This window comes from Sus scrofa, chromosome 18, assembly GCF_000003025.6.
Source record: "Sus scrofa isolate TJ Tabasco breed Duroc chromosome 18, Sscrofa11.1, whole genome shotgun sequence".
NCBI lineage: Eukaryota > Metazoa > Chordata > Mammalia > Artiodactyla > Suidae > Sus > Sus scrofa.
The window spans coordinates 42382491-42454579 of NC_010460.4; the positions used below are offsets into that span (position 1 = coordinate 42382491).

Below are 72089 nucleotides of genomic sequence, written 5' to 3' on the forward strand. Positions count from 1 at the left end.
ATCCGAGCCGCGTCTGCAACCTACACCACAGCTCACGGCAACGCCGGATCGTTAACCCACTGAGCAAGGGCAGGGACCGAACCCGCAACCTCATGGTTCCTAGTCGGATTCGTTAACCACTGCGCCACGACGGGAACTCCCCCTTCAGTGATTTTTACAACCTTGTTAGGTGAGGACAACTCTATCAGTCAGGATCTAGCAGGAAAAGGTGACTCACTCAAGGTCACTGAGGAGAGTTTAATTGATACAGATGCAGAGAGGTTCAGGGGATGGCCCCCTTCCACCTGGATCCTTCCCAGATGTCCCCTTTTCTCTAAGTCGTGTCCCAGCCCTCTCCCCTCGCCATTCCAGTCCAGGTGGCCCATCTTTGGTCCCTCTAGGGGTGGAGGTGTGGGCTAGGACAGTGGTTCTCAGTCTCAGCTAGCAATCAACTCATCTGGGGAACTTTTAAAATACATCACTGCCTGGGCCCCACTCCCAGAAGTTCTAATTTAGTGGGTCTCAGGTAAGGCCTGGGCATTGGTGCTATTTAAAGGCTCTCGGGTGACTCTGACAGGCCCAGAGCAATTATTTCAGACCCTCAGAGGTGTAGGACCTGGGCACAGGGTGCTTTTTCAAAATCTCCCCAGTGTGCAGCCAGCGTCAAGAAGCTCTGATCTGTTTTCTTTCAAAATCTATTGTTTGCCATAAACTTGGGGATCTGTTCTCAGATTTTCCTCTAACGTGTATTTCAGAGGTAAAACAATATAATAAATGTAAAAACTGGACATTGATTCTTTTCACCCTAATAACACTACTTGAGGTACTAGAAGCATCTCTGGCCGGAGTCAAGAACGAAGGAACAGAGAAAAGTAACATCATGTTCCCAGCAGCGTTCTTCCCAACAGCCAAAACCTTGAAGCGACCCAAGTATCCAAAGACAGACGAATGGACAAACAAGATATGGTAAATACATACAATGGACTATTTGCAGCCTTAAAAAGGAAGGGAATTCTGACACATGTTACCGCATGGATGAACCTCGAGGACATGATGCTAAGTGATAAAGGCTAGTCTCAAAAAGACAGATACTGTAGGACTCCGCTTACATAAGGTCCCTAGGGTTGTCAAAATCACAGGGACAGGACGTAGAAGGCTATTGACTTCGATAAAATAAATCTAAAGAAGAAAAGGGTGGTTGCCAGGGGCTGAAGAAAGCGGGATTGGGGAGCTGTTTAACCCTGGGTACAGTTTTGCAGACGAAAAGGGTTTTGGACATTGGTGACACAGCGACATGAATGTATTTAACACCGTTGAACTGTACACTTAAAATGGTTAAGCTGGATATTTTCTGTGTATTTTACAATTTTTTTAAAAAACCTTAAAACAGAAATATTTAATTAGTTTGCTTTGTATGTTCATGCACATTTTAAAAACACAACTCCCCCTCGTCTTCCTCACACCCTAAGCCCCAGGGTTTGCTCTGGATCCAGGCAGAACAGATCTTAGCTCCGTTTTTTCCCTTAATCTGGCCAGGTGGGAAGACACAGCCGGGCCCAGGACTATAAACTGGAAACGAGAAACAGCTGGGAAAGCTCTTGCTCCTCCTTCGCGTCTTTAGTGATGCCCAGACATGGGCTGGGCTGTGTGGGGCTGGGGGGCAGCAAGGACGCCCCTGTGGACCAGAAGCCCCAGGGCAGGCCTGGCAGTGGACGAGCGGCAAATGGAAGTAAAACTTCTCTGCGAGGTAAGGTAGAAGGGAGGCGACCTTCTTTTCCCATTATGCTGCTTTAGAAAATTGTTCTTTTTTTCCTTGACGGGGGATCCGCAGGGTGCTGTCTCTGAGCACTGCTTATCATGCGAGCTGTCGAGGGTGGCTTCCGGACAAGAGTCCCTCTCTGGGGCTGGGAGATTATGGGGAACAGGAGGAGCCTGGCTTCACCTTGCCTTGGGGGTGGTGTCGGGGGGGCAGTGCCTACCCTGGACTCCAATGGTGACAAGATCCCAAACTAAGCTCACGCTCAGGGCAAGGGATCCTGTGAGCGACGACGCTCCACTGTGCTGCTCAGGGTGGAGGCACAGACGCCAGGGCAAGGGCAGCATGCGTCGGCTTCTCTTCACAGCCCAAGGAATCACCCAGGATGGTTAAATTTGAGAAACCCGAAGTGAGGCTAGAGCTAGTCTTGCCCATGGAAAGAATACCTATAAAGCATTGACTCTTTTCCCCACTTTGATCTGGGAGTGATATTTAACATCCGGCTTAAACAGTCATTGTCTGCTGTGGAAATAAAGACCAACCAATGGAGATAAAAGGCTGTTTATTCAAGGCTTGCGGTAGCACAGGAGGCAGCCAGCATCACTTAGGTTTTGGCAGACACTCAAAGGCAGGCAGCGGAGTGAAGAAGCTGTAGCTGGGTGGGACACAGAGAGGGCTGCAGGTGTACCCTCACTGGAAGCTGTTGGCTTGGGAAGCTACAGGCAGGCCGACTGGGAACACAGCATCCTGTGCGATTCATCAGGGGAGCCTATGTGCTGTCTTCAGTTGGTCCCAAGCTGGAAGCAGCGGCCCAATCTAGGGAGGGTATCAGATGTTAATAAAGCCCTGGCCATCTGGGGCCCATTGCTACAGGAGTTGTTGTTTCACTTCTTGGACTAGGTATTAGAGGTAGAAGTTTGACTTCTTATAAGTTCAACTTGCAGATAGTAGGTTGGCTTCCCCGACTGGTTGCTGCAGAATAGGAGTCAGAGTTCTGTCTTTATAGGTGGTCTGGCCCTTGCCCATTTGTATATTCAATCTCTCACTACCAAACTGTAATGAGAAAATGTTGCTCGGGTCCTTATCATTTGCAGTCTCTTCACTGGGTGCCCCTATCCACCTGCCACATTGCTGGCAAAATTATCATAACAAAACCCAGATCTTTCCCCGTCCCTCTGTTTAGTAGCTTGCATGCCCCTCTGGGGCAAACTGCTCTCCTCAGTAGTTTTCAGGTAATTGGCTTGCCCCAAGCTAAAATCCAGTCACCTACCGTGTGGTTTTTGCTTTCTCCATCTTGTGGCTTTTCTTTTCACTTTCCTGATGATGTCCATGGAAGCACAGAAGTTTTTAATTCTCATGAAGCTCAGTTTACCTGTTTTCTTTTGCACTTGTGCTTTCAATGTCACATTTAAGTAGGCCTTGCCTAACCCAGGCAATGAAGATTCTTATGTTTCTAAGAATTTTATAGTTGTAACCCTTACGTTTACGTCTATGACCGTGTCAAGGTAAGTTTTGTATGTGATATGAGACGAGGCCAGCATCACTCTTTTGCATGTTGATACCAGCTGTCCCAGCACCCTCTGTTGAAAAGCTTGTTCTTTCCCCCCTTGAATTAATTACCTTGTTGAAAATCAATTGACTACAAATACAAGGGCTTGTTTTTTATACTCTCGATTCATTGATAGCTATGTTCTTTATGCTAAGACCACGCCATCTTGCTGCTTTGTAATAAGTTCTGAAATCAGAAAGTGTGAATCCTTCAGTTTTGTTCTTCTTTTTCATATTTATCTGGCTGCTCACACCAGCACCCCAGAAGTCCTGTGGGACAGCTTTTTGGGGTTGTTGTTAACTATTGGAGACTAGCCACAGGAGTCTGTCATAGATTATAGCTAACTCAAACACATCTGCTACCAATGGGAGGGGAATGTAAGCAAAGAAAAAAAAAAAAAAAAACCTGAAACTTTTTTTAATGACTTGAAAAAGAAAGAAGTGAATAGCAATTATATAAATGGATTTAAACATGTGTTTGGTGAATGCAGACAGAATAAGAACGATTGCTTCTAGTTGTCCTTAACTTCATGACATGTCAAGAAATCGAAAGGGTTTTATGTACAAGACTCTTCCTCCATTCTCTCTCTCTTTTTTTTTTTTTTTGTCTTTTTGCCTTTTTTCTAGGGCCGCTTTCCGCGGCATATGGAGGTTCCCAGGCTAGGGGTCGAATCGGAGCTGTAGCCACCGGCCTACACCAGAGCCACAGCAACGCGGGATCCGAGCTGTGTCTGCAGCCTACACCATAGCTCACGGGAACGTCGGATCCTTAACCCACTGAGCAAGGCCAGGGATCGAACCCACAACCTCATGGTTCCTGGTCGGATTCGTTAACCACTGAGCCACAAGGGGAACTCCTCTTCTTTTTTTTTTGTCTTTTGTCTTTTTAGGGCCGCACCCATGGCATATGGAGGTTCCCAGGCCAGGGGTTGAATCGGAGCTTTAGCTACCGGCCTATGCCACAGCAACACCAGATCCAAGCCGTGTCTGCCACCTACACCACAGCTCACGGCAACGCCAAAACCTTAACCCAGTGAGCGAGGCCAGGGATTGAACCCATAACCACAACATGGTTCCCAGTCAGATTCGTTTCCACTGCACCACGATGGGAATTCCTCTTCCTCCATTCTTTAGTGAAAGAAATAAGACAGCTCCAAAGAAGTACCTGCAAACGAGCAATATCAGTGTATGAGGGAAGCTTTGTGACCCAGCAGTGAGGTGTTAATAAACCTTTCAAACTGAATCCCTAGCTCAGTTCACAAATGGACTGAACAAGTATGGGGAAAAAATAGCATTTCATAAAATAGAAATTCAGCTCTACATCCCTCTATAATTACTTAACTGTCTTGAGATCTTGACAAGATTTTTTTTTTCATTGTATGGGTGTGTGATTGTTGATTTGTGTTGTCTTGGAGGTTGTTTTGGAATGAGATGAGTATTTAAATCTGGATCCTCCCCCATAATGTGGGTGGGCCTCATCTAATCAGTTGGAGACCCAAAGAGACCAAAAAACCTGGCTTCCCTGAACAAGAGGGAGTTTGGCAGCAGACTGTCTTGAGACCTCCTCTGCACCATCGACGGTCCTGGCTTCCAGCCTGCTGGTCCGCAATGCAGATTTGCACTTGCAGCCTCGGTGATTGCGTGAGCCAATTCCTTGTAATAAATCTCTGTCTAAAATGTCCACGTTTTCTTGGCTCTGCTTCTCTGGTGAACCCTGACAGATCTAGGGCATAAATAATTTCTAAACGAATGGATTGGTCTGTCTTTGCCTCCCTCCAGAGAGACTTTCTAAACTGCATTACAATTGAAGGAACTTCTATTTTGATGGACTTGGAGAAGCTAATCTTCTTTCCTATAAATAGAAGAGAATTCAATATTTAATCCCATGCACTTGGAATCTATCGATTTGATAATTTTGATTTGAAAACAATATTATGTCTTCTCTGTTTTTAACAGGGTAAAAGCATAATGCTAGCTAACATCCTTCCTTTTGCAAGACCTGGATTTGTTTATACGTAGAAAGCCTAATCTGGACTCCCTAAGACTTTTACTAGTCTGGTTCTTCAGATAAGCTTACATTCTTAATTATTTAATAATATAAAAATGTAAAAGGTGTATGTTCAACTACACTGAGGTTTTTTTTTTTTTCTTCTTTTTAGGGTGGCACCTGCGGCACATGGAAGTTCCCAGGCTAGGGGTCAAATCAGAGCTGTGAGTTAGAATTATATCTTTTAAAAAGATTTGCTCTTAAGAATTTCAGGGGACTTCCATTGTTGCTCATGAGGACACGGGTTCGATACCTGGACTCACTCAGTGGGTTAAGGATCTGGCGTTGCCCTGAGCAGCAATGTAGGTATCAGACGCAGCTCGAATCCTGCGTGGCTGTGGTGTAGGCTGGCAGCTTCAGCTCTGATTCAACCCCTAGCCTGGGAACTTCCACATGCCATGGGTGTGGCCCTGAAAAGCAAAAAAAAAAAAAAAAAAAAAAAAATAGAATTTCAGAAAATGTTAAACTATTTAGAATTAATTACTTTAGGATTTCCCCTCGTGGTTCAGCGGTAATGGACCCGACTAGTATCCATGAGGATGCAGGTTCGATCCCTGGCCTCAGTCAGTGGGTTAAGGATCCAGAGTTACCGTGGCTGTGGTATAGGCCAGCAGCTACAGCTCCGATTCAACCCCTAGGCTGGGAACCTTCATGTGCTGCAGGTGCGGCCCTAAATACACACACACACACAGAATTAGTTACTCTACTTCCACTGTCTCTATAAATTCTATAAAATTTGTTTGACAATCTTTGATATCAGCAATGACTGTACTGTTCTGCAGCATCAACTTAAATCATAATACCAAGATCCCAAATTGGCTTTGAGACCTTGGACTAATTGAGTGAGTTAGTTAATAACCTTTGGATGCCCAGTTTCTTGGCAGATCAAAACTCTAAAAAATAGAGAATATAAAACAAGCAAGTCTAATTTTTATATATCTGCCCTTACCTCTTGTCTTTATTCCTTAGGGAGGGACCATAACCACCAATATACAAATGCCAGGGCCTTATGGGTCGTATTGGCATACAGGATGGCATCTGCTTTGTTAAAGGTAGGCAGAATGAATGGGTGTGGAATGTGAGCTGCTGGTACACAGGCAGGTCTTTGTAGTGCTGTGGCCTGCTAGGTACTAAGTATGTCAGACAAACCTCAGTTGCTTCCTTTCCAGTTTTCTCTGTGCCTGAGAGGGGACGGAAGTTAGTTTCTTGGGTTAAAAGTTATAAGAAAACCAGTACTCAAATCGTAGTTCCAGAACATACAAATGGCTGAGGTGATGGATATGTTTTGTTGGGCTTTCAAGGAAATTGCTATAGTTTTATAAGGATGGTAAATTTAATGTGATATATATTTTATAAAGCTGTACATTTCCATTTAATGATGTGTGTGTGTATATATATGCATGTGAATTAGTAAACAAAGAGTTTATAAATGACATAGTTCAGAAAAAGAATGATCTTTGGGTATCTTTTTTTTTTTTTTTTTGCTTGTCATGTTTTTGAATCATTTTTAAACAAAAATTCTTCTAAGTTAGGATTCCTAGTAAGCATTGTTACTAGTTACTGTTTTTATTTAAAGTTTTCCATCTGATGAAGATTGTAACACTTTTCTTAACTTTAGGCTCTGGTGACTTATGCTCTGCTCTTTTATGTATGTTCATAGCTCCTGTGCTAACTCTTTATTTTGTATGCCCCCTATTTGGGCCCTAAATTCAAAACAGCAGATTGGTTAACACACCGTTAACAATCTTGACACTCCTCGGAAGGGTAGGGGGCAGCATATATAATTGGCTACAGATGCTACAGAGAATCAGTATGCTGCGTTTGCCATATTGCTTTTAGCTCAGTCACTACAAAGCAACCCAAATCACATGCTCTCTTGGGTGCCCATTGTTCAGCAGGACTTTTCCTTTCCTGAGCAGACATTATAGCCACTCCTGACTTTGGGCAGCCTGACCATGATGAATCCTTTGTGTCATTTGCACAGAAAAGGCAAACACGTTAAAAGTGCCTACACAAAAGCTAAAAATTCATCATAAGCCTGTGGTCTACCTTCGGTAGGCTTAGGTACCCTGTTTATTGCTGTGGCAGAAACAAGTCAGCTAGTTGGTCCCTCGGTGGGCATTATTCCAGCTCCCCTTCTCACTCACTGGCCTCATAAGATTTGCTATTCCAACCTAACTGCTTCAAAATAATTGCATAATAGTCACATTTCACCTGTGGCATTTTTTCATTGTCTCCTTCCCGTATAATTGTCAAGATCCACTCTACCCTAAGTGATCCAACCTAAGGAAAGCAATCTAACTCCCCCTCCTAAAAAAAGTGACCCCATGACTGCTGAACAGCTCTTCAAACTCAACATTCCCTGTCCTGACTGATACTTGGCCAATGCTGATACATTATTTTTCATAGTTCTTACTTTTAAAATAAAGTACATTCCGTGCTGCATAAGCAATGACTTTAAACTCTCTGCTTCTTAACAAGAGCACGCCACCTTGTTAAAGATTTAAGAATTCAAAACCACTCGCTGAAGATGCTCAAATCACTAATTATTAGAGGAATGCAAATCAAAACTACAATGATTCACATCAGTCAGAATGGCCATCACGAAAAGTCCACAAGCAAAAACGGCTAGAGAGGGTGTGGAGAAAAGAGACCCCTCTAACACGGTTGGTGGGAACGTAAATTGGTGCAGCCATTATGGAAAAGTGTATGGAGGTTCCTCAAAAAACTACTACTACTACTAGAGTTCCCATATGATATAGCAATGCCACCCCTGGGCATGCATCTGCAGAAAACTATAATTCAAAAAGAGACAGGCACCCCTATGTTCACAGAAGCACTATTTACAATAGCCAAGACATGGACACCACCTAAATATCCACCAACAGATGAAGAAGATGCAGGGTGTGTGTGTGTGTGTGTGTCTGTATACACACACATACACAATGGAATACTGCTTATCCATAAAAAAAATGAAATAATGCCATTTGCATGTACACAGATGAACCCAGAGTCTATCCCACTCAGTCAGAAAGAGAAAGACAAATAGCATATGATATCACTTATTTGTGGAATCTCAAATATGACGTACATGAGCTTCATGGAAACAGAGGAGACTTACATAGGGAACATTGTGATTGCCAAGGGGGAGGAGCAGCCGGCAGGGATGTTTGGGAGTTTGGGGTTAGCAGGTGCAAACTATTATATATGGAATGGACAAACAACAAGTTCCTACTGTGTAGTAGAAGGAATTATATTCAATATCTTGTTATGAACCATAATGAAAAGAATATGAAAAAGTCTATGTTTACCGAATCACTTCCTGTACATCAAAAACTAACACAACATTGTAAATGAACCATAAGTCCATAAAATAAACACTGACTGGGAATTCCCATTGTGGCTAAGCAATAATGAACTGGACTAGTATCCATGAGGATGCGGGTTCAGTCCCTGGCCTGCTCAGTGGGTTAGGGATCTGGCGTTGCCATGAACTGTGGTGTAGGTCACAGATGAGGCTCAGATCCCTTGTTGTATGGCTGTGGTGTAGGTCTCAGCTGCAGCTCTGATTCAGCCCCTAGCCTGGGAATGTCCATATGCCACAAGTGTGGCCCTGAAAAGCAAAAAAACAAAAACAAAAACCCCCAAAAAACACTCACTGATAGTATATGTGCCTTAGGGGTGTTCAAGATCTTGGCACGGTATGAAAGCAAATGGGTTTTCTAACTTCCTTAAGCACCTGAATCAAAAAGAGGAAATGAATTAACGACTTATTAGAGATAAGAAACATCTGAAAGAAATGTCAATTTTTTTTTAATACTCCTGTAAGTACATACCAGTAACACTTTTGAAGCTAAAGGGAATGCCCTACCTTTATGCCAGCCTTTACTGATTTTCCCATGATTGAAGTTATAAGGAGGGTTACTTAATATGATTTCATCAATCAGAAGGGACTTTTTTGAGTACCATGAGCTACCCGTACAGAAGGGAAAAAATAGTGACAATCAAACCGCTCATGCAGAGTTTGAGTTTGGAACTTCCCACAATGGCCACCTGGTGGCTCCCAAGTACATGTCCAGAGCTTATTACCTTTGTCATAGAGAAGCATCTACAATGCTAAGGAAGAATCAATCCAAAACACAAAAATATGATTGTGAAAATTTTGCCCGGGGCCCAAGAGGTAACTGAAATTTCCCTTATCTATGATCATCAAAATCTAGGAAAAACTATAAAGGAATTGCAAGCCTCAGAATCCCACCTTAAGAATCACTAGAACACTTACAAATGGATTTATTCCATTTCCCAAGTGACAAAACCTTAAATATGCTTCAGGAATAGGCTGCAATTTTCTTTGGGGATGAAAGCTTTCTTCTAAAAGGATGGTGCTTTTAACACAGAAAAACTTGGGATTTTGCTTTTTTCATCTGGATGAAGGAATGCACTTTATAGGTTTGTATTTAAGTTTGTGGAATCGCCAAATAAAACAGAACCATCCTTGTCCATATGACCCTTACAGTTCTAGAAAGAATGAATGGTATTTCAGAACTGTCCACATTTTTAGGAGCGCTTAAGCTTTCTTGATCTGTCCTACTCTGCCTTCATGATAAGATGATGGATGTACAGCACAAAACTGCACACTCGCACCATATGAAATTCCTCTAGGAAAATCCATGAGGCTCAGATTAACTTCTCCAATACACTTTACCCTGTTAAGCCTTCAGTCTTGTCAGCTCTTGTCAAAACTTGATATGTACACAATTGCATGCCAGTTACAAGCTATACTTCGAAGGGGACAACATCAGGCACATTCCTATATCATGTAAAACCAGCAGACCGGGCATTCTGAGGAGGCCCAGAGGTCAGGCTTGGAAAGGTCATATCAAGTACATTTAATCAATATTTCTCTGAAACTCTCGGGTATATACTTACGGGTTTATGATCCTCAGTGTAAAGTCGCTAGGGCTTCTACCCACTGGAGATTCATAACCCTAAGGGAAAAGCTTTTAGAAGCTCACAGCTCTGGAAATGGGTAGCTACTCCAGTTCTACAAAAGGCTTTTAGATTAAGATCTATGACTAGGATTTAACAGTTTGTCATTTATGTCCTTTTATTCTCTGCTTCCTTTGTGTGGGTCAAAATATTAGGACCTTTCTTTGAGCTATCATCCCTCCTGTAAATTCGTGTGTGTGTGTGTGTGTGCATGCACATATGTGTGCTTTTTAGGGCACACATATGGCATATGGAAGTTCCCAGGCTGCAGCTACCAGCCTACACCACAGCCACACAGGATCTGAGCTGCGGCTATAACCTACACCACAGCTCACAGCAACGCCTGATCCTTAACCCAGTGAGCAAAGCCAGGGATCAAACCTGCGTCCTCATAGATGCTAGTTGGGTTTGTTTCCACTGAGCCACCACAGGAACTCCTCCGTAAACTCTTTGAATGTCCTATTTACCTGTCTCAAACAGTTGCAGTGGCTGCCAATTTTTCCAACAAATGGTTTTACCGTCTGTCTTTAGACCCCTCTAAGAAAAGACCTCCTAACATACTGAACCCAACCATTAGCTCTTGTTCCTAAGATCTGCAGAAGCCTCAGAGGGATTCAAGGAAGATGAGGAATAAAAAGAGACGTGAGACTGATTCTCCTGGTTAGGCCTAGGCCAACTAGGAAACTGGGTATAAATGGTTCCAAATTTTAAAAATTATATTGGTAATTATGCTCACGCTTCTTGAGCCCTTCCAATATGTGATGTCCAGCTGTTTAAATATTCCTGAAAGCTATTATCTCAAACCAATATCTAGTGGGTGATACCACATCAAGAAGACACCAAATTCCTCATAGTCAACCATGGTCTTGGTTTTGAATTTGACTGCAAGAGGGGAGTGAGTATTTATAATGAGTCCCAGCTCAATTATGGTGGCTACCAAAGGAAGAACACCAGCAGCGGGCAGTATGAAAGACGAACATTCCACCTACCTACTCCAGAGCTGAGTCGCAAGATTTCTTCGAAAATTTATGGATAATTGAAATTGTCTTGCCTGATAATAATCAGTCTGCTTGTGGCCTGTTTCACCATTTGGCATGCTCAAGGACAAAACTAAGCAGAATGTTTTTTGGAGTTCCTGTGTGGCTCAGTGGGTTAAGAACCCAACATAGTGTCCATGAGGATGCAGGTTCGATCCCTATCCTCACTCAGTGGGTTAAGGATCTGGAGTTGCTGCAAGCTGTGGTGTAGGTTGTAGGTGTGGCTCTGATCCCATGTTGCTGTGGCTATGGCATAGGCCTCAGTTGCAGCCCCTATTAAACCTCTAGCCTGGAAAATTCCGTATGCTGCAGGTGTGGCCAGAAAAAGAAAAAGAAAAACAAAACCTTTCTCATTGCTCCTATGACGGAGAATGTTCCCTGTATAAACCCTATTTTGCCTATCTGATGGCAATCTACACGACTGGTCTCCCTTATAGATGAGTAAATGTCTCTGAGATATTCTTGCACAGTGGTGACCCAAGATCAGGAATAAAAGCAGGGAAGATAGTCTGGAAGGGGTTAAGATTTGGAACAGGCCGAGTTAGTGGTACTCATAGGACATGGAGATAAGCAATTAATTAAAAGGAAAGATGGAGGCTGGAGCAGAAATCAGAGGTTTTCTTTTTCGATAGAAGTGAGATGGAAGATTTTGTAATAGATTACCAAGTAGTGCATAAGGTAGTAAGAGTGAATCACCACTCTTGGGGAGGAAGAAATTCCCCTCTACCCTTCTAGGTTCTTCTGGTTGGTCTAAGAATTAGAGTCTCATGCTCTGGGGTTCCCTGGTGGCTTAGTGGGTTGAGGATCTGGCATTGTCACTGCTGTGGGTCTGGTTATTCAGCAGGTTGGATCCCTGGCCCGGGAATTTCTGCATGCCATGGGCGTGGCCAAAAAAAAAAGTCTCATGCTCTGCAATGAAGCTAGCTGGGCACTTGGTCTAAGAATTAAACTAACATGAGACAAAGTAACAGCAGAAAATCAAAAAATTAAATAACATGTATACATGGGAGAGCCCCAGGAAACGTAACTCATAAATGACTAAACCTTTCACCTTAAATACCACCTTTGCTAAAGACAAAAGAGGATGTTGGGGGTTGTGGTTTGGGACCTCAAAGGAGAGGAAGGCAATTCACATGAAGATGGAAAAGCAAATGTTTGGTAAACAAATGTTTGCTGGACTGTGCAGAGACAGCGCGACACAGAGAGGAATTGTAACAGACTTTGCTAGATTCTTCCCTGTCTATACACCTAGTTCATAGTAGAGTCACCTTCCTGGAGCGGGTCCTCAGTTACCTTCTTTAGGCAATTCGAGGGAAGCTCAAAGGTTCTTCATGAGTCTTTGATTGTTTTCAGCTCAAAATAATCTGTGTGCCAAAGAGATATTTTGGGACGGCAAATTTTGCTCCCCAGACCCCAAATTCTCTGCATCGCCAATCGAGGGTTGTCTGAGGAAGAGGAGCTGATAAAGAAGAAGGGGTAGAGTTATCAGAGGGGAAGGAGGCGAGCCTGTTTACAAGGTCTGGCACAAGAGTGGGAAGTTTCCCAGAGAAAGGACTGAGCCATGAGATGAAAGAGGAGCAAAGACATTTATTCTATCACATACTGAGTGCTATTTCTTTGAAGACACCTCAATTTCAGAAACGTTGAAAATGAGGCATCTTGGAATTGGTGAAATAAAGCAGAATGTGGGCTGAAAGGGAAGCACTGGATTTGGAAGGTAGGGAGTCACTGGTTAATCTGTGTCGCTAGATAGCCAGTGCAGAACTGGACAGCTGTAGGCGGGAGCAAGTGGGAGCGTGGAAGTATAGAATGTTTGCTGACCCCGCTTTACCAAATGGGAAGATATGACGAAGCTTGAGATGTGGCAGGGCTGAAAGGTAGGTACTTTTTGTATGAGGAAGAATTGAGCCTCTGTGAAAGCTAAGAAGAAACTGATGGAGAGGTAGGTCCATATGGCGCTGCATAGAGCAAAGTAGTGGAGAAGGGGCACAGCTATGGAGTCAGCGAGGGCTGAGTTTAAAGAGCCACTTTTTCCTTTTTCTTTTTGGGGCCACACCTGTGGCATATGGAAATTCCAAGTTGAGGGCTCAAATTGGAGCTGCAGCTGCCGGCTTACTCCACAGCCACAGCAACACGGGATCCAAGCCACATCTGCCACCCACGCTGCAGCTCAGGGCAACGCTGGATCCTTAACCGCTAAGCAAGGCCAGGGATTGAACCCACATCCTCATGGCTACTAGTCAGGTTCTGAACCCACTCAGCCTCAACAGGGAACTCCTAAATAGTCACTTTTTACTTACTAGTTATCTGACCTCAAACATCTCCCTTAAACCTCCTGAGCCTTGGCCTGTTCATTTGTAGAAGCTGGTAGTTAATCCCCCAATTTATGGAGTTGTTGTGTGTATTAAGGGAGGTTATCCACTTAATGGAGTGCTTGGCCTACAGCTAGGACATTAAGTGCTCAGCAAAAGGGATCTACTATTAAGAGATTAAGAAAGGGCACCCTTGGAGTTCCCATCGTGGCGCAGTGGTTAACGAACCCGACTAGGAACCATGAGGTTGCGGGTTCGGTCCCTGCCCTTGCTCAGTGGGTTAACGATCCGGCGCTGCCGTGAGCTGTGGTGTAGGTCGCAGACGCGGCTCAGATCCCGCGTTGCTGTGGCTCTGGCATAGGCCGGTGGCTACAGCTCCGATTCAACCCCTAGCCTGGGAACCTCCATATGCCGCGGGAGCGGCCCAAGAAATAGCAACAACAACAACAAAAAGACAAAAGACAAAAAAAAAAAAAAAAAAAAAAAGGAAGGGCACCCTTGATTAGCCAAATTGAGGTGGGAGAGGGTGGGATCACGTTCATAGGTGAAGGCTTTGGCCCTGGAAGGGAAGAGAGACTCCTAAGTGGGGATTCTAAAAGATGTCCATAAATTCTGTGATCACCCTTCCTTCAAAAGAGGGGGGCCCAATCCCTGCCCTTTGGGTGTAGGTGGCACTTGGTGAATCATCTCTCTTAGAACGTGGTGGGAGTGACCATGGGCGACTTTGAGGGTAAGTCGTGAAAGGCGTCGTGACTTCTATACTGATTCCCTTGGACCACTCTGCCTGGGGGAAGCCAGCTGATACTTCACGAGACCATGCAAGCATTTCAGTGGAGAGGCCCATGCAGTGAGGGATTCGGGCCTTTTGCCCATACCGCCAGTCAAGCTTTCGCACCAGTGTAGACCCAATTAAGCTCTAACATGTGTAGACCCAGTTGACATCATGAAAGATCCTGAGCCAGGCCCTCCCAATTAAGCTACTTCAAAATCCCTGAACTGTGAGAAAATAAACGTTTGTTCTGGAATTCCCATTGTGGCTCAGTGGGTTAAGAACCCGACTAGTATCCATGAGGATGCGGGTTCAATCCCTGGCCTTGCTCAGTGGATTCAGGATCTGGTATTGCCATGTGAGCGGTGGTACAGGCCGCAGATGCGGCTTGGATCCTGCATTGCTGTGGCTGTTCTGTAGGCCGGCAGCTGCATCTACAATTTGACCCCTAGCCTGGAAATTTCCATGTGCTACAGGTGCAGCCCTAAAAATCAAAATGTAAAATAAACATTTCTTCTTTGAAGCTACTACATCAGGGAATAATTTGTTACATGGCAATGGAAAAGAAACACAGCCTCTTTCTCTGAAACAAAAGGAAAGAGGAGAATGATAGGTGAAGACATGCTTGATATGGAAAGGAGAAAAGGTAGACGCCTGATTGTCTCTATTTTCTCTTAAGATTAAAATATACGGCATATTAGTTGCCGACCATGAAATAGCTCAACACGACTGGCAAGGGATTAGAAGAGTCCTGCAGAAAATGGGCAAGGGAATGCATGAGGAACACAAGTGGGATTAATGGTTTCCTTTCATGTCTCTCTTCCTTTACGCCAAACCCAACCATGGAAACCACACCTGCTGCTGGAACTAGATCAGACTCCAAGAAATGAGCCTTTATCTCAAGTGTGAGCTTCAGAGGCATGACAGCCTCAGTGAGCCAGCTCCAGAGACTGTGTGGGCAAACGGCTGATGAGGGAGTTCGGGGCTAAGGATGGCCCTGGCTCATCTTGGAAAAGTCCTCCCTGCTGTCAAAAATGATTTGCCACAGCTATATAGAGCCTTGCATATTATTTATAAAGAGGGATAGAATAGCAGAGGGAAATAATGTAAGAGAAAAATCAACAGGCCTTATGGATTCTGCAACAAGCATATTTCAGTAAAGGGAAAAACCTACAGTCTTTAAATATCTCATCTGCATTATTTCCTCCTTGGTCCATTCTCCGTCCACCCGCTCCTCTGGTTATTGGCAAGGGAGCCCTGGAAATTCTCTTGATGTAGCCAGCTAGCAATTTTTAGCTTAGAACAGGGTGGAACTGGAGCACATAGAAGAGACCAGGCTAAGACTGCCCCCTCCCAAAGTTACACCATCTTATCGCCCTGGTAAACCCCAAAGGCCCACCAGGAATTGACTCACTGTGCCTCCTTGCACAATGACAGACCCTGTTCTCCTTGGGAACTTAATATCTCTCTCTATTGATTCTGTTGGCAAATTGGGACACTGAAACTATATTGCAAACTGGTATGTTTTCTGCATTACATAATAGAATCGATTCATTCTTTCAGTTACTCAATTATTTAGCAACTTGTTATTGAGTGCCTCCTCAATAATGGGACAGGCATGTACTAGGTGTTGGGAATGAAAAGATGAATACTGTGGTTTTAAGGAGTAGTAAAATGGCCTGCTGGCACATAGTAAGCACTCAATAAATTTGTGTTGAATGAATGATAACTCCTGCCCTCAGTGGGTATCCTGGTCTAGTAGGAGGAAGAAGGATGTTAACAAATAATTAAAATGGTTTTAGTGTAAACAATAAAGGATTAAATCCAATATTACAAATATAGAAAAAATATAGAAGAATAACTACCTGGAAGTTAGGGATGGTTTGATAAAGGAAGTAACGTTTGAAGAACAGATTTTTCAGGAAAGTAGGAAAAATCTGTGCAGGCAACCCAGAACCCATAGGTCTTATTTTTAGCAGGATTCTTTTCACTCCAGTCTAATCTTAATTTGCTAATATAAATATTAACCAATATTTTCTTGGGTTTCCGTCTTTTGAGTTTGTTTTTGCTTTTGTTCCCTAGACAGTGGTAGATTGGCAAGGTTAGATGTAAAATAGTTGCACAAAAGAGATTATTCTTGACAGTAGATGAAATGAATTCAAGGAAAAAAAAGACATTTTAAGTTTCTTCCTTGGAGATATCTTAATTTCTTGTAATTCCTAAGCCAGATGGAAGATAGTCTAAAAATGGTCTCCATATTACTTCTAAACCTTCCTCTCCGATACCTGGCAGGCAACCCAGAAAGCACCCCTGTTCCATGCCAGATGAGTGTTTACTGTAATCTGCTCGCTTTGAATCTGTTCCCTGCAGTTCAGGGGCCCATCAGATATTGTACACAATCACCAGATTGGCAGAAGGACTTGGAACTGCCAAATATAATCATCGAATTTGTTATCATCAATTCATTAGTGATTATATATACTGAGAAAATTTTTTCATCACTTGACAGCATGGAAAAATCATGTTACACCAGGGAGTAGAACTTGCTAAGCCAACAGATTCCTCCAAATTGGAATTTAGAAAGAACTCTTATTTGCACCAGAAAACTTGAATCAAAACTGACACTTAGTAAAATGTTTTAATGGCTAAGCTCAACCATTTCGTTTGAAGAAGCTACTGGCCTAATAACACCTGCCACCGTTGCCAATGCTAATTAGGTACCTTTCCATGAAGCTGTCTAACTTGTTCTATTCAGCCTGTAAACTGCTTTGACAATCTTAAAGGTACAAAGAAGGATGAGAAATAGAGCCAAGGAGCCAAATCTTTTTTCCAGTTTGAGAATTTTGGATTCTATCACCTTTGCACACAGCCTTGTAATCAAATTCTTATTTTCACCAGCTTGCAATCATTACCGCATGTAATAGAGGTTAATGGTTGCTGAGTATTTTTATACATAACTCTGAACTTTCAAACTGAGTATCAGGTATTTAACCAGCAAAGCCATACAATATTTCGATGGGTCAATCCCATGAGAAAAGGCCACTAAGCCAGGCAATGGTAAACCAGAGCAGTACAGAGACCTAGAATCATCCCTTTTGAGCTGATACACCTTTGCTTGTCTTCAATTTTATGGATAATTTAGATTTCTATTTAATATGTTTCATCATTCTAAACAAATCAAGTCCAGACCATTAGCACCGAGCAGCATTTCCCACACTCTCAGTGCTATGCTTTCCACATCAAAGGAGTTCTGCGACCAAACTGGTTTGGGAAAGTCAGGAATAAACAGAGCTCTCGAGGTTTCTTTGTCTGGTAGTGGACATCATGGATCTCCAAGAAGAAACACGGAATAGAGTGGTTCGCAGCAACTTTGACCTCAGAAGCTGTTTTTGAATGGAGGGCCACCTGGTGTGGGCAATGTCCTATGGGACATACTTTGGGAAATATTGCTCTTCAAGTACAATTGTTATTCTGGATCACTCCCTACTATTAATGGAGCACTGGACCTGATAAGAAGGATGCTCTAAGGATGGGGCAGCACATCCGTCATCACTGACTTTCCCTTCCTACCACATCCTCAGGGTACCTACCAGGGGCAAAGATTCTGGCACCGTCCCTTCCAAAACAGCGTGGGTCTTGCATTCCTGGAGTGCAGTGTGTAAGGGAACGGAGTGACCTGTTAGGGAGCCACGTCAAACCCTTTAAAACGCCTCACCCCTACTTCAAATCAAAGGAACTTGATGTCCAACTTACCTACCAACGTTCTACTGTTACCTCTCACAATCACTCATCAGGAATCCTTGGATATAAAGGGGTTTTGTTTTTCCATTTTTTATTGAGTGAAATTCACATAACATAAAATTAACCATTTTAAAAGGAACATTTTTGTGGCATGTAATGCATTCACAATGTTGTGCAACCACCACTTCTTTCTAGTTCTAAGACAGTTCGAACATAAAACCTCATACCTATCAATAGTCTCCCCATCCCCCACTCCCTCCAGCCTGTGGTACCTACCAATCAGCTTTCTCTTTCTGTGGGCCTACCTATTCTGGCTACTGTATGTAAATGGAATCATACAATATGTGACCTTTTGTATCTTGCTTCTTTCAGTTACCATAAGGATAAGGTTTATACACACTGTAGCATGTGGATGTAGCATCTACATCATTGCTTTTTATGCCTAAATGATTTCCTATCACACAGATACACAACCATGTGTTGATCCACTTACCCCTTGATGGTCTTTGGTTTCTACCTTTTGGCTACTGTGAATAGTCTTGCTGTGAACACTCATGCAGAAGTATTTGAGTCCCCATTTTCAATTCATTTGAGTATATACCCAGGAGTGGAATTGTTGGGTCATGAAAATATAATTTTGCCTCTATAATTTTGTGGCATCCTCAGGCCCGTCAAATCACATGATTTAGCTAGCTTGAGACGTCATTTTAATGCATCGGAAAAAGATGCGTATAAAATGCACTACCCACAGGAAGCTGAGAGAATGACTTACTGAAGCAAGTTTCTTCTCTCTGCACAAAACATACCTATCTCTCCCATGAATACCATTCATTTTCAGTGAGCCAGTTGAGTTTCTGTTACTCAGCTGTATAGAGTTTCTGTTGTCTTCTCAGCCAGTAAGCATTTAACAAGGACAATAAGTAGAGAAGCCTTTTGGGAGCTCTATTATTGGGATGTGGTACCCATGTGAAAGCAGAAAATAATGAAGAAGAAAAAAGGTTGACACCAGCACTAGATCAGCTTTTCTGGAAAGATTCTGAAACATCCAGAGTTGTATTAGAGTCAAGTAAACCAGCTGCATTTGAGTACAGGTCTCTGCGAAGAGTTACTTAATGATTAAATATGGGTGAATTGACCGAAAACATTAATTGAGCAGAGAACCCAGGCATAGTTCTCACTTTCCAAAGATGATTCCAAATGCTTAAGCTAGGCCTCATTCCAAAGCCATTCTTCTTAGGGGGGCATTAAGAGAATCTTGGCTTTCTTCTAATGACTATACAGGCTATTAAGAATTTACTGCGTTTTCATTTCTTTCTGGGAAGAAAAGAATGGGTCTATCACCAAGGGAAACGGGGATTTTCATTTAAGTAAATCTACATTCTAATATGTAAAATTACTTAATTATTTATATTACTCCCATTAGTAACAGTAAAAACATGCAGCAAACATTTTTAAATTTAATTTTATTTATTATTTTTGCTTTTTTGGGCTGCACCCGAGGCATATGGAGGTTCCCAGGCTAGGGGTCGAATCGGAGCTGTAGCTTCCGGCCTACACCACAGCCACAGCAATGCGGGATCCAAGCTGTATCTGTGACCTACACCACAGCTCATGGCAACGCCGGATCCTTAACCCACTGAGCGAGGCCAGGGATTGAACCCACAACCTCATGGTTCCTAGTCGGATTTGTTAACCACCGAGCCATGACAGGAACTCCAGCAAACATTTTTTTAACATTTTAATTTCAGCTGAAATTAAGATGTTACAATAGCGTGGACATATACGCTGAGGAAATCAATATATTACCATGCAGTTTGTCTGACTTTAGCAGTAGTCAGTCTTGAATCTAATGAACCTATCGTAAATAACAGGGAGAGAGCTGAACTGCTGTATTTCCAGGAACTTCTGGAAGTGATTTAAGCTTGGCAGTAGGAGCCAACAAATCATTGTCTAAAACATACATGTGACCTTTTTCGAAACCAGATGGGGGAAGTATTCTGGTTCTTGTGTCCTCTGACATCTCAAAGGGCAAAGAGGGACCATCCAGACAGGCGCTGTGAGATGGTACAGCTTTGGGCTCCACGGGATGAGAGCGTATCCATCCTCAGAGCAAGGCTGACTTGATCTGGCCTAATGATCTGATTGGTGTGTCAAGAGATAGATCTACATAGAAATGCAGGTGCTGCAATTTTCTCTTTAGACATTTTATTTAGTCATCACCATTTTTTTATCCTTATAACATTAGATCTCTAGATATTGACCTAAAATTCTCTAAGATATGAATTTAATAACTTATGTATTTTTAAATAATAAGTTTTACAAGAATACAGGCTCAAACATGCCAAAAAAATAGAAAAGAACAAAAATGAAAAGATGAAAGGGGTTTTTGTTTGTCTTTTGAGGGCTGCACCCTCGGCATGTGGAAGTTCCCGGACTAGGGGTCTAATCGGAGCTGTAGCCACTGGCCTACGCCACAGCCACAGCAACACCAGATCCGAGCTCTGTCTGTGACCTACATCATAGCTCATGGCAACGCCGGGATCATTAATCCACTGAGCGAGGCCAGGGATTGAACCTGCGTCCTTATGGATCCTAGTCAGATTCGTTTCCACTGAACCATGACAGGAACTCCAAGATGAAAACTTTTGTATTCTACTTGCTCCCCTTCTAATTCCATTTCCCTTCCAACAGGTAAGCACTGTTAACAGTTTGGCGGCTGCCTTTCCAAGGTGCAGAGTTATAGATATAAACATAGATCAGAGACAGCAAAGGAGACCATCCTCTCAAACCCTAAATAATAAACGTTACTGGAACTACTTTTCAGAGTTTATCTCAAAACAAGAATACAGGTTATCTGTCAAATTACTGCCTCCCGGAATTTTCCTATTCTTTTTTTTTCCTCCGTAAATCAGTTTGGGATTTAACATATTCTGACTTGCTTCCCTGTCAAGTGCCAGACATAAGCAGGGAGGAGATATAAATACCACTATGGCTAATAAAATGTATGCAGGATCCCATATGTTAAAGCATTAGTATACATTTTAAAACCTTAACTCAGAGCTGAAGCACCTCAAGCCATCAAAGAAATCTGGGGGAAAAAAATCATAGAAAAAAAAAGTTTGGGAGCCCGTGCAAAGGGTAGGGGAGATTTTAACTCTGGTTCCATTCGTCAGCAAGTATTTGTTATTCATCTCTGCTGTGGCAGGCACTGTAGGGATGCAGAAATACAAGGTGTGGCCCCTGCCTCCACTGGGTTTACTATCAGCTGAGAAATCAGACCAGTCAGACAGAATGGAATCAGATAAAAGAGGCTTGTACCAGAGCTTGAAGTTGATAAAGTGATACACAACAGGCCGCCTCTACGTGTTTTTACACAAAGGAGTGATACAATAAAAAAAAAAAAACAATGCATCCGTTCATTTCCCTTCCATAATTACTCCCCCGGCTCAGGCTTCCGTGGCCTTGCTTGTTGCAGTGAACTTGTATCCAGCACTCAGCAATCGTCTCCCCACCCCCCACCCCCAGCCGGGCCATCCTCCACGCAGCCACACGAACGAGTTTCCAAAGGTGCGGGGGAGCCTCTCTCTGCTCAAAAGTAAAAAAAAATGTCTCCCCTTTGACCCCTAAATAAGCTGAACTTTTGAGTGCAAAATTCAAGGCCCTCCCATCAACCATGCTAATCTCCTTCCAGACTCGTCTCCCACTTCCTGATATAAATCCAGTGCTCTGTTGAAACTGAACTGCTCACCCACGGCTCCCCAAACCCACTTCTGTGCTGTCCTCATGGGATTCGCACCCTTCTCCCACCTCCACGGAAGAGCAGAGTCAGGGAAACCAGCCAGGCAGCTGTGGCCATAATCTGGGTGTGTGCTGATGGAGAGGGTGGGAGGGTGGAAAAGCCGAGAAAAGAGGAAACGCGGGCAGCAGCGGGTCCTACTGACTGATGGGATGTGGGGTTTGAAGGAGAGTGGAGGAGAATCCTCGGGAACTCATTTTAGGTGTTAGACAGCAAACAGTTCTCAGTAACTGCTCATCAACATCCTTGCAAGTCGTTGCGGGTTCCTATTCATTTCATACTGCTGGTGTAACCTGGAACCACATAAAATGAATGACTTCTCTATGGGATAGGTCAGCAATACATATTTATTTAATGCAGTAATTTCCTTACTATATATATTTTAATTAAAGTTAGGATCTAGAAGTCCTCAGGACGCGCTCTAAAATATTGTGGGGAGTTCCCGCTGTGGCACAGTGGGTTAAGAACCTGACTGCACATTTTAAAAAATGATAAAATAAAAATACTGAATCACTATGTTGTACCTTTGAAATGAATAAAATTGTAAATCAACCATATTTCAATAAATAAAAAATTGATTAATTGAAAAAAAAAAAGAATCTGACTGCAGCAGCTTGGATGGCTGCCGAGGTGCAGGTTCAATCCCTGGCCCTACGCAGTGAGTTAAAGGATCCGGCGTTGCTACAGCTGCGACTTGGATTCAGTCCCTGGCCCAGGAACTTCCATATGCCTTGAGTGTGGCCATAAAAAATAAATGAAATAAAATATTGTTGAGGGATTAAATATGCTGATTTCCACATAAACTACACACATCTAAAAAAAATTTTTTTTTAATTTCACTACCAGAGTGGTTTATACCACAAAGCATATTAGGTTACCATGTGAAAACTGAAGTGAGAAACTCAGGTGGATCTTGGTAATAGCTAGAGCCAGGTGCTTGAATGAGCTCAGGAGCCAGATTCTTTTTTTTTTTTTTTTTTTTTTCCGCTTTTAATCTTTTTAGGGCTGCACCCAATGGCATATGGAAGTTCCTGGGCCAGGGGTTGAATCGGAGCTACAGCTGCCGGCCACAGCCACAGCAACTCAGGATCTGAGCCGCACCTGTGACCCACATCACAGCTCATGGCAATGCCAGATCCTTCACCCACTGAGTGAGACCAGAGTTCGAACCTGCATCCTCATGGATATTGGTCGGGTTCATTTTTGATGGAAACTCCAGTGTTCAGATTTTTTATGTCCCTTCTCCCCGTAGGCTATGATCTGCTTTCTTCTCTGTCACTCCCATCACCTTCCTTCTCTCCTCATCCCTTCCATGGAAATGTGGCTGAGACCAGCTCAGAATGTTACAAGCTATGGTCTAGGCCTCCAGAGAGTAACCTAACCCTTTCAGACACGAGTTCAAATTCTCAGGGAAAAAAACTAGAATTAGCAGGAAAATCAGCTCCCTGTGTTCCCAGATCAGTGCTTCCTTCCCCGGAGGAAAATCTACTAAAAAGGCAAATTACAACTGGAAAATTGTTTGGTGAGTGTGGAGTCACACCTCCAGTCCCTCAGCCAGTCTAGTCTTCTCCGCCATAAAAAAAAGCCCCGAATCAGTCCTCTCTCCCTTCATTCCTACTACCCAGTCCAAAGCCACCATCCACTCTTGTCAAAATGTCTGAAATAGCCTCTTTATTTATCTCTTAACATTATTTGCATCCTCTTGGAAGTGATTCTCCACTCAGTATCCAGAATTATCCCATCAAAAAAAGTCAGGAGTTCCCGTCATGGCTTAGTGGAAACGAACCCAACTAGTATCCCCGAGGACAAGGTTCGATCTCCGGCCCTGCTCAGTGGATTAAGTATCTGGTGTTGCCAGGAGCTGTGGTGTATGCTGCCGACGCAACTCGGATCTTATTTGACAAAACTTATCATCAGTAAATAAAAAATACTGATGATAAGTTTTGTCAAATAAGATTTGACAAGGTCACCTAGAAAATGGAAATTTACAGCAGGTGTATCTGAAATACAGGTTTTTATCCACTATTGCTTATAATTAACTTTGCCCTAGATATGTTTTGCATTGACTGACAGTTGAAATAGTTACTTTTAAAATTTCTATTTTGTGGGTATAGCACATGTAAATTATATACATAGTGTGATATATATTACTGTATTTAGTGCATGAGTGCTCAAAAGTTTTAATGAATATAACCAAAAACTTTTAAAGACCACTGGATTAAAAGATGGTATTTAGGAGTTCCCATCGTGGTTCAGAGGTTAATGAATCCGACTAGGAACCATGAGGTTGTGGGTTCGATCCCTGGCCTCACTCAATGGGTTAAGTATCCAGCGTTGCCGTGAGCTGTGGTGTAGGTTGCAGACGCAGCTCAGATCCAGCATTGCTGTGGCTGTGGCGTAGGCCGGTGGCTACAGCTCTGATTAGACACCTAGCCTGGGAACCTCCCTATGCCATGGGTGTGGCCCTAGAAAAAACAAACAAACAAAAAAAAGATAGCGTTTAGAGGATATCTGACACCATTATCTTTATTAGCAAGTGTTTGAAAGCTAGAATTATTATTGCATAATATTCTTGTAGATAAGATAGCAATCTTACTTGAAAGAAGTTTATTAATAACCAGTTATGTCTAGACCACGAGGGCTTTACAAGCTGAGAAACTAGGGAAGCAGCACCCAGTAATGACCCTGGAATTCAGATTGTTTGGCTGTTAGTCTCCCCTGCAGTCATTGCTGACTACATCTGGGGCAAATTAGTCAACCTACTGCACCCATAGGGCTATTTTGGGGATTAAATGGGCTAACATATGTAAGAGTTTAGCTTCTGGTATTTAATAAGTGCTCAGTGAATGTTGGAGTTCCCGCTGTGGTGCCCTTGTGTTAATGCTCTGGCTTTTCTCTGTGGAGGCACAGATTTAATCCCTGGCCCAGCACAGTGGGTTAAGGATCTGGCATTGCTATAGCTGTAGTGTAGGTTGCAGCTCCAGCTCAGATTCTGTCCCTGGCCCGGGAACCTCCATATGCTGTGTGTGCAGCCCAAAAAGAAAAAAAAAAAATTGCTCAGTGAATGAATGTTAACTAATATTAACCGTGCTTTGGTTAAGTTTGAAAAAATAAAACCCCTTGCTATCTACTGCCTCTTGTTGGCCAACAGGGGTCAGTACGTGGCAATCTGCTTGGGGAAGCTAAATAAAATGCTTCCTTTGGACAAGATTTTCGGTGTCTGAGGAAACATCAGTGCTTCAGAAAATGTTCACAAAATGGTGTTGAGAAAAATCAGTCACTGTAAAATAAACAATTAGTGAGAGGTATAGGAAAAGAAGTCAAATACCTTAAAATAATTAATTAATTAATAAATACATTTTAAATGTCTAAAAGCAGCGGAAAACACAGAAGGATGTTTTAAATGGTAGTGCTCTGAAGCAGAGACCTTGGGAATTCATAGTGCAATCAAACACTGCTTGCCAAGAAAAGCAACTTGCTTACTGAAATGACCAAATATGTATGTTAAGTTCTGCCTTAATGTTTAGGGGGCAGAAGAGGGTGTGAACCTTCTTATTTGCAGATTATATAACAACGCAATTATTGCTTGTTGAGTGTTCATTACGTCAAGCACTTTACATATATCACCTTTTTTCTTTTTTGACTTTTTAGCATGAAAATGTTCAAATATATAGAAAAAAGAGAATAAGCATCCATATAGTTTAACATTTAACACTTTCCATAGTTTGATTTATTGAATAATTAAAAAATGTAGATAGAAAACATTTTACTCCTAAATATGCCAATATGTGCATTTATTTTTCTACATAAGCACAATGCCATTATCATCCCTAAAAGAAAAACAATTGTCTAATATCATCTAATGCCCTAGTCTGTATTCAAATTTCTCCAATTGTCCACAAAAATCCCTTTTGTATCTGGTTTATTAAACCAGAACCAAGGACAAGCCATTGTATTGGCAGTTATGTTTCTTAGGTTTCTTTTAATCTAAAACAGCCCTCCCTCAATACTTTTCTTCTTCTTCTTTTTTTTTTTTATAACACTGAGTTAATTTGAGACTGAGCCATTTGTTTTACAGTCTGTCTCACCATTTGTTCTGGATTTTTCTGATGGTTTCCTTCTATCCTTGTAGTTCCTGCTCGATTATACTGAGGTTAAAGATTTTTGGAAACAATATTTCACAAATAATGCTGGTGCTTCATATTATATCACATCAGGAGACACACAATGTCAGGTTGGTCCAATTTTAGTGATGATAAAATCAACTGAGGTTAGGGTGGGAGGGGCCAGATTTCTCCATAGTCATTATGGTTTTTCCCCTGATTACTGGCAAGTAATCCCTGGGGTGGGAGTGAGGGTCATTTGGCTCTATCTGAATGTCTGGTTCCCTGGCACACTTTTACCAGTTGGTTTCATTGATGATCCCAGCATGAACCAATAATTTCATTAGGGACTGCAAAGTGGTGAATTTCTAATTCCATCATTCATTTTACATTATTTAGCTGGCATACTTCTGTAAAGAGAACTCTTTGCTCATCAACGGGGGACAGTTGGTTACCCTGAAATACACCTGCAACTAGAAAAACAGAATAAATGTTTTCTTAAATTACCACTTTTCAGAGGAAAGAGTTGGTGTAATAGTTATACCAGTACTATGAAGGAGGTTTTTTTTTTTTTTGAGCTGCTGTTTTTTTTTAGATTTGGTTTACTCTTCGGGAGAAATGACCTTTATATGTTTGACATTGTTAACCAATTGCAATTCTTATTTTTGATGCTTAAAATTGTTCTAACTTTGGCCAGGGGGCATTGTTCCAAGCTGGCTTCCATCTCCTAAAGGACCTCATTTTTGTTGTTGTTGTTTGTATATTTAGGGCCGCACTTGGGGCATATGGAGGAGCAATCGGAGCTGTAGCTGCCAGCCTTCCCCAGAGCCACAGCAATGCCAGATCCGAGCCGCGTCTGTGACCTACACCACAGCTCACGGCAATGCCAGATACTCAACCCACTGAGCAAGGCCAGGAATGGAACCCACAACCTCATGGTTCCTAGTTGGATTCGTTTCCGCTGTGCCACGACGGGACCTCCATGACCTCATTTTTTAATACCTCCTGACTTTCCTTTACAAGATGTTCCAAGTGTTTCTATTATTTCCCAGCTCTTGACCTGGCATCAGCCATTTCTCCAAGGGCCCTGGGTACCTTTTAGTGGGAAGTAGTATTTAGAGATCAAAGTCTGGGTGCCAAGGATAGTTAATGCTTCTAGGCCCTGAGTTCATATTAATATTTCCATCTCAAAGTTAACAATACAGGCTTTTAATGTCATTGTTATTAATTTCTATATTTTTACACTGGAGCTTTTGCACCTAGTAACATTAACAAAAGTACTCAAAAATATTTATAACAGCCCATATACGATCCCATATGAGACATGGGATCATACTTTATGTTATATAACTTGTGATTATAACATGATCTTTCTTTTAAAAGGAGGAAATGGGGGAGTTCCTATCGTGGCGCAGTGGTTAACGAATCCGACTAGGACCCATGAGCTTGTGGGTTCCATCCCTGGACTTGCTCAGTGGGTTAACCATCCAGCGTTGCCGTGAGCTGTGGTGTAGGTTGCAGAACACCTAGCCTGGGAACTCCATATGCCGCGGGAGGGGCCCTAGAAAAGGCAAAAAAAAAAAAAAAAAAAAAAAAAAAAAAAAATTAAATAAATAATAATAATAATAATGATAAAATAAAATAAAAGGAGGAACCGGGGACTTGAGATGTGTCTGAGGTTACATGTCCAACAAACAGCAGCTCCAGGATTTGAAGCTGGCATGCTGGTTCCATCAAAGAAGGGAGCCCCTGACACTCAGAGGAGATTTTCCAGGAAGCCTGAGGTCCTCAGAAAAAGTATCAGGGAGAGGATAAGGCCTGGGGGTGCAAGAACCAGCGTCTGCGGTGAACACGCCGGTCCTGACTCCTCCAAACCTGGAGGGCGGGATAGAAGCAAACTGCAGAGTGAAGGACCTGCGTTTGCCAGAGCCGGCGTTTAGTTTCACATCTGTCGAAAACCACACTAGGACAGCCGAACACTGAGAAAACCTGGCTGGGACCCGCGCGCCACGCCCCCGCAAACGGAGCTCACAGGACCTGACCCGCCCCCGCGTAGTGCCCGCCCACTTGCCAATCAGAGAGGGAGCCTTGAGCACGGGGGCGGGACAACAGGGGAGGGTATCGGGTGAAGAATCAGCTCCGGCTAGTCTCAGCGCAGAACCTTACAGAATCCCCTCGAGAGCGTAGAGGAGGCGGGCTAGCCAATCAGAGGGATCGGCTCACAGCGTTGCGTATTGGAAGCCAATCAGAAGGGTGCTCTCAGGCGACTTGCCCGACCCCCGCTTCCCGCCTTTCCCTTAACCTCTGGCTGCGGCGAGCCGGCGCGGTCCTTGGACTGGGGTCATCGGCCACCGAGCTGTGCTCGTAGTTCTCTCCACACATTCCCGCTGCCGACCCAGGTCCGTGCAGGCGTCTGGTGGGACATGGCAAACTCCGGCGGCGAGGACCGCGGAGGCCAGGAAGAGGAGAGTTTTCTCTACTTCGCCTATGGCAGCAATCTGCTGATGGAGCGGATTCACCTCCGAAACCCCTCCGCCGAGTTCTATTGTGTGGCCCGTTTGCAGGTCAGTCAGTGCTTCCTGCCCAGCCCCTGCAACGTCCTGTGCCCCTCTGCAGTCGAGGGAGCCAAAATTTGAGCAGATGCTCTCTCAAGGCCTCCTAGGAATGCAGGCCTAGGCCAGGAATGCTGCTCTTCTTGCTAAGAGCACCTTGCTCCCTGCACAACCCAGGCCGGCCCCCCCTCGCCTTCGGCCCTATGGCCCTATGCTTGACCCTGCTGAGCTCTGCTACTCTGCACCTGCGCCTCCTAGCCTGCCCTGAGCTCCTGCTCCTGTTATTCCCACTAGTTGCTAGTTCTCCCCAGATCCCGCCTCCTCTCTCTTGGCCACTGACCTGGCATCATCACCAAATCCATTTGGTTGGTCCTTCTAAGAAGCCTTCTCTGACTCAGGTCAGGGAATCTCTTGTTTTCTGTTCTTTACCTGCCTTTGCTCCAGGACTTGTCACCTGGTTTTGTAAAAATCCACTTGCCTGCTCCCGGTCTGAGAAGTTCTGAAAGCTGGAGCAGCGTCTTATTCGTAGTAAGGGCTGTGCTCAGTTAAGTCACGTGGTTGGGTGAGCCTTGGTAAGAATCAGTGCTATCAGCACAGTCCATCCATTCACTTAGTGTTTATTCTCCCAGCACTTACCTGGAGATAGGAAGGTGATTAAGTAAAGTTGGCTGCTTTCAGGACCTTCCAGTCTATAGGAGAGACATGCAAACAAATTGCCTACAAAGCCTTTTGACATTGTCGAGTGGGATAAATATGGCCTCTGCTATGGTTGTCAGGGTTCTTAGCTGGAAGGAACAGAGTGGCTGATTTAAGCAGAAAAAGCATATGTTGTAAGGCCGTTGTACAGCTCACAGAATGACCAGGAAGATAGGATCACAAAGCTGACAAAATAGGCAGGCATAAAGCGAGCCTGTAATAGAGCCAGTATCACAGACAGAACCAGCCCAGAAGGCCACTGTTGTGTGGCCGCTGACCTTGGTAGCCATGGACACTGCGTCTTCCATCACTTGCTTGGGACCCTGTCTGCCACTGTCACTACACCTCACAGTTCCTGAAACCACCAGAGTGAAGTTACTGCTGTCCAGGTCGCCAGCTTCACACTCAAAGCCCTAGGTGGGCGTCCTGATTGGCTAAGTCTTGGCCCTGACTTCCAGCAAAGCTGGAAGAACCAACTTCTGGCTTTTGAAACTTCAAAAATGGGAGTCAGGCTCTGGCATTCTCTAACCCCCAAACTTATAAGGTAGGAAGTTCCCCAAATGCAGAAAAAGAAGTTCAGATGTTTATCATAGGGGCGGGGCAAAGAGCTAGCAAGCAAGTGATCATTCAGTGACAGGTACGGTCAGCCTTAAAAGGAGACCTGCTGTATCTTCCTCTCCATTTTGCCCTGAACCTAAAACTGCTCTAAAAAAGTGAAGTCATTTTTTTTTCTTTCTTTCTTTCTTTTTTTTTAAGAGGGCATACATATGGGAGCATATGACTTGGGGACGGGACTGCTCAGTAAAGCTGTTCCTGAAAACGACCTTTGAGCTGAGACCTGAATGATTGCGGAGGGGATAGCAAACAGAAGGAAGAGCAGGTGCCCTAGACCTCAGGAAAGAGACACCTGCATCTTCTGGCTCGTGTGGCTGGAATTTAGTATGTGAGGAGGCTGTAGCATGAAGACTAGAGCGGTTGGGAGGGCCACATGGTACAGGACCCCAGAGGCCAAAGAAGACTTGGGTCTTTATCTTGAGAGCAGTGGGACAATCTCGGCGAAACTTAACCAAAGGAAACCTCAGATGCACATCTCTGAAAGCACCTTCTGGTTGCTATGGAAAATGGATTGGAAGGGTGGGGGCAACAGTGGGGTGGGGGGAGCCCACTTAGGAAGCTTTTGTAAGTAGTCCATATTGAAGATCATGGCACCATGAGGGGTAGCAGTGGAGGGTAGGTGGGTTTGGGGGATATTTAGGAGAGAACGCGTTAGACCTTGGTGGTTGCGAAAGAGGAGATAATGGGGTTGACTGAGGTTGTCGGTGCCTCCGAGTGGATGATGGTGATGTTTGTAAAAAGAAGATAATTAAGTTGGGAGGGAGAATCAAGCTCATTTTCAACATGTAGTTGGCCCATGAACAACGCCAGGGTTGGTGGTGCCGACCCTCTGCCCAGCCAAAAATCCGTGAAAACTCAAAAACGAAAGGACTGATCAATGACTCACCCAAGGTCAGGAAGCTGAAAAAGTTTGGATAGAATCAGGACTCAAACCCTCATTCATTTGATTCCACATATTCTCTGTTTCCATCTCTACTCAAGCACAAACTTACCCCATACTTAGTTAATTTAATGCTCTCTAAAATGAAAATATAGATGCTATGTTTACTGAAAAAATTCACATATAAGAGGACCTGTGTAGTTCAAACTCCTATTGTTCAAGGGTCAGCTGTGCTGAGTTCGAGATGCTTGTTTTATCTGTCCAAGTGAGCAGCAAAAAATATTTGTGAACATTTATTAAGAACTTACCATGTTCTAAACACTTTGAACCCAGAAGGGAGGTGGGAGCATCCAATATGCCAGTTGAAGGCTTCTGGTCACTCAGACCAACCTTTTTTCGTGAACTGTCTGACAAGTTTTTAAGAAAATAAAAGGTGACAGAGATAAAATGGAAACCTTATATTTATTATCTAGTCCAGCCACTTCTATTTTATCATTAAGGAAACAAAGCTCTGGAAAGATGGAAAGAAATCTTCCTAGAGCAAAGAGCCAAGTAAGGATTTTTAATCTTCCTGGCTCGGTCCTTTGATTACCCACCTCTGTGAGAGAAGAAACTAAACTCGAAACCTTGACTCCATTACTTATTAGTTGTAAGATCTTTGCTTAATCTTTTTAAGCCATTTCTTTTTTGCTGTTATATGGGTCTAATAAGGTATTGACAGGATAAAAATGAGACTCCATGTAAATCTCATAGCACAGTGTAGAGAACCCAGTAATTTTCCAGTAAGTGTTAACTGTTCTTGATTGTTATAGATGTATTAGTATAATTCATGAATATTAGATTAAGTTCATAAGTATACAAACCACTTTCAAATACCAGCTTCCTTAGGGTAAACGTGGTAGTGTATGCTAGTGGGATACTCTTACATATGTAAAAGTAGAAAGAATGTTACAACTTTTTTGTAGCCATCACCCGGCTTCAACAACAGGTACACAGCAATTGCCACTGTGTTAAAATCTGTGTATGTAAATAAACTAGGAAGTCATTTTCAAAATAAAATAATTGTGTTAAGGCATCAGGATTATGGGGTTTATTTTCCCCCTTAAACCTTTTGTTTATGGTAAGATATATGTACAATTTCAGTATATATTTTATATTTTATTTTTAATGAAAGATAGTAAAAAATATAGTCCTTGAGATCTAGATGCTTCTTTGTTTTTGCCTTTTTTTTTTTTTTTTTTTTTTTTAGGGCTGCACCCTCAGCTTATGGAGGTTTCCAGGCTAGGGGTCTAATCAGAGCTACAGCTACCAGCCTACACCACAGCCACGTGGGATCCAAGCCATGTCTGCAACCTACACCACAGCTCATGGCAACACCGGATCCTTAACCCACCGAGCGAGGCCAGAGATCAAACCTGCAACCTCGTGGTTCTTAGTTGGATTTGTTTCCACTGCACCACAATGGGAACTCCTGCTTCTTTGTTGATCTTTGCATTTTCCACAGCATCTTATGCATGGAAGGAACTCAGAATTTGTGTTTTAATTGCATGGAGTCCAAGGTAAATCTTTTTTTTTTTTTTTAATTTTGATGAGGGAAAGTTTGGTTCAAGTGGATATTGATCATATGACTTTGATTTTCCTTTGTAGGATTTTAAGCTTGACTTTGGCAATTCCCAAGGCAAAACAAGTGAAACTTGGCATGGAGGTATAGCCACCATTTTTGAAAGTCCTGGCGATGAAGTATGGGGAGTAGTATGGAAAATGAACAAAAGCAATTTAAGTTCTCTGGATGAGTAGGTGGCTTCTAATTATAAGTTTAATAATTACTAATTTAAAAAGTGGATGATATGCGAGGATATGTATATATGTGTTAGTTTTGCAAAATCATGTACTACGGACGTGTTCAGGGTTAATCTAAAAGGTGTAGTGTTCTTTTCCTTAAAAAAAGGCCTAGAAGGGGCACACTTTCTGATTGAGTTTTGAGGAGTTGTTGGTAATCTCTTCTATTGTAGATGGAAGTCCTTATTTCCCATTCTACTTGTTTTTTATTTTTTATTTATTTATTTTTTTGTCTTTTTGCCTTTTCTAGGGCTGCTCCCACGGCATATGGAGTTTCCCAGGCTAGGGGTCTAATCAGAGCTGTAACTGCCAAGCCTACACTAGAGCCACAGCAACGCGGGATCCAAGCCGCGTCTGCAACCTACACCACAGCTCATGGCAACACCGGATCCTTAACCCACTGAGCAAGGCCAGGGATCGAACCTGCAACCTCATGGTTCCTAGTCGGATTCGTTAACCATTGAGCCATGACAGGAACTCCTCTACTTGTTTTTTAATAAAAATATCTTTGTAGTTTCATTGTGAAAAGGCCTGAAGATTTTTGTAATCATTACATGCTCTTACTGATTTCAAAAGCAGTTCAGTTTTTAATTAGAGCCAGTTTTCGAAAGATAATTCTTTAAGTTGGCAGTTGACTCAGTCAAAAAGTAATAATAATTTGTAAAAACTTTAAAACACTTTGTTGCATTTTATAATTAGAACTCAGGGATGTGTGACAGAGCATTTAATATAAAGAAAGCTGGCAGAAAAGAGCAGCATTTGAGAAGAGCAGACAAGCCTCTGACAGGCTCTGTGCTTTACCTCACTTGCAAATGGGAATGAGCCATCCTCTGTCCTTTTCTCTGGGTGGATATTCTTTTGGTGTCAGACACATGGTCCAGTTTTTGTAGCCTAGAGAGCAGCGTGTCAGGGTTATAAAGCTTGACACTGAAGCATGTTTTTGGATAGGCTAATTCTAGAGATCTGTTAGAAGTATCCTCAGGAATAGTAAGTCTGCAGCTTTCTAATTGAAATGGTAAGCTTACTTTTGATATGGTATTTCTAGTACGTTCTGCTCTATCCCCAAATACACAGGGAGCAAGCACATCTGTATATAGTTAAAATTTTTAATCCAGTAAACGAATTTGGTGAAGTCAAGTCTGATTAAAAAATTTGCCTGTTCTGGTTTCAGGCAAGAAGGGGTTAAAAGTGGAATGTATGTCCCGATAGAAGTGAATGTTTCTGCTCAAAAAGGAAAAGAAATAACCTGTCGAAGTTATCAGATGACAAATTATGAGAGTGCCCCCCCATCACCCCAGTATAAAAAGGTACCCTTTTTTTAAGAATGATTTTTATTTTTTCCGTTATAGTTGATTTACAATGTTTTGTCAATTTCTACTGTACAGCAAAGTGACCCAGTCACACATACATATATATGTTTTTTCCCGACATTATCTCCATTATGTTCCATCATAAGTGACTCGTATAGTTCTATACAGCAGGATCTCATTGCTTATCCAAAAAGGTACCCTTTTTAACTTACTACTTAACACAGACTTTTGGTAATTCCTTAGTAATTTTTACTGAGCTAAACTAAAGAATATCTTGTTTTTAAAAGGCTTTGTGTGTTTTAAATTCTTCATGAACAATTCATTTTAGACAGAATGTTTTTTTAATACAAAATACATGATATTTACTGAAAGTGCAAAATCAAAAATGTTCAGATTTATCTGTAATGCTAGAACTATGTTTCTAAAACTTTAATTAATTTATTTATTTCAGTTAAAATTTGACTTTAATTATGATTGACTTTATTGATAACTGTGCAACCTTATTTCAAAAGTTTGTGAGGATTTTTGGTTTTGTTTTTTTTTCCTAAAACTTTATTTTAAAAAAGCATTTTAGAAATGTATTTGAGTCATAATTCTAGACGTGTCTTTTCTTTCTTAAAGTAGAAACATGTATGAGTATATTTTTTGTAGATTTATTCTATACCTATACTTTCGTAATTGTTTTGTTTCTTCCCCAAACAGTATTTCATAAACACCAAGATTCATTTATATATTTTTAATATATAAATATGTATTTCCTACTGCTGAAATGTTTGCCAGTTCTAGCTGGAGGTGGGGAAAAAGTCACACTGCTTTTTAAAACCAGGGAAACCACTTCTGCAAACACAGGAAAAGAATTCAGGATGGAGAGCCCGACACCCTTTTCAGACACCCAAACTTAGGCACTTGTTGGCAGGTTGGCAGGTGTAGTCAGGACATGACATCTGGAGAGGGTGACCCAGTTCCTGGGCTTAATCTGGAATTTTCTAGTATGGAGCCTGGAGGAATTAGCCTGGTGTGGTCTGCAAAGTACCACGGAACACAGTTCCCATTTATCCCCTGTGTCTAATTCAGAGGTAGTGTGGATGCTAGGATTAAACTAAAATTGCTCCCTGTAAACTTGAAATTATTTTTGAAGAATGCCATTTGTTTTTCTTAAAAGATCATGCAAACGCTGTACAGTAAGTTTTGCATCTTAATATAAATACTTTCCAGACCTCACTCTAACAATATTTTAAATCATATTATTGAGTACAGCTGCTCTTCCATAAGGATGGATCCGGTGCACATTCGTGCTTGTTGTGAGAGGAATGAGTCTCTGTTTTGTTCTACAATTATTATAGAGTTATCCGAAAGCTAATATTTCATACTTTGATACTACAAATAAATCTATGGTATACTAAATTAAATTGTGTTCCTAACTAAAACAGGGTTTCTTTGTTGTTTATTTTAACTATTCTAGATCATTTGCACGGGTGCAAAAGAGAATGGTTTGCCACTGGAGTATCAAAAGAAGTTAAATGCAATAGAACCAAATGACTACAAAGGAAAGGTGTCAGAAGAAATTGAAGATATTATCAAAAGGGGGGAAACAAAAGCTCATTAGAATCTCATGGAATATATCTGCAGATATTTTTTCTATATGCTAATGTATTTTTAACATTGAGACTAGGGATCTGGGATAGCTCTCTGTTTAAATATATTTTCAACGGTCTTCTGAAGGGATCTCTGACTTGGGTGATTCTTTGTTTTCAGACTGAAAAGACCAGGTTAGGAGTTAGGTAATTAAAAGGGGGCCTGGCGGCACTGGAATACATGACAAGTAGATGTGAGTACTCCTTCTGTGAATCCTGAAAATGATTTTATTGAGTTGATCTGAAGTGTATTTTTGCTGTATGACAAAGGATGGATTTGCAACTTCATGACGGTGCTGGTAAATTGCTCCGGGACTTTTTAAAATCAGCTTAATAAGAGCAAGCAAACTGTAGAGACAGTTGATCATTTTCTTTTTAATTTAAAAGATGGCATACTGTTCTGAGAAATAAATGTTTTTGTGCTTTAACTTGTATACCCTACTAAAATCCTGCATTTCATTTTGTTAGATTCATACCATCACACATACTGGGTCTGGTCTTGGCCATATCCAGTCTATACTAAAGGATTATTGCACAGACTCGAACCTAGACAGCCCAGGCTCGATTGTCAGTTCCAGCACTTTCTTGCTGGGAAACTTAGAGTTATTTGACTGTGCCTGCAGGCCAAGGACAGCCAGAATATCTATGTCTTAGGATTATTTTGAGGAGTAAATATATGTATAGGCTTAGAACAGAACTTGGTGTATAATAAGTAATAATCATCTTTATTGTTTTGGGGAGTTCCCTTTGTGGCTCAGCAGTTAACGAACCCAACTAGGATCCATGAGGAGGCATGTTTGATCCCTGGCCTCGCTCAGTGGGTTAAGGATCCAGTGCTGCCATGAGCTGTGGTGTAGGTTGCAGACACGGCTTGGATCCCACATTGCTGTGGCTGTGATGTAGGCCAGCTGTGGCTGTAGCTTCAGTCCGACCCCTAGCCTGGGAACTTGCGTATGCCTTGGGTGCAGCCCTAAAAAGCAAAAAACAAACAAACAAACAAAAAAAATTGTGCTTATTGAAGAGTTAGGTTTGTACACAGCCATCCTTTGAATAGGATTTTAAAGTGGAAGAGTCAAGATTATGAGGAAAGAGTGTTTCCTGGAAGCTAAAATTTGATTCTTCGATTATCAAGAAATGGTTACCTTCTTCAATTTATTTACTGAGTAAATGGAAGAAAGAAGAGCCATGAATAAAACAACCCTGAATATCCAAAAGATCTCTTAGATCTCTGTGGAATGCAGTGAGCTCGACCTTCAAAATAAGTTACTAGAATGAAAGAGAACATGCTATAGGAGCATAAAATAAAAATATGGTTTTTACTCTTGGAAAAAGGACCAAAGGACAGCTGCAGTTTGTAGCAAGGCTGAACCATAGACTACAGGTTAGACCTTGTTTTATAGCTGTTACACCTCACTGTTTTCAAGTAATACCCTCCATCAGTCCTGTTTTCACTAGTTTTTAACTCCTCCCAAGAAGACCAAGTTTGTGAGTGAGGCAGAATCCAGCTATGGTGATATAGTGAGCAAGGCTCAGTTTTGCTATAGATACTAAAAATTTAAAAACTGAATATTATTCTAGTAATCTCTCCTATGTAGAATGACAACTTTCATTAAGGAATTTAAAACATTAACACTGAAAACGTCATGCCTGGTCTTTTAACAAAAATCTGTTAATCATGGCTGTTTTCCAGCTGTTTTCAAGGTAGTACTGGCAAATGTCTTATGTAAGAAATTTCCTTTTTTTTTTTAGGGTTGCACCCTCGACATATGGAAGTTCCCAGGCAAAGTAGGGGTCCAATCAGAGCTACAGCTTGCCATCTCATGCCACAGCCACAGCAACACAGGATCTGAGCTGCATTTGCGACCTGCACCACAGCCCACAGCTATGCTGGCTCCTTAACCCACTGAGTGAGGCCAGGGATTGAACTCACGTCCTCATGGATACTAGTTGGTTTTGTGATACCCTGAGCCACAACAGGAACTCCAGGAATTTTCATTTCTACCAATGATTTTGGACCTCTAACCACAATACAGCCAGCTCCTGGATATACCATAGCAAACAGATTTTGAAAAGCATTTCTGGGTTTGCAAGGAAATAAGGACAATCTTCGAATTGTACCAATCCCTCTCCCACAAGAAGAAAGGAGACAAACTGAGCTGAAAAGCCACACAGTATGAGCTGAAAGCCTGGACAGCAATGGGAAACAAGTGGCCCTGATGTCTTTGCCAGTAATAGCCCAGAATTAGATGACTAACCCTTGAGCATTCTTGTTGCAGGACAGGAAAACTGAACTTGAGAATTCTCTTATGAAACCAGGACTCTTGAAGAGAGCTAAAATAGTTCCCAATTAGTAAGCCTGGTGGCTCCCAGCAGAGACAGATGCAAATCCTTTCTGAAGAAAGCAATCCTAATTCACGTCTTCAGGATTTCCACCTAAAATGAAAAGACAGTTATCAGGAAAATGATGCACTGTGAATCAGAGCAGAAAAAAGAAATTTAGATCCCCAAGGTTTTAGGATGTCGCAGTGATCAAAACAGATTATAAAATAAGTATATTTGGAGACTTTGACTTCTGGGAAGATGGAACAGACATATTCTTCCCTATTCCTTTAGTTAAGGACAACTAAAATCCGTGAACATTATAGGTAAAACATGAAGACCGGCTAGGAGCTCAGGACCCGAGGCATGACTGGGTTTTGTGCAGTATTGCCTGGGTTTTCTTTTGCCTTGTGCATCTCAAGACTTGTAGCTGAAGAAGGCTGCAAACTGAAAGCACCATGGAACAGGAGCACAAATGAAAGACGAAAAAATAAAAGCTCTCTAGCCAAAAAGTTGAGATATGGATAATCTAGAAAGAAAGAAAACTTAGAACAAGTGCTTTTACCTAGCCAAACACCATGGAGAAAAACTATGGAAACCCCACCTTGACCCAAGCCAGCTAAAGGTCAAGAGGGGAGCTTAGACTTCCACCCTTGCTGAGTTGCAACAAGGTACCCTGACCCCATCCCCTCCCACCACTACCAGGGGAGTGTTAGGAAAGGCCAGGTAGGGGTCACCTTGCAGTGTGTCAGTGGGGACCATGAGGGGAGCCTACACTTACAGCCCCATCTGGTAGTAACAGGGTACCCTTCCCTGTCCCTGCTGAGTGGTGGCAGAGGAGGCCAAGTGGCAGATTAGGATTTTAATCACTAGCAGGTGGTAACAAAGCCACCCTTCCCTGTGGTATCAGGGGCGGCTGTGTAGGGGGCAGTAATGAGGCATTCCTACCCCTCCCAGCCAGTCTTTCTATCAGTGCAGACCAGGTAGGAAGGTGAACCTCCTACCTCTGTCCAGCAGTAACAACGTGCACCCTCCCTTGGGTGAGAACTTGAACTTCTACCTCCATGTAGCAGTATTGAGGCAGTGCCCCCCGCCTTCCTCTGCTGGAGTGGTTTCAGAGGAAGCCAGCTAAAAAGCAGATTTCATCCAAGACCCAGGAAGATCTTTCTAAATGAAGAAAGACAATCAGGAGATGCCAAAACAGACATCTGACAGATTATATGACAGATTTCAAAGCAGACATTATAAAAATGCTTCAGTGAGCAATGAGGAACATGCTTGAAACGTATGAAAACAGGGAAATTCTCAGCAAAGAAACAGAAGATATAAAGAAGAACCAGGTGGAAATTTTAGCATTGACAGATACAATAACTGAAATTAAAAACTCAATGGATGGAGCTCCCATTGTGGCTCAGTGGTTAAGGAAACTGACTAGCATCCATGAGGATGAGAGTTTGATCCCTGGCCTTGCTCAGTGGGTTAAGGATCTGGCGTTGCCGGGAACTGCAGTGTAGGTCACAGACACGGCTTGGGTCCCACGTTGCTGTGGCTGTGGTGCAGGCCAGCAGCGGCAGCTCCAATTAGACCCCTAGCCTGGGAATCTCTGGATGTGGCGAGTGTGGCCCCTCAAAGACAGACAGAAATCCCCCACAAAACTCAGTGGATGGATCCAATAGCAGAATGGAGGGGACAAAGAAAAGAATTAGTGAACTGGGAGACAGAACAATAAAAATTACCCAGTCCAAGAGTTCCTGTTGTGGCACAGTGGGTTAAGAATCCAACTGCAGTGGCTTAGGTGGCTACCGTAGCATGGGTTCAACCCCCAGCCCAGTGGGTTAAAGGATCCATAGGTCAGATTTAATCCCTGGCCCAGGAACTTACATATATTGCAGGTGTGGCCATAAATAAAAGAAAAAATTTTTACCCAGTCTTAAAAGCAGAAAACAGACTGAAAAAAAAAAATGAGAAGAGTCTCAGGGACCTGTAGGATTACAGGAGATGATGTAACATTTGTGTCAAGGGGGGGGTCTCAGAAGCAGAGGAGAGAAGGCAGGCTGAAAAGTCCCCAAAGAAATAACGGCTTAAACATCCTGCATTTGGGAGTTCCTGTCATGGCTCAGAGGAAGTGAATCTGACTAGCATCCTCGAGGACGTAGGTTCAATCCCTGGCCTCACTCAGTGGGTTAAGGATCGGACCTTGCGGTGAGCTGTGATGTAGGTCGCAGATGAAGCTCGGATCTGGCATTGCTGTGGCTGTGGAGCAGGCCAATGGCTCCAGCTCCGATTCCACCCCTAGCCTGGGAACCTCCATATGAAAGGACAAAAAACAAAAACAGACCAAAAAACACCTGAATTTGGCAACAGCCACAAACCTGCAGATGCAAGAAACTCAATGAAGTTGTAACAGTGGTTTAACCTAACAGATACCTAACTCTCAGGTTTGTGAATGGGAGTACAGTGTAAATAAAATGCCCAGCACAATGCCTGGTATACTGCTGTCATCTAATAAATAATAGTTAACATTAAAAAAAGAAAGGAGTTCCTGCCATGCTGCCGTGGGACCATGGTGCAGTGGGTTAAGAATCTGACGGCAGCCCCTGGGGTCACTGTGGTTGAGCCCCAGCCAGTGCAGTGGGTTAGAAAGAATCTGGCATTGCTGCAGCCGCAGCTCAGATTCAGTCCTTGGCTTGAGAACTTCCATATGCTGCAGGTATGGGCTTAAAGTGAAATAAAATAAGAAAAAGCTGAGTGAACCTAACCATAAACCCAAAGAAGTCCATACCAGGCACATTGTAGTCAAAACTTGTGAACATCAAAGACAAAAATTCTTGAGAGCAGCAAGCGAGAGATGCACCTTACCTAAAGGAGAAAAACAATTTGAATTATACCAGACTTCTCATCAAAAATCACCGAGGCCAGAAGGAAGTGGCACTTTTTTTTTTTTTAAGTGCTAGAAGAAAAGAACTGTCAACCCAAAATCCAGTGAAAATAGGCCTTGAGAATGAAGAGAAAAATCAAAACATTCTCATGTGAAGAAAAACTAGGAATGTGTGGCCAGCTGACCTACTCTAAAAGAATGACTGAAGCAAGTTCTTAACAGAAAAGAAATGATTAAAAAAAGGCACTTTGAAACAACAGAAAGGAAAAAAATAACATGGTAAGCAAAAGTGTGGATAAATACAACAGACTTTCTTGAGTTTCCTACATAAAGGTTGAAGCAAAAATTATAACATCGTTGTGGTTCTGAGTATATGTAGAGGTAATATTTAAAACAGTTATAGAAGTTCCCGTCGTGGCGCAGTGGTTACGAATCCGACTAGGAACCATGAGGTTGCTGGTTCGATCCCTGGCCTTGCTCAGTGGGTTAACAATCCGGCGTTGCCGTGAGCTGTGGTGTAGGTCGCAGACGCGGCTCGGATCCCGCGTTGCTGTGGCTCTGGTGTAGGCCGGTGGCTACAGCTCCAATTAGACCCCTAGCCTGGGAACCTCCATATGCTGCAGGAGCAGTCCAAGAAATGGCAAAAAGACAGAGGAAAGGAAAAATAAATAAATAAAAACAGTTATAGAAGTTCCTGTTGTGGCTCAGCGTTGAACAAACCCGATGGGCATCCATGAGGATGTGGGTCTGATCCCTGGCCTTGCTCACTGGGTTAACGATCCGGTGTTACCATGACCTGTGGTGTAGGTCGCAGATGCAGCTCAGATCTGGCAGTCTGTGGCTGTGGCATAGGCTGGCAGCAGTAGCTCTGATTCGAACCCTAGCCTGGGAACCTCCAGATGCTGCAAGTGTGGCCCTAAAGAGACAAAAAAGACCAAAATAAATAAATAAAACAGTTATAAAAGGTGAAAAGTAAAGGGAAATAAGCTTTATATGCTTCTTTTGAGTTGGTAAAATGATGATACCAGTGGACCAAAAGAGTATATATGTAATATGTATATTATACATGTATATATATTATATATAATAGAGCAATAAATTTTAAAGGCATACAAAGAGATACACTTAAAAATTCCATAGGTAAATAAAAATAGAATTCTAAGCAATGTTCAGGTTAACCTCCAGTAAGATAAGAAAAAGAAAACAAATGAACGGAAAACAATAAATGGCAAACTTAAAGCCTAACATATCAATAGATACATTCAATATAAATGATCTCAATACACCTATTAGAACACAGAAATTAGTGGAGTGGATTAAAAACATGACCCAACTTGATGCTGTCTACAAAGAACTCACTTCAACTATAATAATATAAGCAATTTGAGGGTAAAAGTATGGAAAAAGGTATATGATGCAAACATTATCTAAGGAAAGAATAAGTGGTTTTATTAACATTAGACAAAGCAGATCTCAGAGCAAAGAAAATTACCAGAGACAGACATTATGGTAACCCATGTCAGTTCATTTTGTGAAGCTGAGGTCATTTATTATCCTGATATAAAACCAGACACAGATAGCAGTAAAACAAACAAACAAAAATAAGCCTACAGACCAGTATCCCTTAGGAATATTTATGTGATGCAAACATCCTTAACAAAATACTAGCAAATAGAACTCAGCAATATGTAAAAAGAATTCTATACCATGACCAAGGGGATTTATTTCAGAGCTGCAAGGCTGGTTCAGTACTTAAACATCAAAGTAATCCACTGTAATTTAACTACTATTAAAAGTCATGTGGTCATACCAATTGGTGCATAAAAGCATTTGGCACAATTCAATACCCATTCATGGTAGAAAATTCTTAGAAAAACAGGAACAGAAGGGAACATCAACAACTAGACAAAAAGCATTTATAAAATACCTATAATGAACATTATACTTAAAAGACTGAATGCTTTTCCCTTAAAACTATCGACAAGGCAAAGATGTCTGCTCTCACCACTCTTATTCAACATAGTACTGGAAGTTTTCACCAGTGTAATGAGGCAAGAAAAGGAAATGAAAGGCATATAAATTGGGAAGAAACAGCCTCTATTTACAGATGACACGATTATCTATGTAGATAATCCCTTGAAATCTATAAAAAATGTATCCAAGAAGTACATTCATTAAGGTCACAGGACACCAGATAAAAAGTGAATTTCTATATACTAGAATATATAGTACACAGTACATTTCTATATACTAGAACTTGGACACTGAAATTCAAAATGTAATACCATTTGCAGTTGCTTTTTAAAACTTTTTCATTGTGATGAAATTTACATAAAGTTAACCATCTTAAAAAGTGAACAATTCAGTGGCATTTAATACACTCACACTGATGTCCAACCACCATCCCTATTTACTTCCAAAACATTTTCATTACCTCAAAGGGAAACCACATATCCATTCTTCCCTCCCCCATTCCCTGGCAACCACCGATCTACTTTCTGTGTCAATGGATTTTCCTATTCTGGTTATTTCATATAAAAGGACTTGTAAAATATGTGACCTTTTGTGTCTGTCTTCTTTCACTTAGCATAATGTCTTTGAGGCTCATCAACATTCTACCATATATCAACACATCTTTTTTTTTTTTTTTGGTCTTTTTAGAGCTGCACCTGCAGTATATGGAGAGTGCCAGGCTAGGGGTCCAATCGGAGCTGTAGCCACCAGTGTACACCACAGCCACAGCAATGCAGGATCTGAGCCATGTCTGTGACCTATACCACAACTCAGAGCAATGCCAGATTCTTAACCCATTGAGCAAGGCCAGAGATTGAACCAGCATCCTCATGGATGCTTGTCGGGTTGGCTAACCGCTGAGCCAACATGTCCTTTTTGTGGCTATATAATATCCTATTGTGTGTGTGTGTATATATATATACATATATATATATATATATATATATATAACGATTTTTTTATCCTTCCCTCCACTGATGGACATTTGGACTGTTTTCATCTTTTGGCTATTGTGAATACTGCTACTATGAACATGTGTGTACATGTTTTTTGAGTACTTCTTATCAATTATTGTGGGTTTATACCTAGGAGTGGAATCGTAATTCTATATTTAATCTTTTGCGGAACCACCAAACTTTCTCATGTTGGCTGAACCATTGTAATTCTTATCAGCAATGTATGCAGTTCTTTTAAAGGAAATACTTAAATGAAAAAAAATTTTAAGTGTAAGACATATGCTGGAAACTACAAAACACTGATGAAAGAAATCAAAGATCTAAATAAAACAGAGGGTTCATGGTTTGGAATGCTCCACATAATAAAGACGCCAGTTCTCTCCAATACAGGTTTAACATAATTCTTATCAAAATCCTAGCAAGATTATCTTTCTAAAATGTATATTGAAAGGCAGAGGGACTGGAATAGATAAAGCCACTTTGAAAAAGAAGAATAAAATGGGAGGAATCAACCAATCCAATTTCAAGATTGTATGATATTAGGAGAGGGATAAATACACAGGTCAATGGTATAGAATGAAGAACTCAAAAATAGACCCACACAAAGGTTCAAGGGTAATTTAATGGAGGAAAGATAGTCTTTCAGCAGTTGAAGCATCAATCGGACATCCATTGGCAAAACTAATACTTACATAAAAACTAACCTTAACTCAAGTCTCATTCAAAATTAATTCAGGAGCATGATATATCTTTCCATCTATTTATGTCATCTTTGATTTCTTTCATCAGCGTCTTATAGTTTTCAGAGTACAGGTCTTTTGTCTCTTTAGGTAGGTTTATTCCTAGGTATTTTATTCTTTTGGATGTGATGGTAAACGGGTTTGCTTCCCTAATTTCTTTTTCTGCTCTTTCATTGTTAGTGTATAGAAATGCCGTCGATTTCTGTGTATTAATTTTGTATCCTGTAACTTTGCCAAATTCATAGATGCACTCTAACAGTTTTCTGGTAGAGTCTTTAGGATTCTCTAGGTATAGTATGTCATCTGCAAATAGTGATACTTTTACTTCTTCCTTTCCAATTTGGATTACTTTTATTTCTTTTACTTCTCTGATTGCTGTGGCTAGGACTTCCAGAACTATGTTGAAGAGTAGTGGCGAGAGTGGACATCCTTGTCTTGTTCCTGATCTCAGTGGGAATTCTTTCAGCTTTTCGCCATTGAGAATGATGTTCGCTGTGGGTTATACCATGCTCATGGACTGGAAGAGTTAATATTATCACAATGACTACACTACCTAAGGCAATCTACAGATTCAATGCAATCCCTATCAAATGACCAAGGACATTTTTCACAGAACTTGAACAAAATATTTTAAAGTTTGTTTGGAAGCACAAAAGACTCAGAATAGCCAAAGACATCCTGAAAAAGAAAAATGGAGCTGGAGGCATCAGGCTCCCTGACTTCAGACTATAGTACAAAGCAATAATCATCAAAACCATATGGTACTGGCACAAAGACAGACATATAGATCAGTGGAACAGGATAGAAAGCCCAGAATTAAACCCACGCACCTACAGCCAACTCATCTATGGCAAAGGAGGCAAGAATATACAATGGAGAAAGGACAGCTTGTTCAATAAGTGGTGCTGGGAAAACTGGACAGCCACATGGAAAAGAATGAAATTAGAACACTCCCTAACACCATACACAAAAATAAACTCCAAATGGATTAAAGACCTAGATATAAGACCAGGCACTATCAAACTCCTAGAGGAAAACATAGGCCAAACACTCTCTGACATTAATGACAGCAACATCTTCTCACATCCACCTCTTAGAGTAATGAAAATAAAAACAAAAATAAGCAAATGGGACCTAATCAGACTTAAAAGTTTCTGCACAGCAAAGGAAACCCTAAACAACACGAAAAGACAACCCACAGAATGGGAGAAAATCTTTGCAAGTGAATTGACTGACAAGGGATTAAGCTCCAAAATTTATAAACACCTTCTGCAGCTCCATACCAAAAAAAGCAAACGACCCCATCAAAAAATGGGCAGAAGATCTAAACAGACAGTTCTCCAAAGAAGACATACAGATGGCCGAGAAACACATGAAAAGATGTTCAACATCACTCATTATTAGAGAAATGCAAATCAAAACCACCTTGAGGTACCACCTTACACCAGCCAGAATGGCCAGCATCAAAAAGTCTACAAACAAGAAGTGCTGGAGAGGGTGTGGAGAAAAAGGAACCCTAGTACACTGTTGGGATTGTAAATTGGTGCAACCACTGTGGAAAGCAGTATGCAGATTCCTCAGAAAACAAAATAAAACTACCATTTGATCCAGCCATCCCCCTCCTGGGCATCTATCCAGAGAAAACCACAACTCGCAAAGACACATGTACTCCAATGTTCATTGCAGCACTATTTTCAATAGCCAAATCATGGAAACAACCTAAATGTCCATTGACAGAGGAGTGGATCGAGAAGATGTGGTACATATACACAATGGAATATTACTCAGCCATTAAAACGAACGAAATACCGGCATTTTTAGCAACATGGATGGACCTAGAAATTATCATGCTAAGTGAAGTCAGCCATACAATGAGACACCAACATCAAATGCTTTCACTGACATGTGGAATCTGAAAAAAGGACAGACAGAACTTCTTTGCAGAACAGATACTGACTCACAGACATTGAAAAACTTATGGTCTCCAGAGGAGACAGTTTGGGGGGTGGGGGGATGTGCTTGGGCTGTGGGATGGAAATCCTGTGAAATCAGATTGTTATGATCATTATAGAACTACAGATGTGGTAAATCCATTTGAGTAATAAATAATAATAATAATAAAAATTAATTCAGGAGTTACCATTGTGGTGCAGCGGAAACGAATCTGACTAGGAACCAAGAGGTTGCAGGTTCGATCCCTGGCCTCACTCAGTGGGTTAAGGATCTGGCAACCACCAATCTACATTCTGTGTCAATGGATTTTCCTATTCTGGTTATTTCATAACCGTGAGCCATGGTGTAGGTCACAGATGGGGCTCGGATCTGGCGTTGCTGTGGCAGTGATGTAGGCTGGCAGCTGTAGCTCTGATTAGACCCCTAGCCTGGGAACTTCCGTATGCCATGGGTGTAGCCCTGAAAAGACAAAAAAAAAAAAAAAAAAAGACAAAGAAAAAGTGTATCATGGCCTTAAATAACATAAAACTGTAAAGCTTTTAGGTGAAAAAAGAGAAATTCTTTGACATCTAAGACTTTTCAGAGTTCTTAGACTCAGTACCAAAATCACGATTCATACAAGGAAAAACTGATAAGTTAGACTGCCTCAAAATTTAAAATGTTAAAGATCCTATTAAGAGAATGAAAAGACAAGCTTGGAGTTGGAGAAAATATTTGTGAATCGCACATCTAACAAAGTGCTAGAACCTATAATATACAAAGAACTCTCACAACTCAACAGTAAAACATCAAGGAATCCAATTAATAAATGAATGAGACATGAAGAGACATTCACCCAAGAGGAGACACAAATGGCAAATAAGCCCATGAAAAGATGTTCAACATCCCTGGCAAATTAAAACTATAATGATATGTCACTAACACCATACACTCATCAGAATGGCTAACATAAAACACTGTGACAGCACCACATGCTGACAAGGATGCCATGAAACTGGATCACTTACACTTTGCTGGTGCGAATGTAACAGCCACTGTGGAAAAGAGTTTGGCAGTTTCTTAAGAAACTGAATGTGCAATTACCATATGACCCAGCAGTTGCACTCCGGGCATTGATCCCAGGGAAATAAAAACTCACATTCACAGGTAAACCTGTAGCTGAATGTATATAGCAGCTTTATTCATAAGAGCCCCAAACTGGAAATAATTCAATGTCCTTCAACATGTGTAAAAAACGGTGGCATTCCTGTGGCAGTGCCATGAAATACTACTCAGTAATAAAAAGGAAAGAACTATTGATACATGCAGTGACCTAGATGAATCTCCATGCTGAGTGAACAAAACCAACCCCAAACAAAATCCCAGTACCTACTATGTGCTTCCAAATACATTACATTCTTGCAATGACATATTAGAGAAATGGGGAACAGATGAGTGGCTGTCAGGGGTTAAGGAGGGGGTGGTGTGCTGTTTCAGGGCAGCAGGAGGCATTACTATAGTGATGGAAATGTTCCGTAGCTTGATTGTATCAGTGCCAACATCCTGGTTCTGCAAGCTGTTACCATGAAGGGAAACTGGATTAAGGGTAAAAGGATCGCTCTGCATTATTTCTTACAAGTGAATTTACAATTATCCCCAAATAAAGGCTAATTAAAAGCAAAAATAACTCTATGAATTTTTTAAGTGATGGGATCAGCAGAGAACCAGACATGATCATAAATGACCAAGAAAATTCGAACCAAAACACTCTTAGTAAATAAGAACATTGTTGAAATTAAGAACTTAAATGGATGGTTATTGGTTTCCCATTGCTGCTGTAACGAGTCACTTCAAATCTAGTGGCTTAAGACAAGGCAAATTTATTATCTCACTGTTCTGGAAGTCAGAAGTCTAAAACGGGTCTCACTGGGCTAACATCAAAGTGTCAGCAGGACTGCCCTCCTTCTGGAGACTCTCCTAGAGAACCCATATTGTTGCCTTTTCCAGCTTCTAGAAGCTACCTTCATTTCTTGGCTCATAGTCCCATTCCTCCATCTCCAAAACAAACATCAGATCCTTCTCAGGCTGTTATCTCTTCAGCTCTCCTGCCTCCCTCTTCCACCTATAAGGACCCTTGTGATCGCATTGGCCCATGCCAGTAACTCATGATCACTGTCCCATCTCAAGGTCAGTTGACTTGCACCACTCATTCCATCTGCTTCTTTAATTTTCTTTTGCCATAGTCACAGGGTCCAGGTGTAGGGCATCACGAGTGGAGGGGGTTGGAAGCTAAGGGCGGGGGCGGGGTGGGGGGGAAGCAGACAAGGGCCAGTCTGCCTAACACACGTGGGAAACACAGCCGATTCAAATCTACCGGAGACGTGATGATTGGAACCGCAGAACTGAAGGAGCTTCTCAGAATGCAGCCATTCTAAGTATGAAACAGGATGTGGAAAATATGGGAGTAAGAGAATCCTAGAAGAAAAGAAAAAATTCATAATTTTTCTACCAGAGTTTCAGGTAAGGGTAAACTGGAAGAATTCGTATGTTGAGCTTTTCCATTTTGGTACTTACAAGTTTGCTCATCCTATCCCATCAATTTTACGTTCGCAAAGTTTCACTTTTGAGTTAGGAACAAACTTTTCTCAGAAGGCAGCCTTGGATGGTGATTTAAATATTCATGAGCATATGTGGTCACACGACTGAATGTACTTTAGTGTGGAGGTGACAAACTATTTATAGCGTCGTTTTGTAGACCTTCCCCATTTGAAACGTTTAAAACATTTTTTGTTGGGGAGATGTGTGTGCATGTTAAAAACTCCCTTGCAGGTCATTGCAGCATAACATATAAAACATAAAAGGTACACTGCCAAGAACGGATTTAAGGACAAGGAGAAAAGCTTAGACGTTAAAACGTATAAATCAAAGTATATGCTCTGCTATAAAGGTTTGATTGCTTTGAGCTGCGTTTCATTGGGGGGAGCAGGTGTCACGTTTTAACGGGAGTTTCTCCAGCGTGCCCAGGTGCCGCCTCGGGTTGCGGATGGTGGGTTGGTCCTTTTAGGAGGACGGGCCTGGGCTTGCGGCCGCCGTTACCGAGCTGGCGCCCTCCGTTCCCAGTGTCACTCCTGGGCGAGCTCTCAGGCCTGGCCGCTCGGCCCTGCGCGGTGGCCTGGCCTCCCTGCGGGCGCGGGGACCGCCCCTCCCGGCTGCCCGTGGCCACTTCGGCAGGCGGCCTCTCCGCGCTTCCCGCTCCGGGTGGGGGACCACGGCCGTCCCGCTGATCTCGCCTCGCCCGCCCGGGCGGGGTCTCGGCCTCCACGCAGCACGCGGAGGAGGCTCGGGGCGCGGCCAGAGGGGCGCGGCCGTCGCTGCGGTTGAGCCAGTTCCCGTTCCGGCCGGCGCTGCGGCTGCTGCCTCCCCAGCCCCTGGCGCAGCCAGGCGCTCCGCCGCCCGCCCGCGTGCTCCCGGCGCACCCGGCTCTCGCTCTGGCTTCCCGCTTCTGCGAGGTCTGCACACCTCGTGGCCAAGTAAGTCCCGACGACGGGGGCGGGTCGCTCGGGGCACAAGTTTTCTGGATTACCGGGCGCCGCAAGGGAGGAGGCTCAGGGAGGCGGCATCCTGCGAGCGGGCGGCATTCAAAGCTGCCCTGGATGAGCTCCAGGTGGAGCAAGGCAGAAATACCCGGGAGGTTGCGGAATGCCACCAAAGTTCAGAGGGATGAACTTCGGCGTCAGGGAAATGGTCCGGGTAGGGCTTCTCAATCCTGTCTGCACCTTGGAATCACCTGGGGCGCTGTTAACATTCAGATGCCCAGGCTGGATCCATCAGAATCCCGGGGCGGCGTGGAGGGGGGTGGGGGAGGGCGCTCCGAGGCCGGGTCCCAGGCCTCTGTACTAAACTCCCGGCTGATTCCGCTGTGCGCCTGGCCAGGGTTGGTCCCCAGTGACCAAAGGGTGGCTGCCAAGGGAAAGTGGCAAGGCAGGTAGGGGGGCCTTGATGGAGTCCAGTCTGCAGACAGATCCGGCTGTTCCCAGGGTCCTGAGGGATCCTGGGAGCCTGGCAGAGGACTTCCCTCTGCTTCCTGAGACTCAAAGAAAGGAAATGAGATGAGGCTTGGCAGGGGCCTCTGAATGGTGCCTCCAAAATAGATATACAGCCTCAGACATGCACACGGTTTTTTGTGGCACATTGTGAAACACAGAAGGGTTGCCAGATCATGATGCCCTCTTAGTTCTGCTTCCTTTCCTGGAAATGCCTCCATTGTTAGCATTTAAAATCAAAGTTGGGGAAAACCAGTAAACCCATGGCCTTGACAACTTCTGGGTTTTCTGTGCTAAGGATGAAGCAAGGTATGTTTGCCCCAGGGTGGGGTTTGTCCCTCTTAAAAGCCCCCTGAGATTTCCTATAGCCAGTAACCCCCTCGGGTATGAGGAGTGCCCAATATTCACCCTGTTCTCACCCTGGATGTGGATGCGGGGGCGCAGAGAGCTGTCATCTAAGCAAGCGGGGAGAGTGGATAAGGCACAGACTTCTTCTGCACACGTGGAACAGATGAGACGGAGGGGGCTTCAATGCAAAGAACAGCCTAGGCGAAGAGACGACTTCTAAAGTGTCTAAGAGGAGTAGATGGTGCTTTTTTGTAATGAAGAAATGAGTTCAAGCTTTGGAGCCCATCAACCCTGGGCCCACATTCAGATTCTGTCACTTCTGTGATTGTGACCATGGCCATGTTATGTGACTTCTCTGAAACCCTGTTTTCTTGTGAAAAATAAGTAGTTCTGTCCTGAGGCTAATATGGTTAAATGAGATAATATGTAGCAAAGGCCTGGCAGGGCAGCTGGCACATAGTAGCTGCCTCATCAATGGCGGGGATTAGCCACTCTGGGGGTGATTGGTGCCCAACATTTGTTCAGTACAGCCACGGGGAGGGAGAGTGCCCAGAACTGGTCTCCCTTGAAACTCCATTCCCCTGATCTTCCCCTGCCCTGCTCAGGAGGGCTCTGTAGCTCCCTCCCTCTTTGGGCCCCTGCATACTTTGTGGTCCGGAGTCTCAGGCCACCAGCTTCTCCCCTCAGAGGGGTGCTTAATGGCTCTGGAGTAAGAGTTTTACTCCATGTGATAGGAATCAATTTCTTGACAAAAGAAGGTAGTTCTTTAATCCAAAGACTTTACCCACTGCCACATCCCTCAAAAAATGAGCTGCCTCCCCCTTCCCCCCGCCCCAGCAAAGGGAGGCTGTTTACAGAGTCTCCACATTGATCAGGCACACACAGGTGACTCTTCTGCTGGCAGCATCCTCAGGCCATGCCCCGGTTGTACCTGTTTTGCTACTGACTCTCGGTCTAGGGACAATCAGGCCTTCTCAGATGACCAAGAAGTCAGGAATTTGAGGAAGGGAGGACTCATATCCTACAGTTGTCAGTGGGGGTATCCCAGCCAGACTCTCTGCCCTGGTCCCACTTTGTGTGTCACTGATGATCCCTTTGATAGTAAGAGCAGTGCTGTTTATTTTAGATTAGACATGAGAAGTGCCAGAAATGGTGATGTAGTGGAGGTTTAAAGATCAAGCGTATTCACAGGGCTAGGGCTGAGACTTGCTTACATGGGACTATCAAATTCTTGTCTCTTTTTATCCCAAGAAAAGAGGTCAATATTTCTTCAATATCTAAGACATAAACCTAGGACTTGAGGTTTCAGTTACCTGTTCCCCCTACAATTCTTTTGGGAGCTTTAAGGAAAAATGAAAATTTAAAAAGGTGAAGTTTATACTGTGTTGAATTCTTGTCATACAGCAGCTATAGGAATTTTGCAAATTTCTGGTAACCCTGTTATTCTCTCTCATTTATTTTTTTGGCTGCACTTAAGGCATATGAGGTTCCCAGGCCAGGGATTGAACCCACACCACGGGAACAACCCAAGCCACTGCAGTGACAATGTGGGATCCTTAACCCTCTGTGCCACAAGAGAACTCCCGAACTTGACTTTTGCAGTAAGAGGCGAACAGTCACTGGCATTTCAATTAATTGATGGTTTTTAAAAAGTTTAGAAAGGTAGAATGCTTGTCAAAGCAAGAATTTCTGGCTTGAATTCTTCTTGTGTTTCATGTAGAAACTGCCACAGACCAAACTGGGGGCAGAGATTGGGGGCAGGGTGGGCCGAGGTAAGCTGATCACCAAACCTCCTCCCTTTGCCGTCCGCCCAGCCTCTGCAGCTGCGGAGCCAGCGAGGCCTGGCATGCTCTTACTCCGAAGGGGCCTTGCCTTGGCCTTCTGATCAGGCACAGTGCCCCAGGACAGGTCTGTGGCACTTTGGAGGGACACTTCATTACAATCATTTAGGGCTAGTCATCTCCTGCTTTGGGACTTGTTTTACTGAGTGGTCCTTTTCCTCTTCCTTATGCTTTTCCATAGGACTAACAGATAGGTCACCTGAGGGCCCAGGTCACTGCAAACTGAGCCCTAGATGAGCACCAAGTGGTGGTAAGGTAATAGCTGAATAAAACATGAAGAGTCATCACGACTGTATCTTTGTGTCAGGCTGTTGATCTTGGCCCTTCTCTGTATCATCTCCACAGGACACCTTAGGAGCAGGACAGAGTTGAGAGGTTGGAATGACTTGGTAGGTATTTGCAGAGTTGCACGTAGCTGGGGAGGGCTGTTGCCTGTTGCTAAGGAAAACCCATCTGGTAGAAAAGCTGGGAGCAGATGATGATTTAGGTGAGAAAATATTTGTGTGCTAATTCCCAGAAGATAAAAGTCTAATGACTAAGAACTTCCCCTGCTGAACACATTCCCCTATTGCTATCTGTGACCCCAAACCGAACTTTCCAGAAGGGGAACAGGGTGGAAAGCTTGGCTCTTCTTTGGGCATATCCCAACTCCTGATAACCCAGGACAGCAGGCCCCTTCCTGGAGAGGGCCAGCCCTGGGCTCCGCTTGGCAAGCCCAGTGTTGGACGTTTCGTATGAAGTTGGGCATGTTGATTTCAAGAGGCAGATGCGATCTATAACAAACACAGGCAGGGCTCAAATGGAGGAAATGGGCTTTGGTGTCAGAACTTGGGATCAAGCCCCTGCCTTGTTCCTTAACTAACAGTGTGATCTTGGCCAAGAGAGTTAACCTTTCCAACCCTGTGTCCTCCTACATGTAAAATAGTTATAATTCTTCTTTCCTTCCAGAGTGGTGGTAGTATTTGCTGGTTGCTGTAAAGTAGGCAGCATACCACCTGGCCTCTGGTAAATGGTGAGGATGATGACGATTGGGTGCAGGTGCTGGCCTTGCTGTCTCCCTGCAGCGGCTCCGAATGAGCTACTTAACCCTCACGAGCCTCGGGTTTTATATCTGTAAAAAGGGGATGACTATCAATCTGGAAGGATTGGCTTGAGGCTTTGATGAAATAAAATGCAATGAAGATGTGTCCGATCTGGTTGACCCTACATAATGATGGCAAACTCTTAATAGACTGACTCTGTGCAACCCTGGTCAGAGGGCTTTAGGTTTTTGGTTTGTGTTGGTTTTGGGCTCATTGAATCTTTCCAGCAATGCTGTATAGTAGTTATCATTTCTCCCATTTTACAGGTGGGACTACTGAGGCTCAATGAGATTAAATAGCCCTAGGTCAGCAGAGAGGAAGTGCTGCACCCAGGGCTTGAAGCAGTCTGGGTTCTAACCACTGAACGGGACTCAGTGAGTGCCCCTCCCTCCTGCCCACCTCCCCACCCGCATGCCTGCCTCTAGGAATTGATGCACAGATGTGCTTGGGCTCTTTCTAGAGCTGTGCTTCTGGATATAGGACCCAGCTTCCAAAGAACTGCCTGCTTGTGGAGTGAACATGGGAGATCCCCCCCATAAAAAAATAATTTCTAGCTTTTAAACCTCAATCACTGCTTACACTGGATGATCTAATATCCACTGGAGGAGGGGTGATGCTGGTATTGACGGATGTTATTAGAGTGGATGATGTTTATTTTTAGGCAAGTGTGCAACAAGATTGTTAGCCTGGATGTAATAAAACACACAGGCGTTCTGTGTTTCTAAACATATTCTAGAACATTGACCCAGACAGGTGTGTGGGGTATTTGAAAAAACAGACACCAGGCCTGGCAGGGCCTAGGATGGTGCTCAGGGGGACTTGATAGTATTTAAATAACTTCCTATCGACAATGCGGTGGCCTGTTCCAAGTACACAACCCTTTAAAAAATTCCTTACCCATCTTCCCTTTCTGTTATACCCCAGGAGCTTTTGCTTCTTTTTGAGCTTTGGCGGTCTTCCAAGAGGCATGGGCCAGGGGAACTCAGAGCCTAGAAAAGGGAATTCTCCACTGAGTGAACTGGGGATGCTTTAACATTTCTGATCATGAGCTGGCAGTTGTTTTTCTGGCTCACCCATGGGTGTGAAATACTTTGCTAGGTCCCCAGCCCGGTGTGGAAAGCCGTTAGAAAGCTATTGGTAGCTCCGGATTCCTCCTGACTCTTTGGGGCTTCACTGTGTTGACATTAATTCAGCAAATATCAGCAGACATTGCTACTGCCAGGTATCTACTAAGTTTTGGGGATACAGCAATGAATGAATCCAGGAGCCCAGTGCCTGGCCAAGTGCAATTTGCTGGCTGTTTGGAGGAACCAATAAATTCATAGTTTTAAATGCGGCAAGTGTTCTAAGTGAAAACAGCAGGATGTCCTGAGACAGATTATTAGAGCCGTACTAAGATTAGGGGAGTCTCGGATTTGCCCCTCCAAGAATGAGCATTTTTCCACTAATTATTGGGGTTGAAAAGGGGTCAGCATGCCAGCCACAGGGAGCAGCATTTCTGAAGGCTGAGAGGTAGGAAAGAAAGAACAGGGCGCCTTGGGGAAGGTGCGGGAGCCCTAAAGAATGAACCAGCTCCTCATACAACATTGTAAGGCAACCACACTCCAAGATTTTTTAAAAATAATTTTTAAAAAGGAAAGGGGAAAAAAAAAAAAAAACCAACTCAGGCCAAGCAGAGCCTCCTGGGCTGGGACACATTGGGAAATTTATTGCAAAGGGCAGCAGGAGGCTCCCCAGCGCTGCCTTTCCCCAAGGTCAGTAATCTATAAGAAAAAAATCACTAGCAGCCCCCTGCTTATTAAACATCTTAAACCCTGTCTTAATTCTGGAGACAAATTATGGTTTTTGATTTCTAGTGAAGGAACCAAAGCTCAGAACAGAGAAAAGATAGCAGCGTCAGGGCTGGAAGCCTGGTTTGCTCGCCCTCAGCACCTGCTCTGTGGTTTTCTGGGCAGATGGTGTATGCGAGTGCGGGCCAGCGAGGCGCCAGCATCCTTCAGCAGGAGCCTCGGTGGATGCACTTGGGTGGGGTCCAGTCCTTCCTGGCTCCTTGGAAACAGGAACAAAAGGGCCCAAAGAGCGGGCACAGGCTGGCAGCATGGGAGTCCGAGTGTCAGAGCCTGCAGGTAGAAAAGCTGGGACACCCCCCCCCGCCGGCCAAGGGAAGAGGCTTTGGGCAGTTTTGCTTTCTAGTCTATTCTCCCTCTGGAGAGCCCCAAAGCCCTGAAAAAGGTGCTTTCCCTGCCCTGTTCATCTCCCAGAGAGTTTGCATAGACTTAAAAACCAGAGTGATAGGAAAAAGAAATTCTTTATTTGGAGCTTTCTGATCACCAAAAAAGCGTCTCGTCTTGGGGTATCTGCATGACCCCCTTTCTCACTCTCATGAAGCTGTCATGAGGTCACAGCGAGAGGCCGCAGCAGGTCAAGTGTATCTTGGCTAGTGGGCAGGGCCTGCTCCCTAGGACAGGCCCCCACCGGGCAGGGCCCAGGGCATGCCACCTCTCAGAAGGGCTTGGCATCGTCTCAGTCTCTCAATGCCCTGCGGGGTCACCTCCCACACATCCCAGCTACTGCCCGGCTGAGCTTGAGGGAGACGTGTGTCCCAGTCAATAAAAACCTCCAGCTAAGCATTTTGGCCAGCCATCAGCTGAGTGTGTATTTTGTACAAAGCCAAGTTTCAGCTCAGGCCTCTGTGATGACTAACCTATTTTGTTCTTGGAAGTGCCTTTCACTTGCGAAGCTCCATTCATTTTCCGTGTTCTGTCCTAAAGGCCATCTCCGGATGTCCTCTGGCTTCTGGACTTGCCCCTTCATGAGCGCTTTCTTGTGCGTGAGCACTTACACCCACTTAGCCAGTTCCAGACCTGGCTTTCCAATTCAAGGCTCTGTTGGCTTCTGTCGGCTTTCTCTATCAAGATAATTTTATTGGAGTTCCTGTCGTGGCTCAGCAGAAATGCATCTGTCTAGTCTCCATGAGGACGCAGGTTGGATCCCTGGCCTCGCTCAGTGGGTTAAGGATCTGGTGTTGCCGTGAGCTGTGGTATAGGTCCCGGACATGGGTCGGATCCCGCATGGCTGTGGTGTAGGCCAGTGGCTACAGCTCCGATTCGACCCCTAGCCTGGAAGCCTCTATGTACCACAGGTGCGGCCCTAAAAAGAAAGAAAAGATAATTTTATCCATTGGGCTCTCAGATGAACACCAATCAGGCCTTTTCAGAACTTTGTTTTTCAAAGCCTGCATAATACCAGGAAAATGTCAATCAACAATTGTATTTCAGCCCTCTAAGGCCCTGGGTGGCTGGGTCAGGCGGTGGGGGCGGTGGGGGATTCATTGTCACAAAGCAGCAGGTGCAAAGAGAGGGTGTAGACTGTGCACTGAAAATTGAGCGCTGAGCTTTGGGTAAACCTTTTAAGGCAGCAGTTAATAGAAAAGTCTTGCAACAAGAGAAAATACTGGTGCCTACATAGCTGAATTTATCTGCTAGGAAGCTTGGCCAGTGACTAAGTGAGCTGGTGAATTCTGGAAACCCACATGTTCATGTAATAAGCATTAATGAAGTACCCGTTATAAGCCGGGTGCTGTGCTAGATTCATTCATTCAACATCTGTGATCTAGCATCCTCTCTGCGCTGGAGATACAGGAACTTACAGGTGGACACCACCCCTGAGAGTCAAATGATGCAAAGCCTCAAAGATGAACCAGACAGAAGCCCCAGCCTTACCACCTTCCCCTTTATCAGGATAAGTTCTTGTAGTGTGACCAGGGCTGTCTGAATGCCAGCTATGTATTAACTCACTGAGTCCTCACGCAGAGCCTATGAAGCAGGTGCTGCTATTATCTGCATGTTCTAGATAAGAACATTGAAGCACAGAAGGGCAGTGTCTTTGTCCAAAACACGGAGTTGAGAGATTGGAACCAGGTAGCCTGGTTTTAGTCTTGGCCCTTTACTGCCACCATCAATTGATGGGATTAAAGAATATAGCAGGGAGTTCCCGTTGTGGCTCAGTGGGTTAAGAACCCAACCTAGTATGTATGAGGATGTGGTTTAATCTCTGGCCTTGCTCAGTGGGTTAAGGATCCCACAATTCTGCAAGCAGGTGCAGCTCGGATCCCACATTGCTGTAGCTGTGGCCAGCAGCTGTAGCTCCAATTAGACCCCTAGCCTGGGAACTTCCATATGCCTAAAAAGATCTTTTAAAAAAAGTTTAGGAGAAGAAAAATGTGAACTACCATGTCCTGTGAGGAAGGTGGGGATAGAGTACAGTGGGGTTCTCAGTGGGGAGTGAGGGGAGAAATGGGGGGGCTGCCCTTTGCTTTCCTGTCTGACAAATACCAGTCCCTGCTGGGGGGCGGGGATGGGGCCAGCCAAACCAGAAATAAATAAAAGAGCATTTGCCTCAGTGTCTGGAGACCTAGGTTCTAGTCCTGGTTGATCCAGACAAGTCTCTGCCTTGCCTAGGGCCTCAGTTTCCCCATCTAAAAAAATGGGGGTGTGGGAGGGTATTCTGTTCCATTCCAGAAGTCCACGGCTGGAGCAGAGAAGGGAGGGCTGGCTCTGAGCGCCCTCTGAACAGGGTTTCTTGACCAGAAGGAGATGCTTGGCTCTGAGGGACGTGGAGTTGGACATTTGAGTTCCCAGAACCCAGGCAGCTGTGAAGGGATGCCTGCATTCCATCAGCACCCACGCCCAGCGCTCCTGTCAGCCGTGTCTACATTCCTGCCTTCATGGGCAGGGTGGCAGGGTCTGTGTCTGGAATTCGTACCAGGTGGTACTTTGGAAAGCAAGAGAGGGGAAGGGAAACAGGGAGAGAGAAAGAGAAGATACTGAGAGACACTGACTTTTCTATCTCCTTTGAAATTCAGAGGGATCCTGTGCTTTCAGATCCTAAGGTAAATGAATGTGAATGGGGCTTTAAAGCTTCTCCTCGTGGTGCATCTGAAACAAATCTGACTAGGAACCATGAGGTTGTGGGTTCGATCCCTGGCCTCGCTCAGGGTTAAGGATCCAGTATTGCTGTGAGCTGTGGTGTAGGTCGCAGACACGGCTCGGATCCCGAGTTGCTGTGGCTCTGGTGTAGGTCGGCGGCTACAGCTCCGATTCGACCCCTAGCTTGGGAACCTCCATATGCTGCGGGTGCAGCCCTAGAAAGCAAAAAATAATAAAAATGATATATTAAAAAAACTTCCAATAATGACTGTAGCCTACTAGTCTGCTAAATTTCTCCCAGAGGGGGCTCGTGGTAATTTTCTGGTACAGCAGAAGCATACAGGACCAGGCTTGTTTTCCAGGTTTAGAAACTGGAAACAAAACAAGAAAAATGAATAAACCTTCTAAACTCCCAAACCCATGAGAGAAGGGTCCCAGTAGACCCATAAAAGAATGGTGGCTTGGGGTTCCCGTTGTGGCTTAGCAATAATGAACCTAACTAGTATCCATGAGGATGTAGATTCAATCCCTGGCCTTGCTCATTGGGTTAAGGATCCCGCCTTGCTGTGAGCTGTGGTATAGGTCGGAGACATGGCTTGGATCTAGAATTGCTATGTCTGTGGCATAGGCCAGCAGCTGTAGCTCTGACTTGACCCCTAGCCTGGGAACCTCCATATGCTGAGAGTGCAGCCCTAAAAAGCAAACAAAAACAAAAAAACAATAACCCTCAAGCCATTCTTTATCTACTTTCTGAAGGCTGGAAGTGTAACTGAGCTGCTGTTTTTGTGGCTTATGCAACAGGGAGAGTAGGGCCCTGTGTGCGTTGACCCAGTGTGTGTGATTCCTGTGCTGTTCTGTCAATATGGTATAAAAACAATACACAATCCCTGTACTTGGTCTTAGCCTCCTGCTCTGTTGCTGATGGGAAGGATCAGTCCACCCACCTCATTGTTGGAAATCTTGAAGGATGGTGGAGGCTGGCTGTGCACGTCCCCTGTGTCACCAGACACAGTGTAAGTGTCTTCATCCCCGCGCTGAGGGTGGGCCCTGCTCACCAAAATGAACCTTATTCCGGGGAGAAGCATTCTCCTCGAGGAGAATCCGGATATAGTCCCCAGTGTTCACGGATGTGTGTCCAGATTACGCTGGGGTCTATGAGCAGGTTGGCAGCCTGTGTTTGTGGAATTTTGCACTGTGGGGAATGTCACTTCTGAGGGAGGCAGGTACCCATTTGAGGTTGGCAGGGAAAGATGCCTTTATGTTACCTTATCTTAAACCTGAATTCAATAAATAAATATCAGTGATCAATTCCCATTGTTCAGGACTGTGGTAGACAGATTGTTTTATTTAATTGAGGTATAGCTGATTTATTACAATGTTGGGTTAATTTCTGCTGTACAGCAAAATGATTCAGTTATTTATATATGTGTATATATATGTTTACTTTCAAAAATATTCTTTTTTTTTTTTTTTTTTTTTTTTTGTCTTTTCTAGGACCTCACCCACGGCATATGGAAGTTCCTAGGCTAGGGGTCTAATCGGAGCTGTAGCCACCGGCCTACACCACAGCCACAGCAACACAGGATCTGAGCCGCATCTGCGACCTACACCACAGCTCACGGCAACACCGGATCCTTAACTCACTGAGCAAGGCCAGGGATCAAACCTGCAACCTCATGGTTCCTAGTCGGATTCGTTAATTGCTAAACCACGATGGAAACTCCTCAAAAATATTCTTTTCCATTATGTTTATCATAAGACGTTGAATATAGTTTCTGTGCTATGCAGCAGGACCTTGTTTATGACTGAATGTTTTAGAAGCCCAGAATGTACATGGCACATGTGTCTCTACCAAAGATGTGTTTACTGGGTCGGCTTCAGTGATAGGATGTGGTTTTAGCAGAAAGAGAGAAAGAATCCAAAGTGGTTTCCTTGGTAACGACAGCTGTTTAGGTGGGAAGGAGTTATGGGGTGGAAAGTGTGAAATACCTTTGGCTTTATCCATCAAAATTAAAACATCACTCGGGGTCAGAATGTTACACAAAAGGCAGTTGAGCCCATATTATTTTAAAAACGTGTTCAGAGGCTTGCACGACATGAAATAGAAGACAAAGGAAATGAGACATGTAATTATGGAGCATTTTCTCAGTGTGGTATTGCTTGAAGTCCTAAGGTTTAAAAAAATCTGCTTGAAAGTCAGTTCTGTTGACTCTTTTGCTCTATTCTATTTTAGTAGGGCTTGATTTTTTACCTTTTTTTTTTTTTTTGTCTTTTTGCTATTTCTTGGGCCGCTCCCGCAGCATATGGAGGTTCCCAGGCTAGGGGTCGAATCGGAGCTGTAGCCACCGGCCTACACCACAGCCACAGCAACACGGGATTCTGAGCCGCATCTGCGACCTACACCACAGCTCACGGCAACACCGGATCCTTAACCCACTGAGCAAGGGCAGGGACCGAACCCGCAACCTCATGGTTCCTAGTCGGATTCGTTAACCACTGCGCCACGACGGGAACTCCGATTTTTTACTTTAGATCCTTATTTCAAACAGGTTTGGTGGCAATAATGTGAGTTGACAGACTCCTACTAAATTGAAGACAAAACTCTTCCCACCCACGAACCCATTGGTTTGACTACGATATTTCACCACGCACGGAGGAGTGTCCCATTTATTGATAGGTGCACAGAGAGTCTTAGCCTTCCATCTGAATTTGGTTTTAATGAATTGTCATTTAGCTTAATGGGGACTGAGCATTTTTTTCCTGGAAGGGTGGGCTCTCAAGTTGAAAGTCAAAGTTCCTTAAAACAAGATGATTGCTGAGAATGTTACAGTGACCTGTCTCAAGTGTCCTGAAATGCCCTAATAATCAAACAGACTCTAAAATACCTTTAGGAGTTCCCATTGTGGCTCAGCAGTAACAAATCCAACTAGTATCCATGAGGACGCAGATTTGATCTCTGGCCTTGCTCCGTGGGTTAAAGATCGGGCGTTGCCGTGAGCTGTGGTGTAGGTTGCAGACGCGGCTGGGATCTGGCATTGCTGTGACTGTGGTGTAGGCCAGCAGCTACAGCTCCCATTTGACTGCTAGCCTGAGAACTTCCATATGCTGCAGGTGTGGCCCTAAAAAGACAATAATCATAATAACTTTAAATTATGCAAGTATATATTATCCTATAAAAAATATCATTATGAAGAAAAGTACTGTACTAATTCTGGTGCCTGTCCAGAAGTAATCTCTCTTCTCATAAAGCATATCTTCTTCCAGATATTTTTATTTGCATTTATGCTTATAGATGTCTGCTGTGTATGGTGTTGTGCAGGTCTGTAAGACAGATGATGTGGGCAAGTTACATGTTATACTTTCTGCAGCTTCCATATTTTTCAGATGACAATATGTCTTGAAGAACTTTCTTTTTTTTTTTTTTTTTTTTTTTTTTTTTTGTCTTTTTACCATTTCTTGGGCCACTCCAGCGGCATATGGAGGTTCCCAGGCTAGGGGTCGAATCAGAGCTGTAGCTGCCAGCCTACACCAGAGCCGCAGCAACACAGGATCCGAGCCGCGTCTGCGACCTACACCACAGCTCACGGCAATGCCGGATCCTTAACCCACTGAGCAAGGGCAGGGATCGAACCCGCAACCTCATGGTTCCTAGTCGGATTCATTAACCACTGCGCCACGACGGGAACTCCTGAAGAACTTTCTGTCAGTCCATAGTGCTCCACTGCATTCTTTGTCACTGCTGATCATGTGTGCTTAGCTCTTTTGGCCCTACCTGAGGATTCTGACAGAAGTGGTGGTCGAGGCTGAGCTGAGAAGGCTGAGGTTGGGATGTGGGGACAAGTCGCTGGGTGGAGTGAGGTGACAGGATCCTGGACCAAACCAGGAAGAGGCAGCCACCTCAGTGCAGATGAAGAGAATGTGTGGCTTACTCCTGTGCCCTTCCCCCCTTTTAATAAACTAGTATTCTCTTGCGTAGATTACTTCTAAGGCCGGAAATGATGCTTAATTTTAACTCTTAATTCTACAGCCAGTTTTACAGTATCTGAAGAAAAAGCTGTAGCGGCTTTATCTTTCTTGCAAGTGGTCTTTTAGTGTCATGAGTCTCTGTCCTATAAAACCTGCTGTTACGTGAAGGCGGGGAGAGGGCTGTGCTGAGCATCTTGGGCTGCCTGCTCTGCCTCCAACCTGCTGTCTGGCCTTTGACGGCTCATGTCACCCTCTCTGGCCTCCGTTTCTTAATGTGCTAAATGCTTTTCTTGTCCCAAATTACAATATCTGTCAGGCTGGGCTAGGGTGTGCTGCGGTGACAGATAAGTCCAAAATCTTAGAGGCTCAAACAACAAAGGTTTATTTCTTGCTCACACTCTGTGCCTGTCACAAGTTAGCAGGAGGCTCTCCTGACTGTTGTTACCTGTGGGCCAGGTGGATGGAGCAGCCAGCAGCTGGGATGTTGCTGGTCCTAGTGTCGGATGAAAGGAAGAGACACATTAGGCACAGACGCCGAAAGTTCCTGCCTGTAGTAACTCGTTGCACTTCTGCTCACATGTTAGGAGTCAAAGCATGTACCTTCAGGTGGGTAGGGATGTATCATCCTGCCTGATAGCTGGGAGGAGAATCCGAACTATTTGTAGCACTTTCTCTCCCAGTGAGGTTTGTCAAGGAAGGGCTGGGAAAGTCTGTGAAAACTGTCCTGTGGTTGGTAAAGTCATGCAGCAGAAGCTAGTCCTTTCTGTATACATAAAATCATTGACCTTTCCCTGTGGCCTCCAAGATTCTGGAAAACAGAAGCCCATTTGGGGACTCAGATTTCCACAGATGACCAGAGCTCGGGGAGGGAGCAGTCAGGATGAGAGCACAGGCTGATGGTCCTGGGTTAGATTCCACCGCACAAGGATGCCAGCAACGCTGGCCTTGGTTTTGCCTCTGTTTGTATGTTTCTAGCCTATAGGCAGACACAGGGTCGGGAGGGCAGCAGAAACACTTGGAGATCGGCTTGACTGCATGGAGGTCATTGTTTAAAAAAACTCTTCTCATTTAGCATCTTCCACACGGAAATGGTGAGGCTGGTGTGGATGTTGGGAAGTGATTTTCTCGAGGTTTCTATTCTCAGCTTAGCATCCACAGCCCCATCGGTTGGAATGGAGGCTACACTGTCTGTTCATCCTGGGAGTCAGCATTTGTATTCACACCGTGGGCAGGTTGACCTCTGCACTCAGGCTCTGCTGGATGATTTTGCATAGAGTGAAGCTGAATGGACGTGTTTGCCAGTATCTTCAGGGAACACTGGCGTTTATTCTAAGGATGCACGGGGTGGGGTGGCCCACCTGGGTGGCTGTGGGCTGTGAGTGTTCAGGGCTCAGTGAATCTCTGGGTGTCTCAGATCCAAATTCCCTAAGAGGCTCTTGCCACCTCTCTCTGTCACCTTCCATTTCAGGGGGCGTCAGAGGGACCAAGGAAGGATTTGGGAGAGCTGCAGATGGCCTTGGCTCTCTGATCATTTCTGTCATGTTTCTCGTCCCTTGTTCTGTGTCCACCTGCCCTGCCACATCATAACCTCTGTGAGGGTGGGAGCTGCTTCCCCGCGGGTGCCTCCGTTTCCTCATTGTCAATCAGTGGTGACAGTGACCTCTGCCACCTGTGGCTGTTCTGAGTTTTGAGTGAGATAACGGCAAAGATTAAACAAGGTGATAATGGCTGCATATTTACTGTAGGCCAGCCCTGGTCTAGGCACTTGGTGAACGTGGCCTCAATCCTGCAGCAAGACCTGGAGGTAGATTGGAGAAAACCGAGGCACCGGGAGGACGGCTGGCGCACGTGCTGAGGGGCCAGGGATCACATCTGAACTCAGCCCGCCGGCTCCAGAGACCACCTGGAAGCCTGGTGATACCCAGCTTCCTGCAGGGAGTAGGAAGCGTTGGATGGATGCTGGGCCCCTAGTGAGGGGCTTGCTCAGTGTTAGTGATCAGTCAGTGCCCCGTGCAGCACAGGCTTGACACGCTGGGTTTCTGGAGAAGGATGTGCGAGGCTGCAGCATCCCAGAGTCTGCCCAGCACCCCCGCTCCGCTGCCCCCCACCCCAGCCCTTCCTCAGGCCTGTCCATGATGGATGGCGTGTGTTCGTATGGCTGGCAGCTGGTGGGGGCTTCAGGGCATGTGGACCCGATTTGCCCTGACAGTTCAGGCCAGGCCAGGCCAGGCCAGGGAAGGGGTTTGCCATCTGGTGTCAGTTTGAACCCTCTAGTTGGCACCTGGAATTTCTCAGGTACGGGGCCTTGAAACAGCACAGAGTGGCCGGTGGTTCTTACTTTTCTTTATAAAATAAAAACCAGGGGAAGCAAAGCTTCTATCAGAAACCAGCTTCTACAGCTCAAAAGAGGGCCTTGACTGTTTCAAAGGAACACGAGAGAAGGGGAGAGGTGCAACAAGTGTGTACAGTGTGGTACCAAATATGGGAAAAGATCAGTAGAGGAAAAACTGCATATAGAGAAAAACAGAAAGGGAATACTCCCAAATTTTACCAGTAAGTGATGGATGACTTTTTTTCTCCAAACTTTTCTTTTTTTTTTTTTTTTGCATTTCCAAATTTTCCATAGTAAGCAGGTATTGCTTTTATACTTAGAGAACGTTATTGAAACAAAGAATGGAACTTCAGTGGAGAGGGAGAGCATCTTTATAAGGTGCTTCTGACCTTAGCATCCCAGTTACAAAAAGTACACATTTCCTTTCTGGAAATAATGAAATATCCTGAGAGAGTAGAAAGGGCAGAAAGTAGCAGGCCTGGGATAAACCCCTTTTTAGCAAGTGAAACCGTGCGTGTGTGTCTGTTTTTCTCTAGAGCCTCCCTGTGACTCCAGGACAGAAACAGGGATAGAAATCAGTCTCTGCCCATGAGTTCCTGGCTGTTCTCCCAAAGCGGGGCTCTTTTCTAAGGGAATCCTTTGAAGTGTCCTGTGACCTCATGGTGTGCATTCTGACAGCAGGCCAGCCACAAGAGTCCTCTAAGCTCCGGCCTCTCTGGCCCTGCCCCGACCCGTGGCTGACTCGGCCCACCCTCTCTCCCGGATTCCCAGTTCACCCCATTCACACGTCTTTGCTTTGTTCCCCCCCCCCCCCCCGCAGCCTCTTCCTTCTCTGCTGTTAGCTTGTTAACTGGGCATTTGGTGGTCCGGTGGGCTTCTGTGGGTTCCCCTGTCTTATCTGTAAGCCCCCTGAGGGCAGGGTAGTTGACTTAATTCACGTATATGTCCTTTATGCTCCATCAATACATGATGAGTGAAAACGAGGGAATGAATCCACCCCAGTCCTCTTTCTCCAGGAGGCCCCCTCACCGTCACCATCCCCTCTTCAGCTGGGAGGGCAGTACCCCTGGAAGATGCGGCTCTCCGCTACTCCAGACCCACTTCCGCTCTCGCTTTTCCTGGTGCCTGGCCAGCAAGGAGAGTAGGGTGCCAGCCAGAAAACACGGGGACCTGCGTTGGCCGTGGGCTTGTCCTCATCTACTTGCTGTTCTAAAGAGAGACGCTACCAGGATACGGAACTTGTCAACAGGGGCTCTTCGGCAGCAAACTCAAACACCAGTTAAATGTCAGCAGTGCTGTTCCCGACCATTAAACCCAAGCATCACAGTTACGGTTTGGGGTGGGCTAAAATATTTCTTTTTCTCTTACTAAAAAAGAAAAAGAAAAAAAAGAGACTCCCTATCAAAGATAATCTGGAATATGCCACTTGCACCTCTAAGTAATGTCATCTGTAATCTTATCACGCAGAAATAATCACACCTAATGTTTTGGTGGGTTTCCTTGGGATTTTTCTGCTTAGTGTACCTGGCTATACATGGCCATTTATGTATAATGTATATATACATAAATGTATACAAGAAATTTCTTGAACAAGTTAGAATACCATCCATGTGATGAAATTTCATGTATTTTTAAAAAGCTTTTCAAAGAATATGAACAAGAGTAAACATCCATGGTTTAATAATAAATTCAAAGTACAATACAGTGGCATTTTTCTTTTTTTTTTTTTGTCTTTTTTTTTTTTTTTTTTTTTTGTCTTTTTGTTGTTGTTGTTGTTGCTATTTCTTGGGCCGCTCCTGCGGCATATGGAGGTTCCCAGGCCAGGGGTTGAATCGGAGCTGTAGCCACCGGCCTACGCCAGAGCCACAGCAACGAGGGGTCTGAGCGCGTCTGCAACCTACACCACAGCTCACGGCAACGCTGGATCGTTAACCCACTGAGCAAGGGCAGGGACGAACCCGCAACCTCATGGTTCCTAGTTGGATTCGTTAACCACTGTGCCACGACGGGAACTCCCCATTTTTCTTTTCTAATGTATGTGTATAAGGCCACATATTTCTATGACTTTTTAAATTGTATCCCACAAATTTCAATGGGTAGGACTTTCATTATTATGCAATTCAAAATATTTTCTAATTTCCACTTTTACCTCTTCTTTGACCTATGGGAGTGGGGATTTTCTAGGTATTTTTAGTTTTAGGGAGTTCCCTTTGTGGCTCAGTGGCTAACAGACCCAACTAGGACCCAAGAGGGTGCGGGTTTGATCCCTGACCTCTCTCAGTGGGTTAAGGATCCAGCGTTGCTGTGAGCTGTGGTGTAGGCCGGCAGCTGTAGCTCCGATTCGACCCCTAGCCTGGGAACCTCCATATGCTGCAGGTACAGCCCTAACAAGCAAAAACAAAACAGAACAAAAAATTTATTTCTAGCCTTATTCCACTGTGGTCAGAGAACACATTCTGAATGATTTGGGTTTTTTGCAATTTATTAAGAACTTGTTTTATGGTCCAGCATCAGTCAGCTTTGGCAAACACTCCCATGCACTCTAAGTGCTGGGCATTCATTTGCTGTTGGCTGCAGTGTTCTATTGGTATCAGTGAAGATATCATTTTGTTCAGATTCTATGTATTTTTACTGTTTCTTTTGTTCATCTATTCTTTCAGTTATTCAGAGAAATGAATTAAAGTCGCCCACTGTGAAAGTGGATTTGTGTGTTCCTTTTCATGTTTGTTATTTTTTGCTTTATAGACTTAGAAAATATGTTATTATGTGCATATAAATTAAAGATTCTGGGAGTCCCCATCGTGGTGCAGAGGAAACAAATCCAACTAGGAACCATGAGGTTGTGGGTTCAATCCCTGGCCTTGCTCAGTGGGTTAAGGATCTGGCATTGCCGTGAGCTGTGGTGTAGGCTGGCAGGTGTGGCTACGATTCTACCCCTAGCCTGGGAATCTCCGTATGATGCAGGTGCGGCCCTAAAAAAGCAAAATAAATAAATAAATAATAAAATGCATACTTAAAAAAAATGAAAGACTCCGTAACATCTTTTAGAAGTAATCATTTTGTCATTATGAAATATTTCTCTACCTCTATTAACACTCCTCTTAAATTCTACTTTAATTTTAATATGGCTCTGCCAGCCCTCTTTTGCTAGTGAATAGCTAGTGTATCTTTTCCCACTTGGGGGAATGAATAAATGAATGAATGAAGCCCTGTCATTTTACTAAAAGTGTACCCCTTGAAGCAGCATATAGTTTTTTTCCTCTCAAGTCTGCCAATCTCTGCTGTATAATTGGTGTATTTAGTCCATTTAATTCAACTGAATTATCAATATATTTAGATTTGTATATGCTGTCTGGTTGTTATTAGTCTCACCCCTTCTGCATTCCTTTTGCCTCTCTCTCCGCTTTCCTTTAGAATGAAATACATTATTATATTTCCCCCTTCTTTTGTCTTCTCTTGCCTCTTAACAGTCATTTTAGAGATTACAACTTGGATCCTTGAATCATTACTGTCTAATATAAAGTGATACTTTTGCCTATTACCAGAAAATGCTTTGACCTTAGAACACTTTAACTGCATTTACTCCCTTTCATCTTTTTGTGTTGTTACTGTTCACGTTTCTTTCTAATTGAGGTATCGTCGATGTACAATATTATGTAAATTTAGGTGTACAATATAGTGATTGAAAATTTTAAAGTTTATATTGCATTTATACTTATTTTAAAATATTGGCCCTATTGCATGTTTTGCACTCTATATACCTGTAGCTTATTTATTCTACACATAGTAGTGTGTATCTTTTAATCCTCTGCCCCTCTCTTACCCCTCCTCTCTTTCTTCTCCCCACTGGTAACCACTAGTTTGTTCTCTCCATCTGTGAGTCTGCTTCATTTTTGTTACATTCACTAATTAGTTTTATTTTTTAGATTCCAAGTATAAGTTATACCATACAGTATTTGTCTTTCTTGCAGACTTATTTCACTCAGCAATTAGTCCATCTGTGTTGTTGCAAATGGCAAAATTTCATTCATTTTACAGGTATATAACATTATATATATGTGTATATATATGTGTGTGTGTGTGTATATATGTGTGTGTGTGTGTGTGTATATATATACACCATATCTTTATCCATTCATCTGTTGAAGGTTACATAGGTTGCTTTCATATCTTGGCAATTGTAAATAATGCTGCTATGAGCATTGGGGCGCATGTATCTTTTCAAATTAGTGTTTTCTTTTTTTTTTTTTTTTTTTTTTGTCTTTTTTGCTATTTCTTTGGGCCGCTCCTGCGGCATATGGAGGTTCCCAGGCTAGGGGTCAAATCAGAGCTGCAGTTGCCAGCCTACACCAGAGCCACAGCAACGCAGGATCCGAGCAGCGTCTGCAACCTACACCACAGCTCACGGTGATGCCGGATCGTTAACCCACTGAGCAAGGGCAGGGACCGAACCCACAACCTCATGGTTCCTAGTCGGATTCGTTAACCACTGTGCCACGACGGGAACTCCTAGTGTTTTCTTTTTTTCAAATAAATATCCAGGAATGGAACTGCTGGGTTGATAAAGTAGTTCCATTTTTAGTTCTCAGAGAAACCTCCTTACTGGTTTTCATAGCAGCTGCACAAATTTACATTCCCACCAACAAGGTGTGAGGGTTCCCTTTTTCCACATCCCCACCAACATTTGTTGTTTGTGTTCTTTTTGATGATAGCCATTCTGACAGGTGTGAAGTGCTAGCTCTTTGTGGTTTTGTTGAATTTTGTATCTATGTTCATCAGTGATACTGACCTGTAACTTTCTTATTTTGTGATATCTTTGTTTGGTTTTGCTATCAGAGTGATGCTGGACTTGTAGGATGAGTTCATAAGAGTTCCTTCCTCTGCAGTTTTTTGGAAGTTTGAGAATAGATGTTAACTCTCCTCTAAATGTTTGGTAGAACTCACCTATGTAGCTATCTGGTCCTAAACTTTTGTTTATTGGGAATTTTTAAAATTACTGATTCAATTTTATTACTGGTAATTGGTCCGTTCACATTTTCTATTTCTTTCTGGTTCAGTATTAGGAGATTTTACGTTTCTAAGGAATTTGCCCATTTCTTCTAGGCTGTCCATTTTCTTGATGAGTCCAGCTAAAAATTTATCAGTTTTGTTTATCTTTTCAAAGAACTAGCTCTAAGATTTATTGATCTTTTCTATTTTTCTTTTGGCCTCTACTTCATCTATTTCTGCTCTTATCTTTATGATTTCTGTCCTTCTACTCACTTTGGGTTCTCTTCTTCTTTTTATAGTTCCTTTAGGTGTAAGTTTGGGTTGTTTGAGATTTTTCTTATTTCGGGTAAGCTTGTATTGCTATAAACTTCCCTCTTAGAACTACTTTTGCTGCATCCCACAGATTTTGGATCATTGTGTTTTCATTTTATTTTGTCTCCAGGTACTTGTTAATTTCCTCTTTGATTTCCTCAGTTCCATTGGTTGTTTAATAGCATATTGTTTAGCCTCCACATGTTTTTGTTTTTTCAATTTCATTCCTTATCATTGATTTCAAAGTTCATAGGTGTTGTGGTGGAAATAGATGCTTGATATGTGTTCAGTTTTCTTAAATTTACTGAAGCTTGTTTTGTGGCCTAGTATGTGATCTATCCTAGATGATGTCATCCTAAAGAATGTGTATTCTCTTGCTTTTGGATGGAAAGTTCTACATATATCTGTTAAGTCCATCTGGTCTAATGTGTCATTTAAAGCCAGTATTTCCTTCCTTAATGATTTTGTCTGGATAATCTGTCCATTGGTGTAAATGGGGTGTTAAAGTCCCTTATTTTTTTGTGTTACTGTCAATTTATCCCTTTATGTCTGTTAATATTTGCTTAGGTGCTCCTATGTTGGGTTAATATATATTTACAATTGTAATATCTTCTTGGATTGATCCCTTGATCATTATGTAATGTGCCTTTTCTCTTATAACAGTCTTTATTTTAAAGTCTATATTTTATGACATAACTATTACTATCCTGACTTTCTTATGATTTTCATTTACATGGAACACCTTTTTTCCCACCCTCATTTTCAGCTTCTGTGTGTCTTTAGATCTGAATTGGGTCTCTTTTTGGCAGTATATATATAGGGGCTTGTTCCTGTATCCATTCAGCCATTCTATGTCTTTTGATTGGAGCATTTAGTCCATTTACATTTAAAGTAATTATTGAATTATTGCCATTTTGTTAATTGTTTTGGTGTTTTATAGGCCTTTTTTCCTTCTTTTTTAATACTCTTGTGATTTGATGACTATTGTTCATATTATGTTTAGATTCCCCTGTGTGTGTCTAAATTTTGGTTTGTGGTTACCATGAGGTTTATATATAGCAATCTAAGTATATATATACACAAATATACATGTATGTATGTATGTATATGTGTGTATGGGTGTATGATTGTTTTAAGTTGCTTATCCCTTAATTTCAAATGCATTTTAACAACCCTGCATTTGTACACTTCTCCCTTCACAATTCCTATTTTTGATGTTATATTTTACCTGTAATTGTTTTGTGTATCCCTTAACTGCTTTTTTTGTGGATACAAATAATTTTACTGCTTTTGTCTTTTAACCTTCTTACTAGCTTTGTGTGTGGATGATTTCCTACCTTTGCTGTACATTTGCCTTGATGGAACTTTTTCCTTTTGTGATATTTATGTTTTCCATTATGTCATTTTCTTCTTTGCTTAGAGAAGTTCCTTTAACATTTCTTGTAAAGATGGTTTGGTGACACTGAATTCTTTTAGCTTTTCCATGTCTGTAAAGCTTTTGATCTCTCCATCAAATCTGAATGAGAGCCTTACTGGGTAGAGTATTCTTGCTTGTAGGTTTTTCCCTTTCATCACTTTAAATACATTGTGTTACTCCCTTCTGGCCTGCAGTTTCTGCTGAAAAGTTAGCTGATAGCCTTATGGTACTTCCCTTGTACATAATATGTTTCTTTTCCCTTGCTGCTTTTAATATTTTCTTAATACTTAATTTTTGCCATTTTAATTACAGTGTGTCTTGGTGTGGTCCCCTTTGGATTAATCCTGAACAGGACTCTTTGTGCTTTCAGAAATTGGGCATCTATTTCCC

At 43.3% G+C, this 72089-nt stretch overlaps 1 protein-coding gene and 1 long non-coding RNA gene across 4 annotated transcripts; both read left to right on the top strand.

Annotated features, from left to right (window-relative positions):
- LOC110257508 lies at positions 107-15998 on the top strand. The gene is made up of 3 exons (XR_002340213.1): positions 107-1726; positions 6300-6382; positions 15309-15998. It is a non-coding gene; the product is annotated as an uncharacterized LOC110257508 (long non-coding RNA).
- On the top strand, positions 28244-36044 carry GGCT (gamma-glutamylcyclotransferase). Of its 3 annotated transcripts, XM_005658559.2 has the most exons (5): positions 28512-28641; positions 32325-32379; positions 32468-32613; positions 33831-33966; positions 35432-36042. In XM_005658559.2, the coding sequence occupies exons 2-5, from the start codon at positions 32335-32337 to the stop codon at positions 35573-35575; spliced, it is 471 nt and encodes a 156-aa protein (XP_005658616.1). In that variant the 5' UTR covers positions 28512-28641; positions 32325-32334; the 3' UTR covers positions 35576-36042. The 3 variants fall into 3 exon arrangements, with proteins under 3 accessions (XP_003361425.1, XP_003361422.1, XP_005658616.1); XM_003361374.3 differs by lacking the exon at positions 32325-32379 and having other exon boundaries at positions 28254-28641; positions 35432-36044; XM_003361377.3 differs by lacking the exons at positions 32325-32379; positions 33831-33966 and having other exon boundaries at positions 28244-28641.

What these genes read in the sequence shown, in the direction of transcription:
- GGCT (XM_003361374.3), top strand. Translation starts at nt 28,501, where the DNA reads ATGGCAAACTCCGGCGGCGAGGACCGCGGAGGCCAGGAAGAGGAGAGT. An exon ending in ATTGTGTGGCCCGTTTGCAG is followed by an intron (nt 28,642 to 32,467) that starts GTCAGTCAGTGC and finishes TTTCCTTTGTAG; the next exon opens with GATTTTAAGCTTGACTTTGG. An exon ending in AATTTAAGTTCTCTGGATGA is followed by an intron (nt 32,614 to 33,830) that starts GTAGGTGGCTTC and finishes TTCTGGTTTCAG; the next exon opens with GCAAGAAGGGGTTAAAAGTG.